This window comes from Heterocephalus glaber, unplaced genomic scaffold (genome assembly GCF_053883595.1).
Source record: "Heterocephalus glaber isolate CG9 unplaced genomic scaffold, H.glaber_assembly_v1.0 deba00001190, whole genome shotgun sequence".
NCBI lineage: Eukaryota > Metazoa > Chordata > Mammalia > Rodentia > Bathyergidae > Heterocephalus > Heterocephalus glaber.
The window spans coordinates 553,020-625,108 of record NW_028258211.1 but is presented as its reverse complement, the minus strand read 5'-3'; the positions used below and the strand labels follow the sequence as shown (position 1 = coordinate 625,108).

At 40.2% G+C, this 72,089-nt stretch overlaps 1 protein-coding gene and 1 pseudogene across 7 annotated transcripts in view; both read right to left on the bottom strand.

The window, feature by feature from the left end:
- LOC147828239 (acylphosphatase-2 pseudogene) overlaps positions 1-3,209 on the bottom strand; it is a 12,358-nt pseudogene extending 9,149 nt beyond the window's left edge. The window contains exon 1 of the transcript XR_015451116.1: positions 2,950-3,209. The product of XR_015451116.1 is annotated as an acylphosphatase-2 pseudogene (transcript). The remainder of the gene's footprint in view (positions 1-2,949) is intronic.
- Positions 3,210-33,235: 30,026 nt separating this feature from the next.
- Nab1 (NGFI-A binding protein 1) lies at positions 33,236-71,765 on the bottom strand. Of its 6 annotated transcripts, none has more exons than XM_087210728.1 (8): positions 71,709-71,765; positions 60,318-61,155; positions 52,654-52,787; positions 50,276-50,327; positions 41,903-42,013; positions 40,141-40,309; positions 38,682-38,798; positions 33,236-35,725 (listed from the first exon to the last, which is right to left on the bottom strand). In XM_087210728.1, coding segments are annotated over exons 1-8 (1,512 nt in total). In that variant the 5' UTR covers positions 71,711-71,765; the 3' UTR covers positions 33,236-35,636. The 6 variants fall into 6 exon arrangements, with proteins under 6 accessions (XP_087066854.1, XP_087066851.1, XP_004869023.2 ...); XM_087210725.1 differs by having other exon boundaries at positions 40,141-40,306; positions 71,709-71,732; XM_004868966.4 differs by having other exon boundaries at positions 40,141-40,306; positions 41,903-41,992; positions 71,709-71,732.
- Between the last annotated feature and the right edge of the window lie 324 nt (positions 71,766-72,089).

Genomic DNA, 72,089 nt, shown 5'->3' with positions numbered 1-72,089 from the left:
TGTCTAATTTATGACTTAAATACCCTACAGGCTGTTGAGCAGCCATTAGGAGCAAGACTCCCAAAGCCATGTCTCACCTCTTATTAACATACAAACTGAAACGGTGTCCTGCAGTTAAGCACTTAGAAGGGCTTGTTTGAGCTTCTAGAGTGCGGTCTGGGAATGAGGTCCCCAGGTGCCTGTCTCTTGGGCTTTTCTATAAGCTAATAGAGGGGTCACACAATCTCACTATATCCTGCTATCTGAAGGCCATAAAAGCCTGTAATTTCCAGGAATCTCCTTAGCTGTTTTAGAGTCTTTGGCTGTGGAAAGGAAAGAACTGGTTTAATTCTTTCTTCCCCTAGTCTTTGGGTTCCCTTAGGTATAATAAGGCCTAAATATTTTACCTCAAGGCTGCAAAGTTGTGCCTTAGATCTAGAAATATTATAACCCCTGTCTGTTAGAAAATTTAGCAGAGCAGATGTCTTGGCTAGAAAGCTGTTCTGAGGGGGCACATAGCTGCATCCCATCTACATATTGCAAGACTGTGACTTGGGAAAAACTATAGTATTTTCTTTTATCAAGTCAGGATGTAGATCTGTCTTATTTTTCCTGATAAATAGTTGACAATTTAAAATAATTGAAGGGCTGGGGATTTGGCTCAGTGGTTCTGCTGTCTGCCTCACAAGCACAAGGACCTGAGTTTGATCCCCGGTACCGGAAAGCAGACAGATCAGAAACACTCTTTGGGCCGGGGATTTAGCTCAGTGGTTCTGGCACCTGCTTTGCAAGCTCAAGGTCCCAACTTCAATCCTCGGTACCAAAAACAAAAAACAAAACAAACAAACAAAAAAACCAATAAAATAACTGAAGGGGTTAGTTCTCATGTATCTTTACACCTTCATGAGTATATGTCTGAAAATGTCTTCTATTTAATCTCGTATCTGATTGGCAGGCCAGTGGGGGTCTTGTATAGGAACTGCTTGTGTTCTAGTAGGAACAAGTTGTTCCCCTGGCTGCCTGTTTTTTTGAGCTTCCAAAATTAAGATAATATTTGTCTCTACATGTAGTAGCAGCTTGTAATACTACTTGTCTCTCATTAGAAATCAATGTTTGATTTAAGAGCAACATTACATCTTTTTAATCTAGTCCATAGGTCTGAGTAAGTCCTCTAAAGACCTCAATGTACATATCAGGGTATTCTGAAAACTTTTTTAGGTCTCATTTAATGTCTTAGATCATTGAGAGAAAAAGACAGGGGAACACAGATAGTCTCATATTTGCCATTTACTTCCTGCAAGGGATGTTGTCTTTGAGGGACCTCAACAACTTAGCTAGGAATGGATATAGCCTCAGGGAGATTAGAGCTGGCCTGGAAACTCCACCCTCAGCTCCTGGTGGTTAGGGTGAGCAGTAGCCTTAGGCTTAGAGGTACTGAATGCCTTGAGGTGAGGTGTCTCATTTTTCTATGGCCCACATTTACATTTGAACACAAGCAAGAATTACTTCTTAATGTGAAGAAAATCTCAACATAAGATTATTTTGACCATGTTCTCTCTTTTGCAATGTAATTTTAATTGTGAGACAGCATCATAATACTTTTCTCTGTGCACTTGGCTTTAGGAGGTAGCCACACCACAGGCGGGTGTAGAGAAATACTAAATTGCTCCTTAATATATTCCAAAGGAGTAAGAGGTTCAGATATAGAGTCCCAATTTGAAACAAGAGAAACAAATATGGCATCCTATAAGTCTCTGCTTGATTCCTGTGCCCCCTAGGGTGTCCCCAAGGCATCTCCCAAGGTTTATACCACTCCAAGGTAGGTAGCTAAAGTCTGGAGAGAGAACCAGAAAATAAAACTGGACTGGACTATCTACCCTTAACCAGCACGTGATCTTATCTTCCTCAGGAAACTCATATCCTTACTCCAGTAGGTACTCTCAAAGCACAAGTTACAATTGACTTTAGCCATAACAGTCACGTTTAGAGAAGGAAGTATTGCTAGCAAACCAAGAGATTTAAACCACTGCTTTCTAGTTCCTTGAAAGAGAGAGGGGAATATGTCAACAGTCAAATTAGGGCACTTTTCCTGATAAAGAGATCACCTCCAGAGATGGTAAATCAGAGATTCTGCCCTGGGCCCTAGGGCAGAGAAAGCTCTGAGACATTTCTGTTGTCTATCCAGTCATTTAGGCAACTTTTATTAGCAGCAATACAAGGCTACTCCTTTAAGGTCCATTTTAAATTCACTAAGTATTTGAAACTCATAGGTCCTCATAGCAGCCATAATCTACATAGTAAAGGCACCTTTATCAAGTTCCTAAGCACATGCATGAAGGAAGAGAAAGGCTGACCAAAATAGTCCCATGTTCCACTTAGCATGTAAAAACACAAATGCAAGTTACTGATTGTTATTTTCCCTAGTGTAAGACAAAACAGTTGTTGTGAGTTGCCTTAGCCTGACTTTCTGCAAGGAGGAGTGGTCTGACTACTAGGGATTTTCAAATGAACTCCCAACAAGTTGGAGAAAAGTTTAAGTGGAGTTTTTAACTCACTAGCCAAGAGAAAAAGCCCAAATAAAGCTCAAGCTGGTTAAACATCCAAAAATCACCATATAGCACTCTATAAGTCCACAAAATTCCAAAGTCCATAACCTCTCAGAAAAGGCATTTTTCTCCCCTACATACATAAATGATGAAGACCATGCCTAGGGGGAGAAAAGGTTCAGGTATTTTTACTCTATCAAAGATTTGTTTTGTACATTTGTCTAGAGGGCAGTCTTATTAGTAGTAGAGAAAGGAGTCCAAACCTGTAGCTCAGCTCTTAATGGAGGCTTCAGAAAGGGCTCTGAGGGCATCGCTTCAGTTCACCCTGAGACAGAGGATATCTGATGATCACTGACAGAGTTCCCCTTTCACCTCACAGAGGAGTCCAGATATGGACAAGATGTGGAGATTTTCTGCTGATTACCTGGACGGGCTGTCTGGAGCTAGTTTCTTCTGAGGGACCTTTGGGTGTCCACTGGAGAGTAGCCCTGGCCATGACCCCTCTGTTGTCACCTCAGCTTCTGCTAGTTCCACGCAATCAGAGATCTGTCTCCGAAAGGAACCCAGTTGTCTATCTGGTCAACGTTCCACCTGCCATTGGTGTCATGGGAGTGGGGATTCACCAGAGGACAACTGGAGAAACCTGTCCCCTGCTTTGAGAGTGGCACCCGCCCTATAGGCAGTTACTAGCTGGCAGAGTAACCACTGTTTGGGCAGCTTTCTGTAAGGGACAGAAAAGCCTGAACTGTCTTTATCTGAGACCATTTCATAAGAGGCCCATTTTACAACATTTATAAGCAACTCAGTCCAATGCAACACATACAAAACAAGAATAAAATGTAATTTTCATAAGAAAAACAAGACATTTGTAAACATTTAAAACACAGCTTAAAATTCCAACACTTTTGAGACAAAAACCAAAACAAAGGCCAGAATGTATGAAACAGAAACCAGAATCGTGAAACAAATGTCCAGAGCCTGAGAAATGAAAAGTTACAGTCTGTGAAGCAAAAAGACCAAAGTTAGGACCTATGGGACAAAAGAAAGGCTTACCTCCCACAGTAATCTCGGTGGAAGACCTCCAAGATGGTATAGGGGAAAGAGATGTAACTGCAAACATACTAGATACCGAAATGCGAGTTCGTGTTCTCTAAAATCAAGAATGAATTCTAGGAACAATGGAGGTTAAGAGTGGGAAAAATGTATTGAGAGAAAGAAAGCTTCTGCCTAAGAGAGACAGAAGGGGGCTGGAAAGTGGGCTGCCCCAGCCACATTGTTTTATAAACCGTTTAGGCACATGAGCTCCTCGTATCATTTCTGGGAATGGTATGGATCCTACAGAGACCCAAGTTCAGATGCCAGCCAATGTCCAAACTTGTAAGCAAATGGTTCAGAGGACAGCACCTGAGCCTGCTGAACTAAGTCTTAGTGTGGGTGAGCACCTAGGAGCACCACCTAAGTGGAGAGTGGGAAATGGCTGGGTGGAGGGAAAATGGCCCAACTGAGCCATTGCAACAAAGATCTTGGGCAATGCCATAGCAGCCCGTGGGTCTGGGTGGCTTCTCACAGGTGTTCTAGATGGAGGCCGGGGCTCAGGCCTTTTTACTTTACATCGCCGAGGCACTGACATCTCCCCAAGCTGAGGGAAGTAACTTCCAAAACAATTCCTAAGGAAGGCAGAAGGGATTGAGCAACCTTCCAGGAAGCTGGGTCATGGGTGTTTGGTTCTAGGGCCAGCGTACTCCGGCATCCATAGAGGGCCTAGTGAATTGAGTGTTGTAGAAATGGTTCCACAGCTTCTTTGCTGATGGGACCCAGCCACTTTGAATATGTTGGAATTTTAGTAGCAGAAATTAAAGTTCTATAAAGGTCTAGATACAAGAAATAAGTGTGTGTAGGACAGAATATCTAAGAGCCTACAGACTAGCCCTGAATTTTTTCTAGAAGGCTATATGGGCAGCTTCACTGGTCACAGACATCTGCCCCAATCCCATCATCAATCCTACCAGCCTCTTAGAGGAATTCTGCACTGGAATGCCTTGCTCATCACAAAGGAATGTGCTCCACTCCCACACAGAGGTAGCATCCTATCCTTTAAGAGAGAAAGACAGTGCCCAGTTTCCAAGTAAGGACACTCACAGCGATATTCAGAAAACATTTTGTTTGACATCTTGGTTTTGGCATTTCTGTTGAAAACTAGGTCCTCTTAGAGTGCATGTAGACTCCAGCCAAAGTGTTACGATTCTTATAATTGGGGAAATTGAGGCTTTGGGGGTCACAGGATGAGCCCTCAATCTGCTGTCAGGGAGCAGCAGATTCTGGCCAAGTTCTGGCGTTCTTTCTACTGCCCCTCACTAATCTCCTCTACCTCCTCATCTAATCCCTCTCCTAAAAGAGAACCAGACCCCTGAGTGTGCTTCAGGGAAACTGCAAAAACATTTTAATTAACAGAATTAAATTTTTAAAAGTATCTAAATTGTAGCTCAGTGGTTCCACTGCCTGCCTTGCAAGGTCCAGAGTTCAATCCCCAGTACCAAAAAGAAAAAAAGTATCTACATTGTTTTATTTGGAACCAGATTTCCAGAATCACTAACAAATGAGACACTAACGGACACCAACTTCACGAACAAGGAGATTGTGAAGATGTGCAATCCCTTGCTTTGGGAATTCAAATATTCTGCTGCATGAGAGATTCTGTTGATTTTGGAAATATCATGAATCATTTCCTGAAAGAGCAAATAATGGCAGCTTTTTATTCCAAGTTTCCAAGAAGCGCTGTCTCAAGGCAGAAGCCTTCTGGGAGAATCAGGACATGCTTGGAGGCCTGTGAGTGCTCCGGTCAAGGCTGGACCCTCTGCTTAACTCTGGACACCTGCAGCACTTGGGAAGCCCTCATGTCCTGCCAGGCTCTGACTTCCTGCCAGGTGGTCACATGGTAAAGGAGAAGGTTCCTTTCTCTTCATTCATTTTAACAGGTTACATTGGCCAGAAAAGCATCCCTCTCCTGGTCAGTGAGGGGCTCAGAGTCTGGAGACCCAATCTTCAAATCAGTGTTTTCTTATCAGGGAATTTCCAGTGAAGTCAGCACTTCACTGTCTCTTCCATCGAGAGCCCCACTAGAAACTCAGAAGTGCAAAACTCATGTTTGTGTCGGTGGGACTTAGAGGAGTGGCTTGTCAGCACGAGCAAAGCCAGAAAGCAGGCAGCATTTCCATTCTGAACCTCTCATGTTCGCTCTTGGTCTTTTAGCTGTTTATAATTCAACCATCAACATTTACTACAAGTTGAAGCTTGAGAAAACAGAATAAAAACTTGAAGGCTGGGAGGATTTTCCTCAAATGAGTTGAGATCAACTGACCTTTCCCAACAAGCAGGAGGGAAGGGGTATGTCTGCGACACAGAACACAGTAAAAGATCGGCTTGGGATCATTTCTCTTAGGACTGTCTTTTTGAAGTCCACCCAAAGATATAAAAATGATGGGGATTCTGTAGCAAAACCATCCTTTTTTTCCAGAGGCCTTTGAGTTATATAGAAGCAATAACAATTGACCAAAACCACCTCCAATTTAGTTGTCAAAGACAAACTCCAATTTCTAGCACATGACCTTTGCTAACATCAAAATTAGCCTTTTCAGTTCAATTATCTATTTGTATCTCCACACTTCTTATTGGGGAGAAGGCAAAGGCTTTGACCCTCATAATTATATTTGGCAGTAATTTCTTTTAAACTAAAGTTTCTTAGATGTTGAGATCTTTGTCTTTTGTTTGAACAAAGGAGTAGAATATAATAGGGGACATGGGGAAACAGGTTGTGAGCTCTGTAATAGCAGTTGTTCAAGGTCAACACATACTAAAGTGCTGAAATGTGCTTTGTTTAAGATGACGATGAGATGTCTTTATATTGATCATTTTCACCTGTGTAAACACCAGGAAGATATCTAAAAAGAGGAAGGAGGAGGCTGGTAGGGGCTTCAGGAGTTTTACAACCACCTGTGAGGCCTCTGGTGGCTTGATAAGGCTAGGCAAGGTTCCACCTGCATCCTTAAAGCTAGGTGGCCATGTGTTTCTTGTAGTAATCTGTATCTGACTTTGATCGGTTGCATCTGGCCAATGAGGAGCTCTGTATGCTTACACTGCACAGGTTGTGGGGTGTTAGAATCACAAATAAACACTCTGTCCACACATCACAAACCTAAAATGCTTAATTGGTGCCATTGTGAAAATCACAGGCTCTGATCCTAACACTCTGGTGGTGTACTTGCAAAAAACTGAGTAAAGCATTTTACAAACCCATTCATTTCAGGAAGAGCCAAGTAATGCATAGAATTATGGAATCTTAGGTTTATAAGGAATCTACTTAGCCTCAAATTCTTGGGACATTCTTCTAATGCCAGTGACTGTCACTTTCTGTCCCTTTCGGCCGACATTCCCAGCCAGCCAGGGCCTCTTCTCATTGTCTAGGAGTGGTCCACTTCAGAAATCCGGGATTCCAGTATTGGCTTAAAAAACAACCTCCCATCGTGCCTGCCACACCCACAGCTGCCTCCCTACCAGCTGGCTCCTGGCCCCTGGATGTCTGCAGCCTCACCCCTGGCATCCCAGGCCCACAGGTGCCCCCCCAATCCCCAGCCTGCTGCTGCACCCAGAGCTATGTGGTGTCTCTCAGAGATGATTTGGCCAGTGCTGTCATTCAGCCTCAGTGATGATTCACTGAGCCATCCCTGTGAGAATCACCTTGCTGGCCCTTTTATCTGGAAGGTCAGCCGCTTGTCATTCACTTCCAGGGAGCCCCTCCTTATTTAACTCCTACACACTGTAACACAGCCTTTGAGACACATTCTCCAAGAAGCCTGACCATTCCCTTCATTCCATTCTTCCCCTCCCACTAAGTCATGGAGCCCTGGAACACCTGCAGCAATGAATCATTTTCTGTACTTGTGTCATCCTGCCCCACCAGTGCACTCTAGTGTACAGACGCTCTTCAGATCATAATGGGGGTACATCCCAAGGGGTTCATCATTAGTTGAAAATAGTGCAAGTCAAAAATTAATACACTCAATCTGTGGAACATTGGAACTTAGCCTGGTCTACCTTAAATGTGCTTGGAACATTTAACATTAGCCCTCTGCTAGGCAAAATCATCTAATAAAGCCCATTTTATAATAAAGTGTTGCATATGTTACGTAATTGCTGAACACTGTACTGAAAGTGAAAAACAGAATAACTGTTCGGCTGCTCACATTAACACACACAGCTGAAAAGACCATCATGAAGCCGGAAACTCTCAAGTCCAACCACCCAAAGTTAGGGTCTGCCTGTACTCACCTTCCAAGTCTCTGCTGCAAATAGTGACAAGATCTTGGGCCATTTACTTAAGTTTGTAAGCTTCCATTTCCTCATTTTGTAATATCAAGTTTTAACAAGGATTGTGCGTAAAGTGCTTAGCACAATGCTAGGCAAGAAATGCGTGTTAAATACATGTCATAGGAACACCCTGTGAATGCTTCCTAAAAGGAAAATATTTATCCCTGAAGCACTTGCGGTGACAAGTAGCTTGTTCCATTGCTGGATAATGGAGTACGGTGTAACTAAAGTGACGATGGCTTGATTCACTGCTTTTCTTAGGAATCTGACTTTCACATGGGTGCCATGTGTGTATTCAGGAACCGTCCCTCAAGCACCACTGTGTCAGATGTAATCGGCAGTGAACCTGTCACTGTCACTCGCAAGCAGGGCTCTTCTCAGCTGGTGTCCTCAGGACCTCCTGCTGCTGCAGCTTTGCCCCGGTGTGGTCGTGGACCTTTCCCCTTCTTTTCCTTCAGGATATCAGAAGTCTAAGTATTTGAGACATCAACTAGCACACAACAAAGGTCAGGGACAACGATGGACACAGGACACAGAGTCAGTCCGTGCTGGTGTCCAGGCCCTGTCCCTCTAGCAGGAAGCTACCTGGGCTCAGGTGTCCCTGCAGACACCTGCTGGCCCTGAATTCTGCCTTCCTGCCCCACAACTGACCTCTGCTGAGGACAGCTGGCAGCAAGCAGTTCCAGTCCCCTGGGGGAAAACCCACCTGCATAATCACAGGGTGACTCATGCCCAGTACATTTCCCCCAAGATGCATCATTCAGACGCCTGTTGCTACTTTGTCCTCAATGAAAACAGTGGCTGCCACATCTGGCCCATTGAACAATCCTAGTTCCTAGGAAGCACCGACACAAAGTGATTTTATTTTTCTAAGATCACTTACATGGTCACAATCTCCCTATTATGTCCTTTGACAACAACCTCTTGGGTTTGGATCACTTTCAGGGACAAAGGCCCAGGCTAGGGTAATTCACTTTAAAACCCCAATCTTGGGGCCGGGGATTTAGCTCAGTGGTTTCACCGCCTGCTGTGCAAGCGCAAGGACCCGAGTTTGATCCCCAGTACCAAAAAAACCCAAAACAAAACCCCAATCTTGGTCCAATACAATGACGGCATCCTCTCCCCAGCCCCAGCATGGGGTGGTGCAAGCCTCTTCCTGGGGCTCCTCCCCTGTGCCTGACTCCCTCCTCTCTGTGTGGAGACAGGACAAACAGACGGACAAGCGCTTCTTACCTGCCTGACGTGGCAAGGCCTCCTTGGTCCATGCTGGCCCCCTTTGGTGCCTTCTCTGTGGCAGACATCCAAAGCCTGGCTTCCTTATCAGTGCTTCCGGGGATTTTCCAGAAGCTCCACAAGGACCTCCCCATTACTATCTCCACCACCTGCTCCTACCCCAGGTGACTCACTCTCCTGGAAGATGGTTCTCTTGGTTGGGAGCAGGCTCTAGCCTGGGTGCCTTCCCTGCGTCTCTTTGATCCAGGGTAGAATCACGTCACCATCACTAGTGCCAAACAGTAGCCAAGGCGGCTGCAGCCTTTCCCTTGGTTCAGCCTTTTCTTTCCAGTTCTCTTCTTCCCTAGTCAGCCTGGACAGAGGTGGGCCTGGCCATCTGTGATATGAGCAGACAGCTGGCTGGGAGTGAGGGAGCAGGAAAAGCATCTCATGATCATGCAGCACCCTGAGGGTGCAGGTGACTTCTCAGACTTCTCTCCTCCAAGCTGCCATCTGCTTATGTGGACAGGAAGCCGGTGGAACCCATGAGCAGGCAGTACCATGGGGCAGATGAGACCCATTAAGCAGGTGGTACCTATGAAGCCTGGAGAAGCAGAGCAAGTTCACTCACTTCTTGAAAATGCCCTCTAAGCAGTGTCTGGTCCCTGTTCACATCTTACAGTTATGTATTGCATAGCAATGTTTCAGTCCATGCTGGGCCACGTGTACAATGGTGCTCCTATATGATCATAGTGGAGCTGAACATTTCTATTCCCTAGTGACATCATAGCTGTTTTAATGTCACACTGCAAGGTGTCACTCGTGTGTGTGTGTGTGTGTGTGTGTGTGTGGTGACACTGATGGTAAACAAACCTACTGGGCTGACAGTTACATAAAAGTAGAGCATATATTATAATGCACAGTTCATGATGGTAATAAACAACTATGTTACCTCTTTAGGAATTTCTGTATCACTGTTTTACTATTATTTTATAGTCCATTTCCTCTTATAAAAACAGGGTTAGTGTTAAACAGTAATCTGTGTTATGTGGGCAGCAGCCTCGTGTATCTTGTATTTACCAGGACTTTTGATTGTATCATGGACTTGATTTAACCTCATGTTGTTTTATTCCCCGAGGCCCTGGGAGGAATAAGCTGGACCGTATATATCTATACATGCACACCATGTAGCCTGGGTGTGGGATAGGCTATCATATCCATGTTTGTGTACGTATACTCCATGATGCTCACACAGTGACAAAATCATGTAATGACATATTTCTCAGAACGTATCTCTGTTGTTAAGCAACATACAAATGTATTTATTATTCAGCTCTTGACACTTCTTTACTCTCAGCTTTGGATTCCAGTTGTCGATTCCAGAAAGCCAGGAAAATACCCTTGGGCGTTGTGTGATAACTTGCCAACACTAGATATTGTCCAGGGGCCTCTGTAGGTGTGTATAATCTCCTGCGAGCCTCACACCCCTGTATTATTACCTGTTTTTCATGGGTGAGGGAGTAGTAGCTCAGGGAGTTTAAGTCCATTTCTCAGGATTGCACACTGAATAACGGTAGCCCCAGAACTTAGACCCAGAGTACCAGCCCTGCCACTCTTGTTAATTGCCTCTCATGGAAATTTCTTTGCAGAGTTGAGTTGAGTGCTGTATCCTTGGAAATTTAAATCTCCCGGTCCTAAATTCATCCTCTGGAGTCATACTACGGAAGTCTCATTTCTTCTACATGCCAGGAGTTTGGTATTATTTCTCTGAAATTTGGCCTGTGTGTGACTTTTTTAGGAGTCCTCAACTTTCCATCCAGATATTTGAAGGCAGTTATCACGGCCCTAGTTTTCTTTTCCCCAAGGTAAGCACATTTCCTTCTCCTGATTCTCTTGTGCATGGGTGGTATTTGATAAACACATTTAAAGGTTGGGAGAGCACTTGCCTTCAGTGCTTGGTATTTTCCTTTATCATTTCCCGCTCCTACCTCTATCTCTTCCTTTCTCCCCACTCTCTCCATTCAATTTCAGACTTGATAGAGAAGCCATTAGACGAAGTCTTCCTATCAGACCCCAAAGCTTCTGGATTTAGCCCAAGATGAAGCTCAGTGGGCTACTAGCTGGAGGTGAGAGTGAAGGGCTTCCCAAATTCTTTCACTGCGCTCCATTGCTAATCCATCTCTTCCAGAATGGGCTTGCTCAGGGCCAAGAGTGGTGCCACACTCCTGTAATCCAAGCTACTAGAGAGCTGAGGCAGGAGGATCCCAAGTTCCGGGCCAGCCTGGGCAAAACCAGGCCACTTTCCAGTATTTATATATGGATGCTTCTTTCCCACCATCATCCCAGACAGGACTCTATTCAGGCACTGGATCACCCCCTCCCCAGCCAGGGCTTGGCTTAGCCCTTCTCCTCATTCAACTCGGTGCCCCAGGGGCCACTACTAACTAACTAGAAGAAGCAGTGTCATAAAATCCAGCAGGAGAGGATAAAGGGCTTCCTCCCTAGTATCTCAGATCCTATTTTTACACCATCCTAATAATGGGGCCCCTCAAACAGAGACATATGGGGGCCCCTCATCTGTGAAAACTTGAGTTTGGGTGTGATAGGACTGTGACTGTTTCCCTTCCTCCTCACCTGGTTCACCGCTAGCCTCACCATAACACTGGCCTTTATTTTACTTGACAGTGCTTTCTGGACCCACCGTATAGCATGACCACTGGGTTTTGCTCTGTGTAAACTGTGGCCCGCTTGAGAGTGGAATAAGACTCTCAAGAAAAATCAGAGATTAACAAATTAAGGACTGAAGGAGGCTTTTATCTATCCTTTTGATTCTTTTTCTTTCTATCCATCTCTTCCTGGTCTTATTTTCTTTAACATGAGTCAAGACTAAATTCCCAATTCTTTTATATTAAGGTTGAGGTGAAAGAGGGTATTCTGTATTTACAGTGCACTCAGATTTTTTAAAGTATGCATAATAAAAAGATATTCATAAAAAAAAGATATTCATGAGGAGAAAGTGTAAAAATCACACTAGCATGCAGGTAATTGCTGTTTAGACTGGCAAAATCATCTTTGATTTTTTTCCTTTCTATTTTCTACATTTTAAAAAGTATAATGTGGTTATCATATTGTTTTATAATGAAAAAATTGATCATTCATATTTTAAAATGTCAAAACTATAACATTAATAAGATTGTCCTTTAAAAGAAGAAAGATTAAATTATTTTTTTGTAGATATTCTATCTTTGTAGGGTTTATATAAAATACTCTCTGGATGATATTGTGACAACAGGAATATTGAAATTCAGTTTATATGGAATGACTGGATTATCTTCCCATGGTTTCATTTTGAGGATCCTGAGGACTCTACTAAAAAGCTTTAAAAGTAAGTAAATAAAAAGATTTTCTCTGATGAGGAGTAGAACAACTATTTCTCCCATAATTGTTATTTTGACTTTGTAGTAAGTTAGACCTAGTCTTAGCCAATTCCTGGCTGCATTTCACCACAGGAAGATCACATGGCCATGCTGAATTCCCAGGTTTTCATTTCTAAGATAATCTCTACCTTGTAAAGCGGTTGTACTTGGTGGAAATAAATACATATAAAAGCACCAGCTCTCTCATATCAAAACATGGCTGAATATTTAGAGTTTATTACAGTTGTGATTCTGAGATCAAAATCTAATGTTCTTTGTATTTTCTAGCGCAGCTCACTGATGTACAAGTTGCAAAGCTCTCATTGCAAGTTTGGAGCATAGTTAAATGCTGTACCTCTTCATCAAGTAGTAAGCTATCAGAACTGTACTGACACATTTCAGATATAGACAATAATGTAGCTGGCAAAACACATCACTGAAAGTAATGACATTTACACAAAGTTGGTGGAAATATTTCTTCTGAGAATCTTAACTTCAGTACACTAACCTTTTGTAACAGTAAAGATCGGCTTCTTTATAGCATCAACAGAACAAAGAGGCTGTCCCTGGTTCTGAGGTCCTCTTGGAAATACCCTGGAGGATCTCCTTCCCTCATACTGCATTGACAGTCCCCTGATTGAGCTCTCTGACATCCCAGCACCTGTGAATTGTCATATTTCCCCATGTGGCCCTCTCTGGCTGTTACAGTAATTCTAACGGTACATTAGAGGACAGTTGGAGCGAGGCAACTTGTGAGTTTGTTTTCATCCCTAACACTAGATAAATCTAAAACATGATCTTTAAAAATTAGCTTCTTGAGAAAAGTAAGGTTGATGGAATGGCTACAGGAAAGAGCTGGTCCTGTCTGCGCTGGGTTACAAATTTCTTAAAGGTGTGTCTTTCCAGATTCATGTCTTATAATTTTTCCAAGTCTTTAAAGTGAGTAGTATTAAGGCAAAGAAATGCAGATGGAAATGTTTACTCTGCCACAGGGCCACAGCTGTATTCTATAGAGAGCTCACATGATCAGAAACTTTATTCTAAACATTGTTGTTTTCATGGGTGATGGGCTAGAATCTGGAGTCTCTTGCACAATTACTGTCACCTTCATTGTCACTACAAACAAAACATAAAATCAGCCAAAGAGACAAATGAAAGCAGAGTCAAATGAATAGTCAGCTGTGTGAGCTACAGCTTCTTCATTTTCTTATTTTGGTGTTCCTTCTTGATTGCAATTGTTACAATCAAAAGAAAGCTGTTATGCAAACTATGTTCTCTAATTAGCCAATTGTCTTTTCAGAAGTTCATATTTTAAAAAACTATTCTGGGCCGGGCATGTAGCTAGTGGTAGAGCTCTTGCCTAGTACTTTGGAGACCCTAGGGTCCATCCCCAGTACTGAAAAAGGACATTGTTCTGAGGAACAAATGTTTGCGATTAATATTCAGGAGTGGAAGTGTGGCCCATCTCACTCTTGATCTTTTAAAGGTAGCCACCCACCTGCCCAAGCCCTTCACAACCCCTGATTTTGAACCAGGGATCAAACTCGGGTCCTTGCGCTTGAGCAGCAGGTGGTGAAATCACTGAGCTAAATCCCCGGCCCTATCCACCCTATTTTGATGCCATACTGTGGCCCTCCATCTGCCCCAGACCTGGAGAATAGCACCCTGACTGGATGGAGCATCTCACGTGCAGTAAGGACAAAGTTCTCGGGCACCCCACCTGGCCTCAAGCATCCCAGAATGGACCAGAAGAGAACTGACACCTGAGTGCTCTCCACAGCCTGGGAGTTCCGCAGGCTCTGCTCGACCCTCAGCCCTTAGGGAAGGATAGCGGGGTGCCAGGAAACACCCACAAGCACCCTTCACTTGTTCCAGCCTCACCTAATACAGATAATTGGGGCAAGGCAGATTCTCATCCCTCCGGGAGGCCTGATCTAATCTAATTTGGAGGAAAAGATTTGCACTAGACTAGGATCTCTGCCCATCTGTTGATTCCATTCCCTATTCTTATCAGTGCTTGCAACTGCAGAACAAAGTTATTTTGGGTGAGGATTTGTAGTGTGCAGCTCAATTCCTTCAGTGAACAAGCAGTGCTATTTATAGCTACCTTGTTTTATTGCTTTAATTTATGTATCTGAAAGAATCTGCTCTAATTGTGGGTGATTGTCAGGAGGTAAATCTGTGCATGTGCACCTCAGGGGAACTGTTTGTGGGCCTGTGGTTTTAAATAGCCTATTTCTTCCCCAGTGGGCAGAAAATCAATTTTATGGATCTTCAAACATACGTAATAACCACCAGGAATAATAAAGTTAGGCGTTAAAGTGGTGTTAGCACATTGTACATTTGCTTTACTGGCTTCTCCTTTTGGTCTATTAGCTGTTACTGTTTTCTGTTATTACTTTCCAGGGTGTTTCTAGTGTAATACAGGACAAGGAGAAATGCTGACTCTCTCCATGGGTTGGAGCAGTTGATGGGGCAAATACCAGGCATTAAGCAACAGAGAAGAACCTTCGAGGCTAAAAACAGTGAGATCGAATCTCCACCAGCTCCCTCATGGGAGCCTGGCAGGTCTGAGCAGCCTTCCCTCGGACATCAGTTGTTTTTCTCCACCAAAATAGATGAAGATACCATACTCTTCTTTTTTTTTTTTTTTTTTTTTTTTTTTTTTTTTTTTTGGTAGCAGGGATCAAACTCGGGTCTTTGCGCTTGCGAGGCAGGCGGTGGAACCACTGAGCTAAATCCCGGCCACCATACTCTTCTTGACAACCAAAACCACTTTTGTTGCTTTTAGAATAAAATTAGAAATCACTAGTTTAACTATTATCCATATTGATCCCCAACAATGCCATATTTTTTAGCCCTCTAGGCCTGTCTTAGGTAATTTCACTTGATGCTAAATCCATTATTCACCCATTAAAAACCCTATTCTCATTGAAGACTCTTAAATGATGCTGCTATTTCTCTCTCTCTCTCTCTCTCTCTCCTTTGTTTTGATTTTTTGAGACAAGGTCTCTTTATGTAGCCCAGACTGTCTGATTGTGCAGTCCTCCTGCACACACAGTCCTGAGGCACGGCCAGAGTGGTTCATCCCTCTCATCCCGTGCCACTAACCCGCTCTTTGCACTGCCCGCTGTCCGACTCCCGTGGGAAGCAACACAACACCTCACATACTTCTCGGGCCCTATTTGGCCAGACGGAGACTGACCAGGCCAATGGGTCATGCAGACAGGGGACTTGGACCCCAAAGGCATATAATGACAAAGATGAGGAGACTCACAGTCCACAGAAGAGAGAGGGGGCGAGACAGAGAGGGGCTCGCCGGCTCCCCTGCGGTCCGCGGGCATTAGCAGAGAACAACCTTGGAAACCAAAGGAAAGTGGCCTCTTCTCTGGTGCTGAGTGTCGGGGATCTGACGCTGAGGGAAATTTCCCTCTGGGCATCACAGCAGGGGATGGGCGTGGGTGCAGACTTGGGGAGCCCCCATGGACTCTGTGCTGAAATATTCCATTTGCATGAGAAGAGGAAGTAGGAGACAAAGGCTCCCTCGCCGTGCCCAGGGCCGAGGGCTGCATGCAGTTCTGCCCGCAGCAGGCTCAGATTTGTCGGAGGACCTCTGGGCCGCGCTGTGTCACGCTGGATCCCAAAGGCCCAGTTAGGAGCTCGGTCCAAAGCCAAGCAAGTGCTCAACCTAACCCTGTCTGAAAGGCCAGGCAGTGCAGGACAGAAGGTGCAGAAGGGCAGAGAGCAGGAGCCAAAGCACATCTTGGACTTTTCTAGTATCTGGATAGAGAGAATTCTTTTGTTATTGGTACATGTTTGCAGTGCATAATGATTATAGTCCTCACGGGCAGTTGGTGCGTGGACATAACACATCATAACACATCGTAATTTTTTCAGGCCTTCTCCAGTCCTGTTCTCCTTCCCTATTAGAAAAGATCTCTCTCTCTCTATTTCTGGATAGAGAAAATTCTTAAAGGTACTGACTTGGCTTGAAAAAAAAATGCTTTGTAAGACCACTGTCTTTACCAAAAGCTCTGAGGAGCTAACTATAGTGAAGCATACCCAGGGATCCCAGTGGTGCCTCCAGAATGTAAGACCAAAGGCCTTACCAAATGTTCTAAGGAGCTGACTGTAGCAAAGAACACCTGGGAAGGAACACACCGGACAAGTTAGAAAGTGAAACAGACCTTAGTCTGGCCAGACGGCACTCCCAAAGCAAAGTAGCTTAGAGAGCCGTAGTCCAGAGTCCAGGCTCTTTTTATAGGGGCTTGCAGGGGAGTTAACAGGCGAAATTTACAGAAGAAGGAACAAAGGTTTAGTGGTCTTACATTTGTATGTTAATTAGCCTGACATGTACTGTTAGTCAGCAGATGTTTTGTGATTGGTCTATAGATAGTGGTGTCTGGAACAAAGGGTTGGATAATTATGACTGATAGGGATCTTATCTAGTGTTCCAGAACTAAGAAGCATCTTTATCTATTTACTCACATTCAATCACAGGTGGGGCTAGGGGAGTTTTATGATTACAGAGTTATGCCATTTTACAGCTTACTTAGGGAACCTGGGTATTATTTTATTAGCAATAGAGATTCATTGGAATCGCTGTATTTTGCTTTTCTTCTTTAGCAGAGAAAAGTGGCATTGAGGAAAATGTTTCTGAGAAAACATAAAGGGCATGGATTGGGAAATGGAAAAAAGAGGTTGAACATTCACAAGATAAAAGGGGTTGAATTCAAGGGTGACAGTGGGACTAGAAAGAAATGAATGTGTGTGTGAGAAAATACAGATGAAGAGGGTGCAGGACCTGTATTCGACTGAATATGAAGACTAAGAAAAGGCCAGTTTCAAAGATGACTCAGGGTTTAAGGCTCGGTAAGAGAAACATGTCACTACCTGTTAGGAGTGAAGAAGCTGGCCCTCCCACTGTCTTCCTTTTCAGCCTTTCCCTGAGCACATTGTGGTGGGAGCAGCTTATTCTGTTGACATTGATAAAATAAAATTGTTTGTTTCAAATAATTCAAGAAAGGTTAGAGAAAGAATGAATCCTTTTTCTAATTATGAAATTCTTCTAACTAGACGGGAAGATAACAAAGGAAAACCCAATGAAGACATATGATTTTTTCAAATTAATATTTTTGAAATATTATTTTATTTATATTTAGTGGGGATGAGCTAATTTTTATCAACAAAATTGTATACCTCTCTGTAAATATATAACACACATTTGTCTGTTAAAAAGTTGTATGCCTTTTTGTTCAAAACAATTGATTTATTTCATGACATGAAGTAACACAACATTTTACATTTCAGTTTTTCACTTCTGTCAATAACATAGGTCAAATCTTGTTTTGCTGAAACCATTGGTAATTGCTTCATTTAGAAAAGAATGATGTTCCAATTTTATTCAGCTTTCAGTTACAGAATCTTAAAAGTAATTATCTGACCCACAGACATCTCAAACTATTCTGCTTGATTTTTCTGTTAAAATCAGAAAATGAAACATATTCTGTGTAGGAAAGTTTTAAAGAAAAACAACAAAAAAAGGCACATTCATTTAGGGCTTTATGTCCATAGGCTAAATCAGTACTGAAAAAATTTGGCAAAAAATAGCCTTCCTACATTTCTAGGAATATTTTTCTCTCCTCCAGTTTTCTTTTGCAAGTTTTGTTTTCTTTTTTTGAAATAGGAAACTACTTAGGAGTTCCACTAAGGGTTTAAGACTTAGACGATGATCCATGCATACCCTGAGTAGTGATCAACTCAGGACAATTAGCATATCCTTCACATTAAAGTTTTTTATCATTTTTTTATGGTGAGAACATCCTGAGCTCTTTCTTCTATCTTGAGATATTTTTAAGTCAATCGAAAAAAATTTAAAGGCTATATGGAAGGTAAACACATAAAAAGTTAACCATAAGGAAAATAAAAATTGAAATCATGATGAGATGCAACTATACGCTCAATGGGATGTTTAAAATTTAGAAAGATTCAGACAATGAAACAAATCACTCCTTTGTAGTAAACAGGACTGTGTCCTAAATCTAGGTGACTGAGGCCTTAGAAAACTGTCAGTCCATCTCACCTGACTTACAATTGCAGGTGTGCTACATGCATTCATGTGCAAGATACTCAGTAGAGATTCTGTTTCATATTTCTGTTCTTGAACACCAAAGGAGGACAGTTTACATTTAGCCCTTCACATAAGCAATTGGTTAGCCAGCACGACATTCTCAATTTGTCCCAGGGAGTCCACCCAAATCCCTATTGCCTAGAGTTCCAAGAAAGTCAATGAGATATTTCCCACTTAAACCACCTGTGGACTTAAAATAATTTTTATGAGGCAGTCTGTACGAGTAAAAAGTCAGGTACTTGGTTTTTTTCAGAGAATGTTTCTATAAAGTCACTTGAAAATATGGCCATTTCACTACCTGTGAGGCCACTGGGCTAACAGAGTAGCTTTCTGTTCTGTTCTTAGTGATGCTTTTAGCTTGGCATGGATAATATGAAAGTCCTTTCTGTTCCTAGGGAACCACAGTCCTGCTCAAAGAATTCTTAGTCCTTGGTATTACACAAAGTGAAGATATTATAGATAGGTAAGTTAATTAGATATCTTGTTGGCAGGTAGACAGGCCTTCCCTTAAGGCAACAGCCCTCCAGGAGCCAACACAAAAAGGAACCAACATGGAGAACAACTGAAGCACACTCACTGGTTAGAATTATAAAAAGGAAACGAAGTACTACTTCCCCTAGAGACAGATAGCAGTGATTGATATTCTAAATGGGAAATTCCTTGTATGTGACTTGTCTTCCCACTTGATCCCCATTTAATCAATATGACCTGGGCGACTGTACTTGTAATCTTATTGGTTGGTCATGGTTTTGCCCCACCTCATGCCCACCTTGAAAATTTCCATTGGGTCTTCTAGTTTTGTCCCACTTTGTACCCGCCTCACCATATGGCTTTGCTGTATAAAACATCTTTGAAACATGGGATGAGCGGGCAATCCAGTTTCTGGTCCCCCTTCTGTCTCTTTTAGGCAGAAGCTTTCTTTCTCCCAATAAATTCTTCCCACTCTTAACCTCCATTGTTCCTAGAGTTCATTCTTCAATTTTAGAGAACACGAATTCGCGTTTCGGATATCTAGTAGGTTTGGGAGCTACATCTCTTCCCCCTATATCAGAGAGTCTCTTTGGAAACCAAGGCTCTGGTGTTAGTTTGCTGGGCTGTTGTACAGAGTGCAGTGGTCTGGGGAGCTTCACCCACAGAAATACATCTTCTCACAGCCTGGAAGATGGGAGTCGGAGATCAAGGTGACAGCAGGGTGGTCCCGTTGGAGGCTGCATGAGAAGGTTCTGCTCCAGGCCTCTTTCCTTGGCTTGTAGGTGGACATCTCCCCGTGTCTTCCCTCCACCTTCTGCTTATACAGGTCTATGTCCAGACTGCCTCTTCTTACAAAGAAAGACACTAGCCTTATTGGATTAGAGTCCACCATAAATGACCTTGTTCTGAATCGATCGCCTTTGCAAGACCCTGTCTTTAAATACAATAGTCCCCCCTCTTCCACAGGGGACATATTCTAAGAGCCCCGGTGGACACCTGAATCATGGATCGTTCTGGATCTATCCATGTATAAATACACTATGAATATATACATGACACTGTTCCTACACATATCTATAATAAATTTTACTTTACACATTAAGTACAGTAAGAAGTTGAAAACAATAACAAGATACAATTATAACAATATAGTGTAGTAAAGTTATTTGAAACTTGTGAGTTTGATATCTGTGGAATTTCCCATTTAATATGTTTTGACTGTGGTTGAACATAGGTAACAAAGTGGAAAGCAAAGCTGTGATAAAGGGAACCACACTCTATGGTCACATTCGGAGGTACCAGAGGTGAGGACTTCATCCTATGAATTTTGGAGGGGACACAATTCAGCCCATAATACCTGGAGACAGTTTTATGGACCTTAACAATTGGCTGACCATTAGCCTCAAGTCTTTCCTCAGCCTCTTGGGCAAGTTGGGCCCTAAGTTGTCCGCAAACAATAGCAGTACTGTCTCCACACACCCTGGCCTTTCCTTTCTTTGACATCTGTTACTGAAGCTCCAGCTGTATCCATCCCTGTCTCACAGAGCTCCTGGGGAAGGCTTCCTGTGGCCACCTGGTGGGGAGTCCTCCAGCGTCCTTGTCAAGGGTACCAGTCCTTGGGGTGCCCTGCCAGGTTCCCAGCCACACTTGTCATCTGAGCTTCTGAAGCAGCCCTACCTGTAGTCCAGGCAGCCCCTTTGCAGAGGCCTCATGCCTGTCAAAGTGTTCGAACAGACATTACCTGCCCTCTCCGGCCTTCTCCCTCAGCCGGCCCCTCTTACAAAGTGTTCTCTTCATCCCACAGTATCACTTGAAAAGAGCAACCTCTCGTGTGTGGGGATGCAGGCAGGGCAGAGCGCGTGGGCAACAGCTGGCTGTGCCTCGCTGAGAATTTGACTTTTCAATGTCAGGTCTGAGTGATTCACCCTCTCCTTTCCTTTCTTTACAGCAGGGCCTGAAATTAAGTTACTACCACAGATCAAAAGTCATACAAAAACATACAAATTTATTTATTGCATGACTTATATGGAGAGCCTTCATAAAGAAATGAAACAGGGTCGGTGACTATTTTAGACAGAATTGGGCAAAGAACAGTAAGTTTTGAAGTAACTAGTTTATTTGGGGAGGCTTAAAAGATGAATTATTTTAACAAGGCCTGTACAGAATTGTTTCAGTTTTCACTTCTAGTCTTTGATAAAAATGTTTTTCCTTCTAGTTTAGGGAAAGTGTCTTTCATGTGGATATTTCATCTCCTGCATTTAAGAAATAGAAAATAGGTCAAAACGAACTTCTTGCACCTGCTCTTTTTCAAATGCCTTCAACTCAAAATAGCCAGTGTGCCAGAGTGCTATGTTTTTAACTCCTTCACTATCCGCAGATAAGGCAAAGGAGAATCACAGATCTTACATGAAGAGTTGTAAGAAACCTTAGAGGTACTTTTACTGGTATCTTTAAAGTTTAAGGAACGGGCACAGAAACCTTATGTCCACAGTTACATAACAGTTCATAACAGATTAAATTCTGTAAGTCTGAAAGCTAGGACATGTGCAATGATGTGATACTATGTTTTTTTTTTTTTGGTACCAGGGATCGAACTCGGGTCCTTGCCCTTGCAAGGCAAGCGACGGAACCACTGAGCTAAATCCCCGGCCCTATGATGTGATACTATGAATTAAAACTGTGTGGGCCCAGGATTTAGCTCAGTGGTTTCGTCGCCTGCTGCACAAGTGCAAGGACCCGAGTTTGATCCCTGGTACCAAAAACAACCAAACAACTGTGTGAAGACTTCCATAGGCACCCACCTCAGCGAGCCCGTACCATTGGTAGCACCCTCCTTAAATCCTCTGCCACTAAGACGGGTGTATCTCCTCTCCCTGTCCACAGCAGGGTGGACGGGAGGTGAACCCAAACCAGGCTGAGCCAATCAGAGTCCCTTCCTGGATATTTGGAGTTGGACTTGGAAACAGCAGCAATCTTGATGGCAAGAACTTTCAGGTTCCCCAGTGTCCTGTGGCACCCAAGCCAGGGTGCTGGCATCCTCTCCTCCCTATATTGCCATGACCCCCACCCTGCTCTGCAGTCAGGGCCACCCTCTCCCTGAAGTGTTAGGAATGTCCTGCTTGTGAAAAGGCTGTCTGTAAGGTGCAGAGCAGGGTGGGAATCTACAGGAGCCCCCCTTTGTTGGAGGAGTCAAAGTGATCCTCTGCTGCCACCAATAGATGGGTTTCTCTACAGGTAGTGAAGCATCAAAACCCAGCTACCACTTGTGGCTACTTGGTCCAAAGAGAGGGCCAGGGTAAGTGCGGGTTTGCTCTGATGGTGACTGAGGCGAGGCAGGCCAGGATGGCTCCCAGCCCTGGTACACAAGGTCTCTTCCCAACTCCGCTATGTCCCTAGAGCTGGGTGTCCCTTATCCCCAGGAACTCTCTTATCCAGCATCACTTCCTCACCTCTGCAAAGGTGTGTCAAAGTCTGGGTCTTCTTCCACCCTCTTTCCAATGTGTTGTTAGGACATAAATTCTGTCCCCTTTTCTTTCAAGGCCTTTCTTTTGAACTTCCACAATTCTCAGTCTCTCTCTGTCTCTCTCTCTCTCAACAAAACCTACTGCATTTAAATCAAATGATTGAGCTTGCAGAACTGCTGCTGCTATCAAGCTCTTACAAAGGAGCCTATCTTGTAAATCCACAAAAATAAAGACTAAAAAGCATCACCTATTTCTTGACTTTTGCATACTGGCTGGCACCACCCCTTTCTCCTTTAAGTCAACATGGATGGTTCTGGTTGAGCAGAAAGAAGTATACACACACACACACACACACATACACACACACACACATAATTTTAAGAAATCACTTTCTTGGGTGGGTAAACTTGCAACTTGCTATTGTTGGCAGTCATATTCCACCATGTGAAAGGGAGCAGGTCAAAGCCATGTGCAGAGAAAATAAAGAAGAGAACTCACAATGGAATGCTGAGACATCCATTTGGGAGATGAGATCTGGGTTCCCAATACCTTTTAGATTCTCTGTTTCAGCCCAACTAGAATTTCTCCTTTACCCTCCTATCTTTGTGTTATACCATCATACCACTGTGTTCTTAAAATAAATTTGTGGGGCCAGGGATTTAGCTCAGTGGTTTCGTCCCCTGCTGTGCAAGCGCAAGGACCTGAGTTCGATCCCTGGTACCAAAAAAAAAAAAAGATCTAAAATAAATTTGTGATTTTTCTTAAGCTAGCTCAAGTGAATTTGTATTTTTACCAAACCAAACAGTGCTAATTAATACAGTTTTATAGCTTCAAAGCTAAGCTACATTTTCCCAACTGTCTTAAAAAAAACCCACAATGGAGACTAACATTAATAAGCAGTTAAGTGGTCCAGTAACTTTTCTTATGGAAGCCTGCGTTGTTCATTGCTACTCTCTAGTTTGCAGTTCCCCAATGCAGAGGTCTGAAATGATGCAACTTCAAGGCTTGGGCTGGAATGGGTCTGGAAATCCAACATAACAGACTGCTTCTACTTCCTGTGCTAAGTAGTATGGCCAGGCGATGGATGTCTTTTCCAAATAAAGGCTTCCTCTCTTTGTGTGAAGAGAAGCAGGAAGACATTGGACCATGGGAGGTGTCAGAGCTCCCTGCTTGGCTGTCACCATGAGGCTCCTGATACTATAAATTTCCTTGCCCTGATTCAAGGTCTGCCATACACTAGAGGTGAGAGTCATTTCTTTTCCTATTACTTTTACTCTGCCCTGATAGTCTCTCTTTAGGGAAACCACGCAAACCCCCTCCTTGGGAATTGTGCTTCCATGGCTCTTACTAAGCAGGCAATGATGTGACCCAACTTCTCCCAGCTCATTGGAACATGTTCCTCTTCCGGCAGGGAATTTGGAAATGGTCTCTGAAACATCAGTGTTTGTTAGGGGCTGGACCAAAAGTTGTTATTAGGCTGAGCTGGGCAGCCACGAACAGCAGACAAAGCAGAAGAGCAAAGGAAAGAAACCATTCCTCCTGAATATCTCAGTTTCTTGGGCTCCAGTTCTTCCAGAGGCTGGGCTCTATTCCCTGTCCTTGTGTTCCTTAAGATACCCTTGTATTTGTCCCAGAAACTTCCCTTTTTCAACTAATTTGAATGCACTCTACTCTGGTGTAACTGTTAATCTTTTTCTTTTTTGGAACCGGGGATCGAACTCAGGACCTTGTGCTTGCAAGGCAGGTGCTGGAACCACTGAGCTAAATCCCCGGCCCTGTTAATCTTGATTTGTCAATTTCATTGGATTAAGAAATACCTGGATTAATAAAGTATGATTTAGGGCCGGGGATTTAGCTCAGTGGTTCCAGTGCCTGCCTCACAAGTACAAGGTCCCGAGTTCAATCCCTGGTACCAAAAACAATAATAATAATAATGATAATAATAATAATAAATAAATAAAATAAAAATAAATAAATAAAGCATGGCTTGGTTTTCTGAGTAGGTCATGGAGCCCTGACCTTGGGTGCTATATCTGGTTCCACACCCCTTGTCCCTGGCCCTGTTCCTTTGCCCTGTCTCCCAAAGCCATAAATTAAGCAGCTTTGCTTCACCATGCCCTTCTGTTCCTGTCTTGGAGCCTGCTGACCATGGACGGACTTAACTCCTCAAAACTGTAAGCCAAATTAAACCTCTCCTTCTTTCAGTTGTGGGAGCTGGGTGTTGTGTCTCAGTGACAAGAAAGCTAATACACACAGTCAACACAACCTGTAGCTCTCTATCCAGGCTGGCCATTATTGATAAACAATGTAGCCCAGTGGTGGTGAACCTATGCCATTCATGTTGTTTTTCTTTTAAGACAAAGACGTTAATGTATGAGTTGGCTTTTTTCTAAACTGAAACCTCAGTATTCAGGTTTCATTGCAGTGTTGGCACTTTGTGACAAGGGAGTGGGTTTTGGGTTGCAGTTTGGGCACTGGTCCATATCACCTTCACAGGATATATTACAGCTTGTCACCCATTCGCCTGATCCTCAAAACAGGTAATGGCAAGAAAAAGAACATAATCTAAGTTTCTTTCTTTCCATGTATCTTTTCAGGGCAGAGAAAGGCATTTTAATTTCTTGAATTTGCTTTTTATTTTTATTTTTAAAATTTATGTCAGTAACCTAATTTATTTATTTATTTATTTATTTATTTATTTATTTATTTATTTCTGGTATGGGGGATCGAACTCGGGACCTTGTGCTTGTAAAGCAGGCGCCAGAACCACTGAGCTAAATCCTCGGCCCTGAATTTGCTTTTTAATTTGAACAGAGATTTAAAAATTTGTTTTACAGGGCCAGGGATTTAGCTCAGTGGTTTCACTGCCTGCTGCACAAGCACAAGGACCCAAGCTTGATCCCCGGTACCAAAAAAAAAAAATTTGTTTTACTAAGTGGCATTATATTTTAGTTGTAGGCCCAGATATGAAAGCCAAAAAATTATCTACCCTTAAGATATGGTATGACAGATTTAGAAGTTCTTGTTTTAGATAAGGTTGAGGCCAAAACATTCTTTTCCTCACAAATTTCAACTTTTGTGGAGAGAGCTTGTGCTCAGCACTGTGCCAGAAAGCTCCTGACATCATAGGAGTTAGTTGAACTCTGATGAGGAAAAGCTGAGTAGGTGTGGTGGTGCGAGCCTGTAACCCCAGGCCTGTGGGGGCCTGAGGCAGAATGGTCGAACTTTTGAGCCCAGCCTGGGCAACTTGTTGACTTAAGAAGAGCATATCTCAAAATAAAAAAATTTTAAAAAGGGGCTGGGGATGCAGTTCAGTATGAAGGCCCTGGGTTCACTTCCCAGTACTGGGGGAAAAAAGTCAGCTGACAACAGAATGCCATCTTTGTTCAAAATAGATCATCTGAGACAGTATCTGTTATCACAGTCCAATTAAATTTAGAAGAGATCACCTAGCTTAGAGCTTATTAACCCACAGTCCATCATACACTGAGTGAGGCTATGAACTCCCTGAGATTTATGCAAAAGGCAAAGCCTGTGTGCATTGCTGAAAGGATCAGTGTCCTTCACAGCCCACCCAGACACCACTCAAGGCAGTTAACAGCCTGTGAAAGCCCAGCCCTCCTTTAGCATATGAGGAAACTTCACAGCAAAGATAAGAGCTGTTAAATCAGAATGAACACCATGGCAGAGCCGTGGACTGGAATCCAGATGTCTGGAACCTTATGCAGTGGTTTTCCCCAAATAACAACAACCTCTCGGTGCTTGAATAAGAGCCCTTTACGGTGAGATTGTAGAAAAATAAGCAAAGCATGTTCTTTACTGGCAAGAGAAAAGTTGTAGATCCCCAATTTTTCCCTCAGTAGATACTAGCAGGTACTTAACAATCCGAAGGATTAGCCTCACAGGTTCTTGGAGACCCCCACACAATCAGTTAAGATTTGCATTTCTATCTCCTGAAAGGCTGTGGTATCTTAAAGCGTCTTGATGTACTCTCCACACCACGGTCCCACCACTGTCCTGGCATTCGGAGAGCATCTCTTGTAACTCACCGCTGAAGGTCAGCCATCTCCAGTATCTTGCTTAGAAGGCTCATCACCCAAAGATAAAACCAATTGTAAAATGGAGCCTTTCTGCCCCTTGGTCCTTGGATCTGCAGTGCATGGGTTTGAACTACCACAGTATATTTCTCTGTGCAACTAGACATGGAAATAGATTGACTTCTGTGTGACAGCCAAACAAACAAGCCAGGACTCAATCCCACATTTCCTGATGTTTTTCTAACCACTCACAGTAAAAAGTTGGGTTTTGTCCTTGTTTTTTTATTCCCCTCAGGAGACAGGGACCTGGGGTCTCACCCTGGCTCCTTTAACAAAACGTCACCCAACAACTGCACCTGGGTCCTTTTTGGGGATTGGGCAGATGATTTGAACATCTTGTGTTCTTTCAATAAGAAGAGGTTCCTTTGATTCTTACCTTACGTGTGTCTTAGCCTGTGTGATCACATCTACCTTAGAATTCTGGTGTCTCACCTGCTGTCCAACAAACACAATGGACATTTTGTAAGATTTTTGAGAGAATTAATTTTAAAAGCTGCTTTTATTAAGTTAAAACTCGCAGTCTATAAAGGAGGTGTTCAATCACTCTCACTTCCTTAATTCAGGAAGCAAATCAAAGCAGACATTGGATCTGGGCTATTGGGCATAGTTCGGAATTCTTTCCCTCTTTGCATTTGTTCAGAATAATGCTGTCTTATCCTATGAAAATCTCAAGCTCAAGAATTGTATCTTCATTTGTTCTTATGGTCACCTTGCCCTTACACGTGCCTGAAAAGTGTTAATGACGATAACTTTTGGTTGTACTCAAGAAACTTTTGCATGCTTGAGGTCCTGGGTTCAATCTCAACACTAAAAACAAACAAAACTTCTGAGTTAAAAAATGTTTTCACAAAACAATACATTATTACTCCATTTTAATAGTTAGATCCTCAGTTTGAGAAACGGACCAAGAGCAACATTTGCATTGGATTTTGAATCTATCTGAAGCCTCATTACCTATGCTGCTTTCTCAACTCTCATGTCCTCACACTGGCCTCATAAAGGGGCTAGAGGCAACCTGAATGGTTAAACATAGTCTGATTTTCCTTCCTCATCACAGACAGAAACAATATGGAAGCTAGATTCTTCTTTAGGTATCAATGAGTTCCTCAGTCCTTTGGTACACTTTTCCCTTTCATAAATGAGAATGTCAAATTTGCTGATTTTTAAACTGGGTTAATTAGGTCACAACTGTAATGACAGCCTTGCAAGCTGTAGAATAAAGAATATTTCACTCAGTGAAGGTAAGGAGAATAGTTTAAAATTAACCTTTCCTCTTTGCAGTTAATGGTTTGCAAATGAGATTTGGAGATGAAAGTGAAGTTAAAATGAACCGTTGAAACCTGCTTCCTTCTCTGAATGGCTCCTTCCTCCCTACCTTCCTACACAACAGACACAAAATGTACCTCAACCCTGAATCTCAGGATTCGCTAAGGTTTACTCATGGATTATCAGTTTGTCAATAACTAACTTTGCTTTTGGTGGTGTTTCTTTAGGAAAATGACTTCAAATTTTCCAAAATCCTGGGGCCAGGGGTTTAGCTCAATGGTTCCACCGCCTGCCTCGCAAGTGCAAGGACCCGAGTTCGACCCCCAGTACCAAAAAAAAATTTTTTTCAAAAATCCTCAATTCTAGCGTGGATCTTGGACATTCTCTTTTGTCCATTATTTCTCGCAGCCTGCAAGGCAGCCCTGCTCACATGTACCAAAACCTCAAAATGGAACCATCCCAAACAAAACACTGAACATCAACTCTTTCCTTCCTGAATTTTTTTGGAATATGGTGTTTACTGTCCTTTCCTTTTGCTAGGGTCATAACCATGGGTAATTTTCATCCAGTTGGTCCGGATACTCCTTTCTTACAAATAATCCGTATAGTGCTGCCTCTTCATCAATGACAATCTTCTTGTAGACAGTGAGTGCCTCTCAAGGGCAGGGATGATGTCTTAAGATGTCCGTATCCCATTTCTTACATTGTGCCTGGCTAGTTGTAGGCAGGTGGCTTCACAAATGTATGCTGAATCATTGTTGAATTAACTACATGCTCTTCACTCTGGTTCCTCTTGAACTTTATTCTGTGCAGCTCAAATTCAGTGTGACCATCTAAAGGTTGAACAACCACAACAGTCACTAGTCACTCCTTCCCAGGCAGACTCAAGCCTTGTGGAGCTTCTTAGAACATCTTCTATCAAGGATGTAATTCGTATTAGTACTGTTTTACTGCCCTTTTCAAACACTTCTAATTGCCTCCCAAATTAAAACTTTGTACAGTTTCAAATAATTTAATTTAGTAGATATTTCATCTCTAATTAAATTTTTATTTGAATTTTCTGCCCTGGTCCATTAGTTTTTCTGATGGTACCGGAAGGTGTCTCTTCTCCCACACATGGACCAGCCTCAAAGTAGTGTGAAGCCTCTCACTTCCTTGCTCTATCCCCCTGCCTTCAGAATGGTTCAATATTTACTTCCTTTAGGGAGCCTTTGCTGGCATCCAGAATACTAACAATGAAGCAGGTAATCAATGCTATGTTATCAACATTTTTACATAAGCTCTAGTTGTTTCCATGTGTGTGGATACTTGAATAAAGCGCTTCCTGTATAAGATGTCTGTGTGCAGTGCAAAGAGGCCATGCAGTTTAAAGGATATTTGGGAGTTTAGGATGCACAGGGACTGTGGCATCTGACAAGTGCACTGGCTCAAGTTCCTACTTACTAGTAGTATAACTCACTGATCTCTTGAGATGTCTATGTTCTTATCTGCAAAACAGGGGTGACATTAGCTCCCGATATTGCAGAGCATTAAATGTAAAGTTGTGATACATGACACTACTGCAGATACTAGCAGATTAAGGATATTAAGCCTCAGTTAGATCATTTGCCTCCCAAGACTGAACAGGTTTCTGTGTTTTAAGTGACCACAGAAAAAACTGACTTATCTCTTACAACCCAACTATCATATACATGCTTAAAAACTTGGGAAATGGGATTATTTTCTCACTTGCAAATATTATATTAACATTGTTTTTTGAATAAATTAGGTAACCTCCAATTATTTCACCTGTAAGTGGAAACCGTCCTTTAACACCCTAAGAATTGACGTATTTAGCTCTATCTGTGATATACCTACTTCATTACACAAACTATTTTGTTACCTTCTTGTCAGTTAATGGTGCAATCTGAGAGCTAGTTTTTGAGAAGTTCAGACACTGGATACATGACATAGCTGGAGATAGAAACACTGGCTGAATTCAGAATGGAAACGAATGATCTAGCTCATTTTAACTGTTAATGGAAAATCTCCTTAGATGTTGTCAGGGACGAAAGGGTGGAAAGTATGTATTTTTTGGGGAAACATTAACTAAAATAACGAGACTCTGGATGGTTTGCAGTGTGAGAACACACTACCAAAGAAGTCTTTTGTCTTCTGGGAAGGATAATAGCAGGGTATGGTGCTAGACCACAGATGTTTGGTTTAACAGTTCACAGTTGAGGACAGTAGTCTCTGAAAATTGCAAAATGCCTCTGCCGAGCCAGTTACCGTAAGATTCCGCCTACATATGCACTACTTAAATATCTTCCTACATACTCAAGCCTAAGTGACCTGCCAATATCGGGTGTCTGTGAGAGTTCTAACACAATGGCCTTGCTTGCTTAAGATTGTGTGTGGGTGTTGAACACGGTACTTTAAACAAATTTATGAGGTGCAAATTTTTAATGCGAGGATGACTCATAAGGTTTCAGAATGTGTAAATATGAAGTACAATCTAATTTATACCATCACTGGGCTCACCCACTGCAAAACTGGCCTGATTATCATATTGTTTAGACTACCAGGACACTCTGAAAATTCGCCATTCTTCATAAGTTGATGGGAGAAAAATCAGTGGGTTATTGTTAGCATTTGTATGGCACTGCCATCCTGAACCAATGCCATAACTTAACCTGCATTTTACCACGTTTTGATAGCAGCATTCAACTATTTCTATTTCTCTGAGATTACGAGGAGGTACAATGGAAACCTTAAATAGAGGGCAACTGTAAAGAAAAAAAATTCTGGAATTTTACCCTTGTAGGTCTTTAGATTTCTTTCAATTTATATCAATGCAGAAATATGTTCTATGTAGACTATCTTAAACACCTTACTGAAAGTTTAATGAAGGCAAGTAAAGTACATTAAATATGAAGTCAAACAAAATTAAGAGGCAATTTCTCAATGAAGTGTCTCAATTTGTGGTAACCAGTATACAATGCATATCTACATCAAATCACCTTGTACCCTGGAATATACACAATTTGCCAACTAAATATTTTAAAATTTAAAAGAGAATGTAAAATGATTTCATAACTAAACATCTCACAGGTATGTTGAACCAAAAACTAAGAGTAGTGTTTTGTGATTCATTTCTGATGTTTCTTGTTTGAAGGTCTTACCCAATTGTTACAAAAACGTCGTGAAAATTTCCTTTAGTTGAAAATGAATTGGTAGGAATTAGGCCTTTAACATTACTAGGGTGATACTTCAGAATAAAATCACTTTGATGTCAGAATAACAGTCTTGGAAATTATGACCAGAAAATGTGACATGGCCAGGAGATCCGGAACCCAACCCAGCATTGTCTCCACACCTGAGACCTAGGAGACCCTAGCAGGTGGGAGAATGTGGAAGACCAAAGGAGCCGAATGAACCAATCTGGCAATGGACCAACCATTATTCATACTTCTTCTAAAAATGACTGTTAAAGCTTTATACACAGTAAAATAGATCTGATTTTTCTTTTTGAGATTCGAAGTTTAATGAGTTGATTATGAATTTAAAATTTCTGCTCAAAAAACCAAAAACACCTTCATTTTTTCCATTTTCATAGGTCAGTAGAGACAGAAACCAAAGGTAAGTTTTAAAGTTGTTTTTTTTCTCTCTTTTTTTTGGTACCAGGGATCAAACTCAGGTCCTTGTGCTTGCCAGGCAGGCGGCAGAACCAATGAGCTAAGTCCCTGGCTCCAGTGTTTTGTTTTCTTGAGACAAGGTCTCCCTATGTAGTTCAGACTGGACTTGAACTCACTATGTAGCTCAGGCTTGCCTCGAACTTGCAGCACTCCTCCTGCCTCAGCCTCTTGAGTGTTGAGATTACAGGTGTGCGTCACTACGCCTAGCAATTTTGAAGATTTAATTATTGCATACTCAGAAAAATCCTAGCCCCTGCATTTAGCTTTTTTTTTCATTTCTATGAAGATAAAAGTTATCTTTAAAGGGCTGCTAAATAGTTAACATCAAGGTTTCTGAAATTAATTGGTATTTCCAATAAAAACATCAGGGCATTGGATCATTCTTTTATTAATTTTGGAGGCCCATTTGTGAATTTCATTTATGAGGACATTCACAGATAATAAGTTAGCTCCGATTCCCTGAAATACCACCCATGCATGGCTGGGCCATAGGAGGTTTTCAGTTAAGCATGAACTATCATATTTGGATATACAGTTCAAGCTGCTGCAAACACAAAATATTTGTTTAATTCTAACTTCAGCTATTTACTCTTGGATTCATTTCCTAAACGTGACAGCCCTCCTGGTTTCATCAGCTTAATACCTTTACTGATTTTCTTTTGATGACTCCAGGAAACATTAAGTGAAGGTGCAACCAAACGGGTGCTGCCTCAATAATACTTAAGCATCTGAGTAGCCAAGTAAGGGGACATGTTTGGGAACTTCCTGTGCACATACCTAGATCATAAGCCTTCAACATTGTCAACTATAACTGTAAATGCACAGCAGGTACTAGGGGCCTCCTAATCACCCAATTCTACATCTTTTATCTAAGTTGTTTTACTAAGTAAGGACAAGGGGAAAAGCACTTTTTAAGAAGAAAAACAAAAAAGGCAGGCTCAAAGTGACACACACCACCTCTCTGGCCTGCTACCGACCTCAGGGCTTAGTGTTGATGCTCCAGTCCTGGCCAATCTCTCCTGCATCTCGCTCACTAAATGTGCTTCCTTTACCCATGAAGTGCCCATACCATGACTACACGATACCGAATGCCCTCAGATTTGAGTCCTTACTTGTCCTAATTTTATGAGTGCAATGATTGTATTTTACATGGGCAGTATTAGCCCCCATCCACTTGGTCCTGTGTTCACAAAGGGAAGGGTCATAGCTTGTATTTCTGTGGTCTTCACTCCTATCCTGGCCTCTAACACTGAGGCCGAAGCACAGTTACATATTTACAAATATGTAACATATGCTAAATGTTAAATCCTAATGTTCCTTCTATTTATTTAGTTGGTTAAAAATAGTGGAGATTAAAATGTCTTTATAACTTCTTGTAAGTTAGAACAACATAAACTAACTTCTCTCTCTAGCAGACCAAACAGCCAACCGAGTACCACTTGCCAAGTAACTTCAGAGATGAAGGGAGCGCTAACAGTCACATTAGTCACCAGTTAAGACATAAGCTCCTGTGTCCACACGCAAGCCTAGCCCAAATAATCAAGTACGGACGGCAGAGTAGGCTAGTATCGCCCGCTGTGGAAAGTCCTGTGCAGAAAGTGCTGCCAACATAAAGATGTGAGGCGAAGAAAATCTTTATTGCCACAGAAAGCAAGTGCACTCATCCCACCTCATCAACAGCTGTAAGAGTCACAAATTGCAGACTTCACACAATAAAGTACAACAGACTCGGGGAAATGGTCCCTTGGACTATATTGGCTGTAATACTGAGGTAACCAGTTGACCTTGTTTAGTGAAAATACCTCTTACACAATGAAAAACATCAACTAGTTATAACATCCAATTCATATATACATTTCAAATAAAAATATATATTATTTGCTTTAATGTATAGCAAGTTTAATACATTAGTGTTTATAAAATAAAAACTGTATTCTACTGAAATTTTTCTTGTGCTTCCTCGTCACTAAGCGTGAAAGATCAGAAAAGTATGATACTTAAGGAAACTTATTTATGATTTAAAGATGCAGTTTACGGGTCCACGAAAGATGGATAAATATTAGTTGGAAGTTTATTGCATCTTTAAAAACTGTTGCTTATTAAAATCTACAAACTTGAACTATAAGACACAATAAAAAAAAAGACCACAGAATTTCTCAAAATAGATTAGAATACAGGAAACGTTTCATGAAACTACTGAGATACTAACCAGTGCTATGGCTAATATTAAAAACTGAACATTCTATTTAAATCATACTCATACTACACTTTACACACAGTGAACTATACAACCACAATAATCAACCTCAAGCTAGCAACAAAGTTGCAGGGCCCACAGGAAGCTTCTTCAGTGGGCAAAACACTATGGTACAATTAAAACATTCTGGAAGGGAGAAAAGCCTTTTAATAGTATAAAAGTTGTTTACTGGTGTTTCTACTGTAAAGCTCTCCTACATATCAAAATGAAAAAAGCAACTATATATGTGACAGTGGTCAGCGACCACAGTGCAGACATTTAACATTTGGCTGATGGATTTTAGTGTAACAGATTATGACTCACTATTTGTTACACAGTTACGATCTGAAGTAGAACTAAAAGCAGACACATACTTATGTCAATACACAGTTCTTGGCAATGATGGGGTTAGGTAAACCTGTAGGAAATAGGTAAACTGTCAAATATCTTTCTTAAACCAGCAGGAAAAAGATGTATATTGGCAGATCTTGGATTTGTGGTGTTTTTTTTTTTGGTACCACTATAGATTCAAATGTGAAATTCTCATAATTATGTCAGTACATTATTAACATTTAAATATACCCCATAAATATAGAAAATATATATATGCACACAGTCCATTAATTGACCAGGGGAAATTTAAAACATACTGTCAAGTTGAATAAATTTTACAAAAAAAAACTGCATTAAAAAACCTGGAAGGTGTAAAAAAATGAAATGGCAAAATAAATACTGAGTTATAGCTGTTAACTACACTTCCATAGAACTGTGTCTGCAGATTGGATGCAGGGACATCCTGGTGGAAGATGGCCCTGGGAGAGCCCTATGTCTCTGTGGCCCCTTCACAGGGAGAAGCATTTCTGGATGTAAAACACAGAGCCTCTCATAGCTCTGTTAAGTCACCATCTCTGTCACATTTAAAGCTAACCTACTATGTCTTAACCTATTTAGCACACTCTGAAATACTGAGGCTTTCACACGTTAGTCCATTTGTTTCAAGTTCTCTGTCCACGTAGTAGCTTCCTCTGTTTGTTGCACTCTAAGTAGCTATTATACAAGCCAATCTGGGTCAGTTAGGTAAGATGAATTTTCTACCCTAATCATTTTTAACTTTCCTTCAGCATTTACTGTGTAAATGCGCACTGATTAAACCAGTGAAAATGACATTACTGAATAAATGCTACACATTTCCTATTAAACAAAATCAGTTTTATCAAATATTAAATACATAATATTTTCCTTAGCTTAAATTGAGTATTTGTTTTCTATTTTTCTAGTCATTGCAACCTTGCCAATAACTATGTCATTTAAACTTTCTTTTTCAACTGCAAAGATTCTAAACTCTGATGTAAAATAGTATTTACGCTAAATACACTTAAAATAGACAACAAAATTTCAAGTAAAATAAACTGTATCCACATCTATTAGACCAAACAGGCCTGACATCTAGATTTTAATTCTATAAATTACACGAATACATTGTACATTCTTAAATAATGAATGCTTACAATATTAATTTGTAAGCCTTTCCACATAAAGCGACTTACACAGGAATGTGAATGGGTCAGTGTTTGTTACAGATTGCAGCACTCTTGATTTTCTCTTTTGTGGCTGCTGTTTTGTCTTCAGGTTTCCACAGACTACTGAATAAGTCCTTATGCTTTGGCTATGAAATCTGTTTGAGCTGAATGAGGCAACATTGGTTATTAAGGCTTAATTCTATGATGGAGCATTATCCTTAAATGTGATGCCATTTCCAGAGAACAGTGCATGAATCCCAGCTATCTTGAATCTTCAGGCTCTGTTTTGATGACTTTCTTTTCCAAGGTGAAAGCTGAGTGAGGGTAGTCTTTTAAAATCCCAAGGCTCTCTGCATAAAAATGAAAATACAACATATGCTGATATTTTAGATCAATGAACTACAAAAATAAAACAGTCTTAAAACAAAATTGCACAGCAAATAGTATCAACTATTCAATAATTCTGCAGTTCCACACAAAAATTTATTTAGAGTTGTGGTTAAAAACTTGGATTTAAATTTCAATGCCAATTACTAGCTATATATGTCTCTGTGTGTCACACCCTTTCTAAGCCTTAGTGTCTTCATCTATGAGGCAACTACATATGAGAGTGAAATCATGAGATGAACGTAAAACAATGAGCATGTAAAACATACTGTTTTTTAAAAATACTTGGTACAAAGGGCCAGATATTTAGCTCAGTGGTTCTGGCGCCTGCCTCGCAAGCGCAAGGTCCCGAGTTCAATCCCCAGTACCAAAAAAAAAAAAGTTGAGAAAAATGCTTGGTACGAAATGAAAAAAATAATGTAAGACAAGACTGATCACTTATATACAACTGTTACTGTTTAAAATATTCAGTATCAAAGAAGAAATGAGACAGGAAAGCATCGTCAATGTTTAAATATGGAACTATTTTTAAAAGTTCCTTCTGCTAGGATACACTAAGGGAAAAAATAAAGACTACTTTTGGACCAGGGATTTAGCTCAGTGGTTCTGCCGCCTGCCTCACAAGTGCAAGGTCCCGAGTTCGAGCCCCAGTACCCCCCAAAAAAAGACTTTCATAAGAAATCTGTTTACAGAATTATAAGTGTTTAGTTATTTCAATCTCACAAAAAATGTAATCATTACATGAAGTACTAAATAGCAGGAGACAGACAGAGATACACACACACACGCACACAGAAGGATTCCAAAAAGTTTATCCAAAATAGTTTATCTGAAATTAGGCAGCTCAATTTATGAATCCACTCTCTCAATACAAAAAGGGATTTTAATTTGTGGATAAAAGTAACAAAAATAGTAGCCACCACTTACTGAGTCCTTGTCAGCCATACAATTGTATTTAAAACTCTTTGATCTAACTTTCCTAACTACTTATGAGGTAAAAATTATTAACATTTTACAGATGAAGTAATAGAGGGACAAAGTAATTCAGTTACGGTTACTGAGTTAGTATCAGTGCTGAGATCCAGGCCCACATTTGCACTGTATGGAATCTGAATTACCTCTTCTCAACTTTTTAAAAAATAGCTTCATTTTTAGGTATTCCTTTGTTTTGTTCTACTTTTATAAAACCTTATCTAAACTAAACCTCTGTGCCAGGTGTGATGAAAAATATGGTGAATATTTAAAGTAACTCGTTACAGTAAAAGACATACTGCCATTCATTCCCTTCAAAATCCTCTGCTTGCTTCAAACACAATTATCCCATCATCCTTGCCACTTTCTGAAGTGGTTCTAGAAGTCTTCTCTCATGCGTGTCTTTAGCTGTGCTGCTATGGCTCCCTTAATGTCCTGAATCAATGCCCAAACCTTTCCCTGTCCTGGTCACCTTGACTTGAGGAAGAGCCAGAAGTCACACTGCGCCACATGCAGTGATGAGACAGGTGAAGACACACTGCCATGTTTTATCAGCCTGCCTTTTCATTTGCATAGCACACTGCAGTATGTTCACCATATTTTTTGATCACACCTTGTAAAGACACTCATGAAAGAGGACTTCCAGAACTGCTTCAGAAAACAGCAATAACAAAGGGATCAGTGTGTTCAAAGGGAGGGGGAGTATTGCGAGGGGGATTAGTGGTCATGTATCTTTTACTGTAATATTGTTTTAAAAATTTAAATATTCAGCATGTATTTTGATCAGAGTTCATAATAGAGATGCAAACTGTGGCCTGGTGGTAAGAAACATGATCAATATAATTGGAGGATTTTTTTTATAGACAGAGTTCAAAGAAATTTAAATTGGTAGAAAGCTTTAGTTTTATTTTTTAAGAATTTTAAAGATTACTTTTTCATATTGCGGACAATGAGACAAATATACTATTTTAGAATAATTTCAATTTCTTAACCTTGGCAGTCTTAAAGCAGCTAAAAGTGAATAAGTGGGGCTGGGGATTTAGCTCAGTGGTTTCGACGCCTGCTGCGCAAGCGCAAGGACCAGAGTTCTATTCCCAGTACCCAAAAAAAAAAAAGTGAGTAAGAAATAGCAGACGGAAGTTATTGCACAGGGTATTATTCAGAACTTTGGCCTTTTTAGCATCTACTAATTGGAGCATGAGCAGAAAACTAAGAGATAGACTTTCTTAACTCTTTTCCTGGTAAATACATAGCCCACTCTATCAGATATAAAGTCAGGTTTAGTTCTAATGCTTTTAAAACTACTTTTCCCACTGACTTAGAATACAAATTTAGAGATATTTTATCTGGTCTTGGCTTCTTGATCTATAAAATTAGTGACACTCCTAAATTCAATTCAGAGACTGAATCCTAGATTCTTTTGAATGGTGCTAATCTAATACTGTCTAACTTACTTTATTTGAATAAAAATATGTAAATACCCAAGTAGAAACTGCTTATCCTTTTATGAAGTTTACTTCTGAAGTATGAATATCACCCCCAAAACACATCTGCATTAAAAATTCAGACTTTGTTACACAAGATTTTCTTAGTACAAGAGCAAATATTTAGTCTATCAATTTTGTATTAGGTTATTACCAGAGAAGGGCGATCCAGCCAAATTCAAAGCAGCCATTTATTGTTCAGTTTAAAAGTCACCACTCATGTAATAGCTAATGAAAATAATCTCAATCTTCTGAGTTTCCCCTATCACTCTTTGGAATACTGTGTTATGAAAAAGACTAGCTAATGTTATGGCAATCTAATTTTCAAGAGGAAAGAAACTGACTAGTAACACTATTCTGATGATATTTGGGGGCCGGGAGGAGAGGGATAGGAGGAATAGGGAGAAAAAAATGTAAAAATGATTTAGTCAAGTTCCACTCTGCTCATACACGACATTCTCACCTGATGAGTGGGACTTCGCCTCACCAGGGTAAAGTCTACTCAGCTCCCCATCGACCACAAAATGATGAGGTTGTCTGCTTGGTAAATTAGGCATCCGGAGATTCAGAGGTCTTTCTCCTGATGAAAAGAAAAACTACATATGAGTAATACTAAAAACACACTAGTGCTTTTCTTTAAAATGTTTTCAAAAATTGCTTGAACACTTCTTTGGAAAAGAGGAAAGTCAAAAGGCACTGAAGAATTTAAATAACAGTGGGGAAAACAACTTTTAAAATAATAATTTAGGAGGAAAATGGCAAGTCATTTTATGCTACCTCCAAAATACATAATTCTACTTGGACATTTTTAAGGGCTAAAAATGAACTAAACAAAAGACAGAATTGTAGTAAGCATTTCAACTTTGGGGTATAACACAATTCCTTTCCAGGCATTTTCTTACAAGGACAACCATTTTACCAAGGGATGTCATTAACCACACAGTAACAAATATTAGCCAGACAGAGATAGCTTCAAGCCAATTACAGATTAAAAAAAAAAAACTATGAAGAAACATAATTAGTGCACATACAGTAAAGATGCTTTGTACACTAAGTCATTATCTGTCATAAATTCATGTATCAAGTGAACAAGTTGCTATCCCACACTAAATTATCCTAGGTCACCAATCAGTCACCAAATCTATCATAATTGCCTTTGTTTCTCAACTGTTAAATCTTAACTGTTAAGGATGACTGGAGAAGTTAAACAAGACCACAGCCAAAAAGTCCCTGTGATATTTTAAACAGGCAGAATCTCCTCGTCCTCCAGCACTCTGATCTGCTGACAAGGCAGTACTGCATTCCTGTGGGATGTGGGAGAGTGCTTGTTATGATGGTACTCTTACTTGGAGGGAAGCCTTAATGGTAATAACAACGGTATAAAATTCCCGCTTTTTTCAAACCCTGAGTAGCTGCGTGAAGCTGGAGGCCGTACGCACACAGCTGACACTGCCCACCCCAAGCTGCTCACTGCTCAGTGCCACACCCAGGGACGCTACCAAAGCCTTGGATGAGTGGGTTGGACGGGGGAGTGACGGTGACTGGAAGTTTTCTTCATGTAAAGACCCGAGCAACTAAATAATTAAGACCGTGGTTCACTCAAGAGAGACAGGGAGGAAGGAAATGACCTGTACTGCTCACATCTCGCAACCATACCACCACTCAAGCACACATGCCAACTAGTGTACAGGAATAATAAAATGTAAAAATCTTTCAAATTAAAATTTGCAGAATGCATTCTTTCCTTTTTGTAAGAAGGCAATTTAAAATTAATTTTCACAGACAACTGATAATCTCCACAAAACATCAAGGTTACAAATCAGCACTCCTTTCCATTCCTGCTGGAGCGAGCACAGCCACGCCCCCACGGCCCGAAAGGCCCAGGTGGTGGGAGGGCAAAGGGCGGAGGGTGGGGGAGCTACCTTGGCCATCGGAGGTCTCGGCAGGCAGCCCATTGGGGCTGTGCTCCCCCGAGCCGGAGCCCTGCCGGTACAGCCCTGCAGACAGCCTTCTCTCCGCATGCTGCAGTCTCTCGTAGCCAGCTTGGGCGCACAGGAACTCCATCTGCTTCGCCATCACCTTTTCAGGCTGCTAGTAAGTGAAGCAAAAATAAAATCAGTAACTAAAACATTCTACATTTTTTAATGGTTTAGATGCCAATTTCAGACTCCAGCAAATATATTTAGTATTCATTAAAATTAATTCACACTTCATGTGGTATACTTGGTTCCATAAATATGAATAAAGGTCTGTATCATGTTAAAACTTAAAATGCTGGATTCTATACAAAAGAAAAAAGGTTTCTTCTCAATCCTGTGAAAAATATTCCATCCCAGTTCAAAGGCAACAAAACCTTAGCTTTGTTTTCCCAGGTACCTAGTGCTTTGAAGTATTTTTAAAAAGGACCCTAAGAACAACAGCAACATCTGCTATCAACTGCTTCTAACACACAGGGTGAAATCTTGGCATTTTTATTTTAGGATTTGGCACTAGACTCTTGAGAGAGAATAAGGTGTAAAATAGTTGTCTAGAAGAACAAGACAAACACATCTCCTACTAAAATTAAACAATACAAATTATGCAGAAAAACATCAACGCCAAGGGGGATCTTCATCTTCATCACAGAATGAAACCACAGTATTTTTCAACCAATCATAAAGGACATGTTTTAAAATACAAAATTAGTGAGGTGACAAATATATTTACCTCTGTGTTTTATAAGCTCCTTTTCTATGCAGTGTTCTAAATTACTCGTATGTGATATTCAAAGCAATGTATCTGTGATATTTTGCCAGGAGGTAATAGTCCAAATGCAGATATGAATCACTACCATGTTATGTAAGAGTGGTGCATGAAAGCTGCTATATAAAATTGGTTACAAAAAAGTCCTGATTCACAATATTAAAAACCAACAGGTAAAATGTCTTAATTCATTAATCCTATGTATTATAGGATAAATGCTCATACTATTTTTCCAGATGTACATAAACCAGATCAATAGCAACCACAAATTTATTTCATTGAACTTGTTACTACTTAACTGATAACATTTCAGTTAAGCACTTCTGAGGAGGAAATATATTTGTCATACACTTAATGTGAAAAAACAAAACCTGGCAGTACTAAATTTGAATAAAAGCAAGCCACTAGGGAGAATCAATAGGAATAAAACTTTCAGTGCTTTCCAAAAGAACGTTTGCAGAAAAGACTTTTTAAATGTTCATTTCAGTGTTCATACACAAATAATGGCAAAGCACTTGAAGATATATATTAATCTAACATTTTCTCAGTACACAAATTCAAATAAGTGAATACTTACAGTGTTAACTATTAATACTTTATTGAGAACCAGTACTATTTTATCTCGGAGCTGTGTTATACACAGCTCCAGTCAACAAGGCTGTTTTCCTGACACTACTGCTTCTTTTCCATTTTCTTCAGCAGAGACTCTGTCCACCAAACTATAAGGAATAACTAAGTAGTGCGGGTCAGATTCTGTTCAGGAACCAAATCAAACCAAGTGGTTACTGCTGCCACGTTGATACAGCTGTGGATCAGATAACATTTTAAAAACAACCAGAAATAAACACAGTCCTCAAAATCCTAAAACTGAAACTAGTTGAAGCAGTCATTTATGTTTTAACTTCCAGATCTTAGGTGGTAATAACTGGCAGTTCATGTTACCTGTGAACTAAGAGCTGCAAGTTCTTCACTCTTAGCTCTCGCTTGTTGGAAGAGTGTTTGCACAGAATCCTGGAAGTCTGGAAACCCATCCTGGGAGTCAAAAAACGAGTTCTTAATATGTAAAACAGAAAATATCCATGTTTCAAAAACTCAGAAAATAAAGCAAAGAAAACCACCTTAATTCCACTATGCAAATAATCACAGGTAGGTTTTTAAAATGAGCTATTTCATTTCAATCCCTTATGGTACAAATAGTTTATGTTCTACACTGTAATTTCAGTAAAAACATGCATGAAAAAAGATGAAAAATATAATCATTCTCATGTTTTATACTTGGAAACAAACTTTATCATCACTGACAACGATTATATAGCATTTCAACTAATGGTTCAACTAACCACAGGCAATTAACCCCCAGGCCTTTACAATAAGCCATGACCCCAGCCCCTTTTTAAATTTTTGAGGCAGGGTCTCACTAAGTTGCTAACTTGCTCAGGCTTGGCTCAAACTTGCCATCCCTCTGCCTCCACCTCCCAGAGTGTTGGGAGTCACAGGCATGGGTCACCAGGTGCAGCTAGATATTTCATATGTATCACCTCATTAACCCCTCAGAAACAACTCTGGGGTTCCACTATTTCTGTCATTTTACAACTATTTACAGTTGGCCTCCAAGCCCATGCTCAATCTATAAAACCATACAGTGACTATTTTATGAAATTCATAACAATAAATACAGGCATTCCTCATAGAGTCTGTTTTTCATATGAACTGGCTTTAGCTCTATTATTTTGTGCTTAATCTGAAATCACATTCTACTGATTTCTGCAGAGCAGGTTATTTCACCTTTATGTTTTCTCTTCTGTAAAAGGGGTACAACATTTGCACCTAGGTAACTTACAGAATCATTTTAGGAAAGCAAAAATATGTCATGAAAAATACTTAGCATAGGGCCGGGGACTTAGCTCAGTGGTTTTGTCGTCCTGCTTGCAAGCACAAGGACCTGAGTTTGATCCCCGGTACCAAAAAAAAAAAAACTTAGCATAGTTCTCAGCAAACAGAAATTACCCAATAAATGTTTGTTCTTAATATTGATTATCTGAATCCAAAGCTACCAGATTTAATCAAGTGTAAACCAGCAAGTGATGTGGCTTATTGCACAGCAGGAAATGGATAAATTTCAGGGATATTTACAATGAGTAAGAACTAGACACTGAACACTAAATCCATAAGGAGAATAAAGAGTATATTGGTGGGGAGCTGTTTTAGTGAAAAGCACACCAGAAATCTAGAAACGTGTTTATGCATTCAACAAAAATGTTACCTAACGGGTTTACACACTACTTTTACGGTGAGAGAAAAGCGAACAAGAGAGACACCTTCTGTGCTCTGGTAAACACAGACCAGAGAGAGAAACGAACAAGACACCCAGGGCACAGCAAACCATGGTGGCAGATGAGGCTCCCTCCCTAGAAGGCAGGAAGTCCAGGCTAAGACTTGGGGAAACACCGTTTCCTTATAGAAAGGAGGCTTATAGAAGGGCCTGGAGCAAAAAGAACAGGCTACATCATGATGCTAGAAAACAATATATATAAAATAGGGAATACTGTGGACTGAGAAAGAGGAAGTGAGTGGAGAAATTCGAAACACAGGGCCAGACTCTGTGTGGCTTTTAATCTATGTTAAGAATTTTAGGTTATATCTTAAATTCAAAAAGAATCTACTGAAGGTTCTAGAAGAGAGTCCGATAAGATCTGCATTTCAGAAAGGCCAACCTTATCACAGGAGACTTGTTAAAGGGCTGTAGTAAGGAAGGAGAATGTGGCTCAGTCTGGACAGAGGCAGACACAACAGAAATGGAAGAACTGAGACTGGGCACGCAGGAGTCTGCTGATGACATCTGCTATGAGGAGCTGTGAGCCAGGTTTAGGGAGGTGCCAGAAAATTGATGAATCTGGCCAGGGACACATTGAATGTACAGGCTGGTGAGACTCTGTGTACCTGTCAGATAAGTAGGTAGCCAGATTTGGAGCTAGGTGCAAAATCAGGGCTGGAGACCCAGACTGGAGAGTCACTGGCTCATCAGCAAGCTCTGGGTGGAACATGCTCAGTCAGAATCCACAGGTGCCTCAGTATCTCAATACTGTTTTTGAAGGAGTTTACAGAAGCAAAAAGAAGTTAGTCTTCTTATGTTAGGAGCCAGATATATGGTCTTAGGAAAGAAAGTTGACCTCGTTATTTCCAGTGTCCCTAATTTTTAAATGGGGATTATACCACATGCTTTATTTGCCTAGAGAAGATTTGTGGGGATCAAAGGAAGCAATGCAAATGGTAAATCGTATCATGCAAACATATGGTGGCACCACTGACAGGATTATTCAGCCACAGAAACACTGAAAAGCTGCATGGTGAGAATTTCTAACTCTGCATGACAAAGTTTCAGCTCTATTATTCATGAGGAGAAATAAGACTCTGCAATAAGTAATAACGATAACCAAGTAATTAGGTATCTTTCTGCAACTAAGTATATTAGTCATTCCTGATTTTCTCCCACAATCTTGGTAGCTCACTGTGGATGGGGAAAGCTAAGATCAAGTAGCTATCACTGAATGAAGTGTAAAGTAGGTGTAGGCTACCCAAAATATAGGACTTAAAAGAAAATAAAACTGAGAACATTCCCAAGAAACTGGTCTCTTTCACATTATGTTTGATGCAGGACTTTTGTAATATGTCTCTGAAGCTCTTTTTCTCAGCACCAGCTGTACCATGCTATGAGCAATTTATCTCCATGTCATATTCTTGGCTGCTGCCATTAATCACACTCTTCCCTTGCTGATGAGACTCTGGGTTTGAACACTGAGAAAATAAAAGATATAGGGTGGGATGCTGTTTATGACCTCATTACTCTCACCCCATTGATCTCCATCCCATTCCTTCTCATCTTTTTTGCCAAACACCAGCAAGCTCCTCTGAAGTCACTGTGTAGCTGTCTTTAAATGACTTGTTACAGCAGATGTTATCAAGCCCACATGTGCATTTTCCTTTCTTCTACTCACACTTTCTGTATGAACAACAGATTGTAATGCTTCTGTTTTTCTGATCCAGAGGGGACTAGTCTATATCAGGTTAGACCAGCTTTCTTTTCAACAAGCTTAGCAACAGCGTAGGTGGATATTCTGACCCTCTTCCCTCCCCCTTCCTCAAAACCCTACTCCCACCCCACTGGAACTACTAGCAGATGTTTCCTCTAAGTCTTTTTTTATACTCTAGTTCTCTGGTTTTCTGAGCTCTATTACATTTCATCTCTTTCACCCAGTTGTCTCTACCTGCTTTGCAGCCCTTACCCCACAGGATAAGAAAGCTGTAATCTCCCTCTCTGCTTCCTTTCCAGCAATTCAGTGAATGAGGAAACTTACAGAAGAGATACTAACAGTAGCAGTCCACTCAGTCATCTGCCTTTACCATTCCTGAGACTGGTGGCTTTACATATTGTTCCCCCAAGATGTTCCTTATAACACTGGAGGTTATAATAGAGTTGGTTCAAGTCAATGGAATCTAGTTTTCATTAATGTTTTTAAAAATTCAGAAGACAAGACAGCCAGGGACTTTGACTCTTGGTTTTTCATGTCCTTGAACTAGCTGTCAACCATCTTAAATATATCCTGTCACAGTCAGGTATAAATAAATCAGACTAACTTTTCTTGATTTATTCTAGCTTCCCAACACTGTTTTTACTCATAATAAATAATTAGCATATCACTAATAATATCATATATAAATACATTTTATAATTCACAAATTTTCTACTCAAAACTTCCAGGTGTTGACTAGCTTCCTTGCATTAGAAAGTAACTGCCACTCTTAGCCTTGCTTCAAAGCCCACAGTCCTATACACTCTAGTCCCAGCAAGGTTTACTTCACACCTAAGGTGCTTTGTGAATACTCATCAGCACCTAAAAAGGCGGCACCAGTTTGAAGTTTAGAAGTGAGACATAGATTGGAAACCCTGGCTCTGCCACTGAACAGCAACGTGGCAACTTGGGCAAGTTACTGGGCCTTTCTGGTCTGCCTTGACTATAACATGTAAATCATAAAGCTTCTATATACTGTAGAGCAAGGTTTGTGATGATGACTTACAAATGCCTGGAAGTGATTGGCACATAATAGTTAATAAAAAGTCATTATTTTTACAACTGCTAAATAGCTGAAAGATTTGGAGACCTTGATTAAGAAGAAGAACAGAAAGAATACTCTTGCTGAAAGCAGACTCATATAAACTGCTCGCTAGTCTGGGCAGAACTGTTCCCAAGCTTTAACTAGCATACGGGGGAAGGTGTTTCCCCTAGAAGTTCCCTCCAAGGGGTAGTTTCCCTAAGGCCCACTCAAGCTAGCAGGCTTTTTGTTCTCCGTGGCTATCTCATTTACTCTAGGAATTAAAGAAATGAAGTTTAAAATCTTTACTGTTTTTATGTCTAACATACTCTGGAAGGGTGACCACTACCTAAGGACAACAGATGATCTTGAGTACTTCTATCCAATGTGTATACTAATATTTTCAAAAACAAATGAATAGTAGCTAACTATCCTTAAGAGAGAACCATTTGCATAGTCCTTTCTAGGGAGGAAAATCAGACAAGTGTTTTAAAACTTCATTCCACCCAACTCTTCATGTACAGATCAGGGAAATGCAGTATTTAGCATGAGAAAAGAGCTTATTAAGCTTGAACAAAGTACTACTTTTATTAGTGTACTCTAATGCACTGATAATGGCAAGAAAGAGAATGTTTCTCTTTCCCTTACATGTCAAATTATTTTGATATAATTTCTAGCCTATCTACTACACATTATATTTTTCTTTGGTGAACTGGAAAAACAATAAACTGAGCTTGGCATGGATGTTCATTGGTTGCTGTAATAGATTTTGAAAAAGAAAGATAAAAGGGAAAGGAAGAAATCATCTCATTAACTTGAACCTAGTAACTAGGAATCAGTTACAAGTTTATATTTCTTTCCTTAAGTAAAGACTAATAGGCTAAGAATCACAAAGAAATAATAAATAAGAGTAAAAGTATGGGGGAAAGGGAAGAAGGGAAAGGAAAAATTATGAGAAAAGAAAAAAACAATGGAAACAAAATCTATGTAAATAGGGAAGGGTGGAGGGGGTGAAGGGCGCACAGGCAATGGGGAAAAAAATAAGAACTAAGATGCATCATGTACAGGTACAAGCATCCAATGATAAATGTAAATGAACTGTATACCTAAAATGTACCAATAAAAGAATTAAAAAAGAAAAAACAGTAAAAGTATGAGCAAAGATTTCTAAAATTCTATTTATCAAGTCTGTTGTATCAATCACATATCCAGACAAACGCTTCTACTCATTGCTGTCTGAACATGCTTAGCATTCTCTTACCTCTGCTTTTGCTCACTCTACGCTACATTTATAACACCACCCCATTCCCACCTGGAATCCCTGCCTTCTGAAATTCCGACCTCCTTTAAAACCTAGCTCAAATGATACCCTTCCCTTAAGAGACCCCCATTTCTTCTCATGCCAGAAAGTCTCCTTGTCTTCAGCAGCCACACAGAAGGCGGGCAGAAACAAAACACTGATATTCATGAGAAGCCCTAACAATTCATGATGGTGCTGTAATTCCTGTCTCACTGACAGGAGGCTTGGAACCACCATTAGTACATGTATGAATGTCCATCGGGTGGCACGGGTAGTACAAGCCACTAATGAGACAGTCATATATGTACCATCAGTGGTTCAAACCGGTGGCAAGGTGTTAAAGGAATAAAATCCCTTTACAGTCAATACTGACGACCTCAGTGGCAGCTTTCAGAACCAAAAGAATAGCTCTAGTATCTAAAATCTCACTTAGAGTACACTATAACAGAATTTAGACAAGGATTTATAGACAGTATTTTGCAAAACATTACACTACACACACACATTAAAGAGATATTGATGACTTGCAATATGTAAGTACTTTTAAAAAAGCTAAGCAAAAGTAAAACAAAATTTAAAACCAACAATAAAAAGTGAATCACTATTATAAATTCAAAGGTAACATTTCTATTTCTGTGAAGCAAAATCAAGAGTTAGGTATCTACAAAAGTACAGTGGTACTATGGCAGTTGTTAACCGGTTTTGGGAGGTGCAAGAAGTACTAAAAAATGCTAAGTACTGTACCAAACAAATTGTTTTGGCTGGAAAGGATAGCGAGGCTCCACAATGAAAAGCTCCAGCTTGACTGTCAAGCAACAAACAAATGGTTAAGTACTAGGGCAAAATTTTCACATCGAAATCCATCAAGTGTCAAATTCATGAACTCTAAGCAATGGAGTGCTGAGATATGACTATTAAAGAATTCTGGGGCTGACTAGGCACTTGTCTTATTTAGAAGGTTAAGAATACAAGAAAAGGAAACACTGATTATTTTAATTTTGGATCCAGAACTGTCCAAGTGGCTTTGTGAACTCTACTAAAGCAATAATCCTACAGAACTATGATTGAATGATTTGTATAGGAGTAGAAGACTCACATCTGATGCTATAACTCAATACTCGGGCCTCTTATAAGAGACTCAAAATACTGTAACTGGACTCAAGAAACAATCTGCTTAAATTTCAGATAGAGCTACTGAAAGGCACAAAGACAAGACACCCAAACATTAAGCGATGGCAGTGCAAACTATTCTGGACTACAAATCTCAATGTTCCATCGTGACAAAAAGAAAAAGTGCAACTTAAATGTGAGAAGTCTGATCAAACTGAGGGCCAAGAGTGAAAAGCAGAAGTGGATGCATCTCATCTCTAGGCTAGCTGCTGACTGTTCTTCCTGGCCCAGAGAAGAGCCCTATTCTCATCTGATGGTGCAGACTGATACTACAACATACAACAGTTTCAGGGAGTGGGAAGTGCCAGGCATGCGAACAAAACAAGGCAGGAGAGCAACCTGTGTGTGATCTGGGGCTAAGGAAGCTCCTTCAGAAAGGGAGGCAGGGGCCTGGGGATTTAGCTCAGTGGTTCGGCTGCCTGCCTCGCAAGTGCAAGGTCCTGAATTCGATCCCCGGTATCAAAACAAAAAAAACAGCATACATATTTAGCTGAGGATTTAGCTCAGTGGTATCACCGCCTGCTGCGGAAGCACAAGGACCTGAGTTCGATCCCTGGTACCAAAAAAAAGGGAGGCAGGAAGTCAGGGCAAAGTCAGCTGCCACCTACAGCAGCAACCTTGAGGAAATAGCTCTAGGGAGAGGGATGAAGAGAGTGCTGGGGCGCAAGTGAGTTGGGTTGGCCGAGTAGCAGTAGCGGGACACAGCGAGTGTGGGAAAGCGCAGCAGCACACAAGATGCAGTCAGATCAGGGAGGGTCTTCTTAGACACCTCAGGGGAAGTTTAGATTTTATTTTAGGTACAGTAAAAAGCCACTTGGGAAGATGGAAGCAAACAAGGGGTTTATGTTGTTGTAAGGGAACTCTGGCCTTAGTATGAAGAAAGGATTATCATGTACAAACAGGTACAGTAAGAACGATGCAATGATGGACATCTAGGGGAGTCAAGCACAACTTAATTGTTGTAACGTAACTAAATAACGGGTGGCTGAGAGTACCAACCCCCAACCGCTGCCCAAGAGTTGAAAGGGAGAAAGGAGTGGCCTGACTTCATATTTCCACTCCGCTGTACACTAGATATTTCAAGAGTATTCGATCCAAATTAAGAAACAGCAGTTTCTGAAACTACCTACACTGCTGAGAGCCCTGAGAAATGCACATTTTTCTTCCTCAACTCCCACCTCACCACTTGCAAATTTAAAATCAGACCAGTCTCAACCATGGTCCTCAAAAAGACTTTAGTTTCAGTAAAGACCCCCTGATTTGTAGCTACTAAATTGTCATTTCCCTCAGACAGCTAAAATAAAGAAACTAAAAGTTCCTGTGAGTGTATTTGGCGATATGACTAATGATATAAGATGTTAAAAGGAACTGTTTAATCAGTGAAGAGTTTTATATCTGTAAAAAACACTAATTTGCAAATCAAACTGTGATAAACTGACTGGATGTCAATCTAGGAAGTTATTTCCTTAGTTTTCTAGTTCAAATTACCATAGATAAGTCAGATTAAAATAATTCTATATTGTTTTTTCCCCCAAGTGCTGGGGATTGAACTCAGGACCTTATACATTGCTAGGCAAGCTCTCTAGCATTTAACTACACCTCCAGCCCCTACATTGCTTTTTAAATTATGCAATTCTTTTTCCATTAGTTTGAGACCATATTTTTTGTCTAAATTAGTAAGTTTCTTTATTATTAAATATCTTAAAACAGAAGCAAACAGGACTAGTGTAAGAAAATATTACACATAATTATACCTCCACTTTAATTCTCTTTGGGGATAATTCATCTCTTTCACCACATTTCGACCTAAGGGGAAGAAGAGAGAGAAAAACTTGAGAAGATAGCAGCAGCTACCTACGAACTCCCCACAGAGAAATCACTCAATAAATATTTCATGATTATCATAAAGGAAAATATATCAAGGAGTATATCTCTTCATGGTTCAGCAGAAACAATTTAAGATAAAATAACAAAAATGCCCATTAAGATGAATGCTTAAGATTAATATACATGAGATTAAAAAGGCATTTTGTTGTACTTGGCTCCACAGCTCAGGGGTTAAAGCACTACCTTGTAAAAGCATTTTGTCTACACGCCAACACTAGACTTACCTTTGACTTGGAAATCTCTCAGCGGGAAATCTATCCCAGAGGAACTAACACATACATGTAATGACACTCCATCAATTCTACGGAACACAATTACTTCATGTGCCACTCTGAAATACTGCCAACTAAATTATAAATCAACTATAAGTTATACCTCAACATAAAAGACATCAGAATGTGAAGACGTACATCTCAGAATCAACAAAATATGATGTGTATGTTATTTATTGTGGCATTATTTTCAATAACAAAAGACTAAAAGTAAGTCAATATCCACCAACTGGACCAATACATATGTATTAATATAGAAAGATTGCCAAGATTTGCTAAGTAAAATAAAAGCAAAATATAGAAAAGTATACATGTATGCTTTTATTTTTAAAAAAGGGTGAAAATGAGAATGTATTTTTATTTGTTTGCACATATATAACAAGCACTGGAAGGATGAAAAAGAAACTACAAAAACTACTTATGTTCCGGAGAACAGGGGAAGAGGTAGGAATGGAAGCACAGCTTCACGGACCCGACAAGTGGGAAGGTGACAGAGTACAGGAGCTGCAGTCTCACTGTAAGACTTGAGTACTTCTTAAATCACAACCATGCATATTTTGATTAAAGAAAATTATCTAAATACAGTACTCTGAAAATTTTGTATAATACAGTAAAGAAAATACAGTATAATGCAGTAAAAAAAAAACCCACTGACTCAGTGCTTGATTATCTGATTCCAGAAAAAAAAATTGTAGAAACAATCTTGTCATATTGCTGCATATTCTTCCCCTGTTCATTTTGTCTACCTAATTTTGTTTATTGCATGGTTGTAAATGTGAAGTTGCCAAGGTAGGCCAGAAAATGAAGCTATTGCAAGTTAAGGGAAAACAACAGTTAGTGACGGCACATGTCTAACCTTAACCTTGAGTACGGACAAGGCTCATCTGGGATACATGGGAAAACTTCGGGTTACACGGTTCCATCCTCCAGAGACTTATTTATTAGACTTGGGAAGAGTGCTGAAGGTATGAATTTTCAACAAATATTCAGTGTTACTCTCATGTAAGTGGTCATTTATGTCTACTCACAATAACAGTGACATGTACAAAAGACAATGGGCTGGAAATAAGGCTCCATGCAGAACCACCTAAACACAATAAAAATACCTATACCAATATCTGTAGAGGATGATTAGGGCTCAAGGGGGTAATAAGATGATGAATAGTATTGTGTGTGATTTTGAAGCCACCATTTTTTTAACATTACATTTTTTTGTATTTCAAACTCACATTCCATGTTCCATTTTCTAGCAGTGAAAATATTTCCAATTTCCCTTAAATGCTGGTCAAAAGTCTTTTCACGCATTCAGTAATCTCAGGTTGCAAACAACTTGCAAAAGTAACCATTTTGTTTCCTCAGTTCAACAAGTTCATACAGTTAGTGAGCTGTACAAATACTGTAAGTCTATAAAGGCTGTCTAAATCCCATCATCCACTCAGAACCTATGTGTGTGAGAAAAATGTCTATCCTAACACAAGAACGATGTTACCGTACTAAGAAACTACATCTTTCAAAGGAGAGGAAGATCAGAATCAAAACAATGAGCATCTCTGTTTGGAGTAAGAAGTTCTGGTGCTTCTGCACTGCAGGGGCTGAGGCACTGCTTACCTAGTGTGTATTACAAAACCTCAGGAAAGGCTTTGACTGTGTTTTGTTTTGTTACCATAAATTAGTAGTAAATATTTAAAGAGATAGATATATTTAACTTGGTTTAAACATTATACAATGTATACATGCACTGAAATATCACATTATCCCATTAATATGCACAATTTTATGTGCCTGTTTTAAAAATTATTAAAAAATCACTTTTAACAATCATGCTTTTAAAAGTCAGTAATTGTTTAGTTTTACAGAATTATAATCACGTTTACCTTTTCAGAAATGCTCATTCATATTCTATCAGTGGAGGGTGTTTCAAACTTGCCTTCTATTAGGCAACGCAAACATACTGCTGACTAGTTAACACTTACTTGGTGGTTCTGTAAGTATATTTATAGGTGACTTCTCGAGAAATCTGCCTAGCCAGGGCAAAAAGTTCATCTCTTCGTGTCAGTAGGGCATTATCCTTCACACAGAGCTGAGCAGCTGCTTCATTAACAGTGAGCTGGATATTCAAAATAAAGTTAAAAACTATAAACATTTTTATCTCATCAATATGTAAATGTCTCAATATAAAAAGTTTACATTATATAATAAAATCACAATTCATAAAAATCAGGATGGTATTACCCCTAAAGCCAAATTTTAGAATAAAATCAACTCATTTACCATTTTGCAAAGCCTAAACTATTCAAAATAGTTATCTTAGTTTTATTTATTTTATTTTTGTTTAGTTAGGAGAGCTTATGCACTATAAAGAATATAAAAAGTAACAAGTATTCCGAAGCTCACTTTTCTTGTAAAAAACCAAGGGATTAAAACATATGATATGGTGATAGTACTTCCCTAACTAAAAGTAAATATACATGGTCTGACAGCATGTTTAAAAATGTGAACTGACATAAAAATTCTTATAAATCAAAATTAAATGATTTTAGTTAAACACCCAATCACTTACTAACAAGGAAGTTATCACACATTAGGGCTACCCCAGAAAATCAATGGTGACTCATCTTTTTGTTTGTTTGTTTTTGGGTTTTTTGGGGTATTTTGGTACCAGGGATCGAACTCGGGTCCTTGCACTTGCGCAGCAGGCGACGAAACCACTGAGGTAAATCCCCAGCCCCGGTGACTCATCTTTTAAGATTCATCTAATTCTACCTTCTCGTGATTCAGTAACTGTTAAATATTGCCAATATAGAGTTGCCAGTGACACTGTACTAAAACTTAAAATAGCAAATGTCATCCTAAACTCAAAATCTCTAATTGTTTAATAATCTTAAGCATGTTTTTCTCATAATTGTGTCGATTTAAATAGCTACCAGGAACTGCCAGGAGGTACATCAGACTTTTTTTAAAAAGCAACTGAGCACTCAATCAACCATGACCAATGGCAGAAAGAAAACAGGACCTGACTGAGATGAGCCCGATGCACTGTCCCCAGCTGTGTGCCTGGACAAGCAAAGGGCAGGACAGCAGTCTGAAGGGTCTCTAACAAAAGAGGAGAAATGCCTTGCACAGCTGTTGTACTGGTTCTTGCTTTTCTTAAGTTAACTTAAGTATATATGTATATACAGATTTGCAATCTCCTTTTTTCCCACATACATACAGCATAATTTTTATTTTTACCACATTAGGACAGAGACTTGGCTTGTTTATATCAGCATCTGGTACTGGTTGTATATTCAGTAGTATCTGTTGACTGATTAATGAATTTAAATTTCTATATACCATTTTTCCCTACACACACAATATTCCATTATAGGAAAAAACAATATACTATTTAAACCAACTCACATTAAACTACCCCCAGTTGTCCATGTAGATTACAGAATGTATTACATTTTTAAAAATTTGTATGTTCTACCAAATTACCCTTCAGAAAAAGTTGCCATATCATAGTGATACCAACAATTGTATAAAAAGTCCATTTCTTAGAATATTGATCAACACTGCTTATTATCTTTCAAAAGCTTCATGAATTTCACATATTTTACATGACTTTGGTTATATGTGCATTTATCTGAGTATAAAATTGAACTTTTTTATGTTTTTGACTTATTTTAAAATTTTCTTGCTTGAGACATTTCCCTGATTCTTCTATTAGTGTTTCATTTTCTTACAGACTTTAGGAATTATTTACATATTAAGAGCATTAACTCTCCACATATATAGTGCTTTATTTTGTCACAGTAGTCATTAGCCTTGTAGTTTCTGCCTTGGGTGAAAGCACAGAAACTTCTTTCCTGCCTAATAATACATAAATCTTTTCCTATATTTTAGTTTAATAGTTTAATGTTCCCACTTAAGTATTTAATCCACCTAGAATATGTTATAGTGTTTGGTATGATACATACATATGTAACATCTTCCTCCCCAAATTTCCCACTGTAATTTATGCTGGTTTGTTCTGAGAAAATTAGTTTAGCTGACAGCAAGGTTATAATAAGCCTAAGACATTATTTTAAATTTGAAGCTAAATATTAAAAAGTAATAGCACTGCAGGAGGCTGATGCAGGCAGATCACAAGTTTGAGCCAAGCTTGGGCAACTTATCAAGAGTCTGTCTTTAAAGAAAAAAAAAAAGAGTAAAGAAGGTAGAGCAAGCTGGGGATGCAGCTCAGTGCAAAGGCCTTGGTTCCCCACTTCCCCCCAATAAAAAACTGAAATTGAAGGAAGAATTTATTTTCTGCCTTCTCCTCTCCTCCTAAAAAATCATCAAAGATCAATTCCTTCCCAAAGTGCTTTTGAAAGGCACAATGCTACTGGAGCTAAAAGTGAAATGTATTTTAAAGAATACATATCCTAAGTAAACTGCAAATTCACCATGGTAGTAGCTACAGTGACCTTGAAGATCTTTCTCAAATTGCTTTTTAAATAGCTACTTCTGTTTTGTATTTACAAATCTAAATTACAATAGAAAACCCTGTCAATAAGATACCTAAATTAACAACATTTCAGAAGTACTAGCTTATGCATAACCACAGAAAATAATTTCTCAATATGAACTAAGAACAGTCTTCTAGCATGCCTTCTATCATCTTACTGAAGACCAAAGAAAACAAGCATAATATTCATTATCAGGGAATTCAAACTCCAACAGACTAAAAAATGTAGCAAGCCTACTTTCTAGCCTTTTAGCAGAAAATTAAGGCTAGAGAAACAATCCTAGCTCATTCCCAAGTTGTAGTAAGAAGGTGTTTAAGTCTCCTTCAAAACCATGTGTTATCAAGATTTTATGGCCTCCGGTTGCTAAAAATGAACAAATCAATAAATATTATGATACATTTTTTAAAAATGTCAAAAACACTTCAAAAAGTAGTCACTAGTTGCAGCACCACGTTAGCTTTTTAGAAAATGCCCATATTCCAGTTGTATTAAAATTAATAAAATATTCTCCCTTACTGGTTTATTTCCCTTACTTCCTCTTTCCATGGCCCAAAATACCAAAATTCCATTCATATCTTCAGGTAAAAGATTTCTGAAAGTTAGCTTTCCATCATTCTAGCTTTATAAGCTGAACTCACAACAGCTACCTTTGCCTTCAGGAAGAATAATTAACTGATTCTATGAAAAAAATTATTTACAGATAGTTAAAACCATAATCTTTAATAATCAAATTATTATAAATTTCTATTAAGTATTGTTGCTACAAACATACTACAGGAGTGCTCTATGACAGGGAGGCTCAACAGGCAATCAGGACTTTCCTTTTTAGCACTCAGGGGCCTTATATACCATGAAGGACTATTCAGATCAAAACAAATAAAGAGTAAGGGGAGGACACTTGCTAAGCTGGAAAACCTGAACAATCTTCACAGTCTAATGGGGCTGAGGAGTAAGAAGGGACAAAGAGCCAAAGCCTAGGGCTCCCTCTCCCAAAAGTGAAGTGTCTAAGACCCCTCTCCTCCTTAAAGCTGAGCCCTCGAAGCACTACACACCAATAGAAGGCTGAACCAGAAAATCACCTCTAGTCACAGGGGAATGCAAAGAAAATTTCCTGTCTTGATCCTTGGTGCTAAGTGAGAAAGAACAGAAGATATGCTACTAAGCCTGTGTAAGTCCAAATCCACCTTCATATTTATCTTTAGCCCTAATTCACACTAAGTTGGCTGAGAAATTATTTTCACAAGGACCAGAGTTATAGTGTCCCCAGTTGCCTGGTAGAAGTAAAAGCAAATAACCTCTAGGGAAATCAATCCACTTTTTGCCTGGGCCTCTGAACATTTAAAATTCCAAGAAATATGAATTTACTGACAGAAACCATGAAATAGAGAAACAAAGCAGCAAAAGACAGACTCAAATTCTCAAAGACTTCATTTAAAGAAATAAAGAGAGCTGAAAATATGACTGAGAAGCAACACTGTTAAAATGACAAGACATACAGAAACAAAGAAGAAAAAAACTAGGGGCAAAAACAGAAGATTTAAAAGCCAGATAATAGGGGCCAGGGATTTAGCTCAGTGGTTCCACCGCCTGCCTTGCAAGCGGAAGGATCTGAGTTTGACGCCCGGTAGCAAAAAAACAAACAAACAGATAATAAATTAACTGCATAATCACTAATTTCTAAACATAAAGCTGAAAGCCAATAAAATGGTACCTTCAACTACTAAAAGAAAACTATAGACAATACAGAATTTACCTCAAGTAACAGTAATTAAGAATGAGGACAAAATTTTAAAGGTGTAAGGAAAGCCAGTGTGTAGCTTTTCACTGCTGTGAGCAAATACTTGAGAAATACACTTAGAAGAGGAAGAGATTAGTTTGGCTCAGTTCAGAGGTTTCAATGGTGGTTGGCTAAATCTAATACCAGCCAACCAGGGACTAAGGGAACACAGAATATCATGGCGGAGGGTATGGGAGAAGACAAGTGCTCAACTGATGACAGCCTGGAAACAGACAGGGGAAGAGCCAGAGGAGGAGAAACTGAGCACACGCTGGCATTCCTGAGTCACGCTCCCATTACCCACTCCATTTAACCAGGGCCCACCTTAAGTCTCCATCACCTCCCAACAATGCCATCAAATGGCAATCCTATCAACGGGAGCTAGAAACTGTAGGAAAACAGAACACACACACACACCCCACAACCAAGAAAATCAACTAAGCTAAAAGTCACTTCTTCAAAAAGATCTGAAGTTGGCAAGCTTTTTCTGTAAAGGGGCAGAGAATCAGTCTGTGTCATATCTACTCAACTCTGCCACTGTAACCTGAAGTTAACCACAAACAATTCATAAAGAAGCAAGCCTAGCCTGTGTTCCAATAGAAGTGTATTTATAAAAACAGGAGGTGGGCCAGATTGGGCCCACAAAGCTTAGTGTGCAGATCTCTGAAAAAGAATAACACTGACAAACATCTGGGGGGGAAAAGATAAATGTATGGACAGTATTATGTCTTTAAAACTATGAACAACTGCATGCAAAAAAGTTTGAAAACTTGGATGAAATGGACATGTTTAGAAAAAATGTAAACTTATCAGATGATTCAAAAAGAAATGGATTACTTAAGAGTCCTGTAATTTATGTTTAAAAATCATTCAAAGGAAATGGCCAAAGAAATTTTAAAATAAATATAACATTTAACATATATAGTATTTGACCTAACAAATTGTACAAAATATATATGAATAAAAGAATTATAAAATTACTGGGGAATATAGAAGAAAGGAAACACATGCACTACATCCCTGTATAGGCCTCATTGTAAATATGTTAATTTTTACCAAATTAATCTATACATTCAAGGCATTTTTAATTAAAATGACAATTTTTCTTTTTGGTCCTGGGGATCGAACTCAGGACCTTGTGTTTATGAGGCAGGCGGCAGCACCACTGAGCTAAATCCCTGGCCCTAAAATAACAAATTTTTGATGAAATAGACAAATGCATCCAAAATTTTATTTGAAAGATTCTTTTAAAAAACCAGAAAAGTTGCAAAATGAGACTCGTGGAGTACTTGCCTTTCCAGATAGCTAACCACATCATAAAGCTACAGTAATTAAAATAACTCAATCTGGTATGGGAATAAAAAATTAAACCAATGATACCATACAGGCTAAGATCAGTAGATACTACAAAAAATTTCCACATGAAAGGGCAAAGGACACATGTTAATCTATAAAAATGTTACAATATAAGACAAATAGTTAATACCCTAAGAATGTAAAATTTTTCCGATTTTTAAAACAAAATTCCAACATCAAAACAAATATCTGTTAAAAAATATGAAAGGATACTCATCTTCTGTAAGAAAAATAAATTTGAGCAATGAGAATTTTTCATACTAGACTGTCAAAGATGAAAAAGAATGTAAAATGCATTATTAGCAGTCTGTGGGGAAATGGACATTTGCATATTAATAGTAAAAGTATAAAAAGTTGCAGCTCTTTTGGAAGGCCTTTTAGCAGTAAATTGAAACTTTAAATCTACATATTTCTTAATGCCATAATTTTACATGTTGGAATCCATCTACAGAAAGATATGCACAAGTCTGTAAAGGTTTATGTGTATAATAATGTTCACAAACTTTTAAATATAAAATTTTTTAAATGCCAACAGCCTAAATAAAGTAGTTAAATAATAGCACATGCACACTATGGAAAAGAACGTAACCCTTACATAAGTTAGGTAGTTCTATGTGTACTGACTTGATAAGGTATCTAATAGTGTATTGTACTGTGAGGATACTGTTTGATTAAAAAAAAATTCAAAGAACAGTGTCCAAAACATGATCCATATTTGTACATTAAAAAGTATTCTGAAGTTTACTGACTCAATACTTCTGTGTCCTTTCAATGAGTACATATTCTTTTCATGTTAAAGTACAAATCTGGGGGGAAAGAGCTGCTATTAAACGTGAAATATTATATTCAACCTGAACATTTTTCAGGGGATTTCTTTCTTTTTTCTAAAGTATGAGTGCCCAACCTTTTGGTTTACCTGGGCAGCACTGAGTGAAAGGGAGTGTCTTAGGTTGGATATAAAATATATAATATAGTTAATGCATATAAGTAATAAAACTTCCTTAATTTTATTATTATTATTATTTATTTATTTATTTTTAAAGAAGGCAAGCAGCCCTCAGGCTGTGGGTTGGTCACACTGCCTAAAAGATACATAGAGATGAAAAAGCTATGGAAGTCTTGCAGTTCTCAAAGTAAATGTATTTTCTAATCACTTATCGGGTATGTTAAGACTCTGGAGATAAAAGATGAATAAGACACAGCCTCTGCCTTGAAGAAGCCCAAATTACACTGCAAGAGACAAGACCTGGACACCAGTAAGCAATTCCAACGAAGTGTTCTCAAGTAACTGTGACAGAAGTGTATTCAGGGATAAAAATTTAAAAGGAAAGGAAAAGTCATTCTATTTGGAGGAAAAAATAACAAAAAAAACAAGCTTACACTTGAGCTAAATTTTAAAAATGGCATGTTGGCTGGATAAGCAAGGGGAGAGAGAAAGTGCAAGTTTACACACACACACACACACACACACATACTTAAGCTGAATATTTCTACAGTGCTATAAAGATAAAACAATACGAATTTTTAATGCCAAACATCAAAACAATGTGAAAAGCTATAATAATCCTTCTAATGTTCATCAACTATAATTTTGTTTTCTATACTGGCTGGAAACTGTTTTAAGTTTTATTTTTAGAAATTGTTTTTTTGTTTAAAAAAGTTTACAAAAATGTTTAAATGAATGTGTCTACACTGAAAAATCCTATTTTATTTGTTAAAAATAAACTGCCTCAGAAACACAAAGACTTTATACTGTCAGTGATTAAATTCTGACATTTTTCTAAGTCATATTACACCGTAGTTTCAAAGCTCAAACATGTTTGAGTTTAACACAAAATACTCCAACACAATACAGACTCCTTTCCTAAGAGTTGTATCTGGCTAATACCTGTGTGGTTTCAGTCCTAGTCTCAGGAAATCCATCTCCTTTTCCGGAGACTACTACCAAACTTACCTTAAAGGAACAGCAAAACACCCACCACACACACACAGAGAAAGAAGAACCTGGGCGTACCTCATGAAGCGTGAGATGTTTTCCATCCTTTCTCTTGGAGTCAAATCTGCCATATATTGCACTGTATTTTCGAATTTCCTCCTCTTTGTGTGGATCATCATCACTCATCTCAAAGATGTGACCGATCATTTTAGCCAGCTTCTTGTTAGTTTTTAGCAACTCTTTCACTTCATTCAAGTCACTTTTCGGCAGGGTGGGGGCCATGCGCTCCACACACTCAGCCACAGAGAGTGCAGCAGCAGCATCCAGAGCCTCACTGCTCTCCTTTGGGGACGCGGGGGAGCCAAGATCTGCTGGGGAGAGGCTGTGCTCGCTCTCTGATGCGTGGTGACCTTGCCAGAGTCTGGACTCGCCCACACTCTGCAGCGCTAAGCTCCCCACCAGGTCTGACTTCCCCTGTCCCAAGCTCTGCACACAGGTGGTAGCGGCACATTTGGGGATTTTTAAATGAGGTTCCCGGGCATTGCTACTTCTTTCATAACTGCTGCAGGATATTCCCAGCCACGTAGGTGATCCCTCCGGTAATTTATAGATAGGTATGCTACTGACAGGAAGGGAAGTCAGCGGCTGATTGAAAAGGCCAGGGTTTGTAACCCAGTCTCTCAAAGCCTTCTGTAGCCTTCTAACATGAAGGGGCTTGCTAGCCATGCCCACCAGTGCCATGATTTCCAAAAATTCCTCTTCTCCAGCTTCACAGAGTTGCTGGACGTCATCACCACCTTGTTGGATAAAGGCATCAAAATAAGAAAGCAGATTGGCTTTTTGCAATATTCTATACAGCTGCAACTCCCCTAGGGTCCTGGGTAAGGCCGCAGCCATTACTGTGGATAGAGTTAACCTACAAAAAGAAGAGACAAAAAAACTCATTGCACTTGCTTCAAACTTCTTAAACCAGATAGTTCAGATACTACAGGATTTAGGAATGCAATACAGGAAAAACAAGGAGCATGTGCACAACAGCTGACTGCTAAGGAAGCATTCTCTCTCTCTCTACATCCTTTATCTGACTTTGTACTTCTAATAACCAGAAAGGTCAGTAACTAAACTGATCTATTTTCTTAAAGGAGAAGTAAGCAGGAAATGCAGGTTCTCAGGGTTCTGGGTCCCATATTTTCATCTACATACTTCACTGCTTCCATAGTGTGGACAAAGAGGTGGAGCGAAGATAATCAAAATTAGCAGGAGGTAAGTAGCATGCTATCATTCAGCGAAGACTTACTCTATGTCCAGCAATATGATAAACACTTTACATTATATCTAATCCTCACAACTGCCACTGTGTGATAGGTGTATTTATTCCCATTTTGTAAAGAAAAATTAGTAACACTGGCCAGCAGGACAACTAAGATCAATTTTGGCTCAAGAAGGAGGTTTAAAAAAAAAAAGGAGGTAGTATATTTAGGAACCAAAAAGAACAAAAAAAAAGCAGATGCAAAAATTCAAACAAATAAGTGATAAGACTTGTGATCACTTTGGTGTAAGTGATAAAAAGGATACAGTTGCCATTTACTAATACTTTGGTTTCAGGGAAAAAAAGTATTCTAAATGACTATGAAATTACATATCTGAGAGCCTAGAATTCTAACAGGCATCAAGGACATAGAAAAATCAGATTAGTAAGATTCCCTTTCAAACGGGTGGCACTCAAACTTGGCTCTTGGTGGAATGCTTATGAAGAACTGCCCTGTATGCAAAATAACAGGCTGAAGCCTAAATAGGCATCAGGGATAGAGATGCAGGATGCAATCGGAGGCCAGTGAGCCCTCCAGAGCAGCAGCAAAGCCCAAGGCAGAACCAAGAAGAAAGATACTTCTAAGGCCCAAGCAAGACCAACATGCCTATCTTTAAGAGAAGGGAACAAGACAAGCAAAGTGCTTTTTGACCTCTTAGCAGCCTTTAAAAGTTGCTCACAGTTGCTTGGGGAGACCTCCCACATGCAAAGAAGAGTTGGCTAAGTACTTCCATTTAAGAGAAATAAATTAACTTGTAATCAGTGCTCTCCTAGGATTAAAAAGACCCAGTTGCCCTCTATGGAAGAAATTGCAAAGGCTAAAAGAATACATACATCAGAGAAAAATGGAGGACCCATTCTCAATTCAAATGGTATGGAACAATAGTTACTGGGAGATGATGCAGGCAGAGGAATCAGGCACACCCGGAAAGCCAGAAAATCACCAAACCTGGGAGTCAACCATTTAATACAAAACTCTAGTCTCAGACTTCAGAGAATGAACACTAGGTAGGCTCTTCTTGCAGAATCTGTTTCTTCCACAATCTGTTCTGATCAACTAGTGACCCCTTAAACTTTATGGGTATTTACAAGGGCTAATATGAGCACAGCCTGATGATTTTCCAAGAGACAAAAAGAAAGCTACAACCAGGGCCCAGGAACTTCTGCCACATTCATCTGGAGTGCATTTAAAACAGTTTCCCAGGTCCCTGAGCTTCAGCTCAGGAGATGCTCAGGACCAGTCAAAGAAGGCAAACTAGCACAAGAAGAGCCCTATTTAGAACATTCTCCAGGCAATACAAACTCTAGAAGTTCTCTGACTCTCTAGGTTCTTTAGGTCCACCTTCATGTTTATGGCACCTCGTTCCTCTAGATAAAAACATTCTTTTATCTTCCACATCACCCAAACGAACATCTGCCTGTTCTAATTGAACGAGAGTCCATCACCCAGCTGGACACCAGCCCACAAAAACACAGCCCTTGAGACTTAAGTTTAAGCCTGTATTAAACTACGACATATCAAACAGAAGGCTTATAGAGTGTCTGAAGTAGAAGAAAAGAAATTTACCCTCTCATCGTATATCTAATGCAACTGGCTCCATGTGCTTTCAACTAGAACACAGGGGAGGGCTGTGGCTTTGTAAGGTTTACAGGCCAATCAGTTAACTTACCATATCTACTCCCCAAATTATTGAATAGAGGAAACACTACATGACAAAATCTAGAAGAATTTTTAAATCTTTATATAAACTGTAAGAAAAAAAACCCATATTTCTCTATGTTACAAAAATAAACAGAGGGGTCAGGGATTTAGCTCAGTGGTGCCGCCGCCTGCCTCGCAAGCGCAAGGTCCCAAGTTCGATCCCGGGTACCAAAAAATAAAAAATAAAAAGAGAAACTTAAAGATAACTAAATGACCCAAACTTAGATTTTAGTCTTCTGAGATAAGACAATGATTTTAGAAAAATAGTAATTTTCAAGTTTTAGCTTTTCTCTTCTTTATCCAAGAAAAAGCAAACAATTTGCCTAGTTCCTAAGAGAAAGCCCTTGTGGACTGGTATCATACTACAAGGACACATGCATACATATTGTTTAAAGCCAAACAATTCAAAAGTTTGGAAGTGGACTGTATATCTAGCAACACATGAATGGATAAAAATGTGATACTTACACACAGTAGACCACTACTCTGCCATAAAAAAGATAAACTTGAGTCATTTGTAGAAAAATGGATGCAACTTGAGATCATAATATTAAGTGAAGTAAATCAGACATATAAGCTTAAACATCACAAGTTTCTCTTCTATGAGAAACCCAAAATATAAATAATGAGCAAAATAAAAGTTAATAGGAAATAAGGAGATAGAGCTTTCTCAAATAGGATGGGGACCAAGAGATGAAGGGAAGGGGGAGGGATGGGAGAGAAAGGAGATGAGAAAAGGAACGAAGATGTGTTATGTACATATACCAACTCCACACAAGGAATGGAAACATTATGTACTGCACACATGTACTAATAAATATTTTTAAATGAAAATATAAAGTGTCTCCAATAAGGACACTATTTCCCTAAGGACAGACAGGACTAAGTGCACATTTCCAAAGTCAGGATAAAGGATGAACAACAAATACACGCTAGGCAACTATTCAGAGTCCCAGGAGGTTTTCTAAAGACTCACTGCTGGGAAAGGTGTTTTCTCCCCAAGCTTTTGCATTGGGAGAATGTTTCGGTTTCTTTCCAGAGCCTGCTGTGATAATTTAAACACCCACCACTTCATACATTAACTTGATTCTATTTAAAAGAAAACTTTTGTGAGAGTTTACGTTTTCACAAAATCTGTAACCATTTATGGTCCAACATGAATGTCAAATAAGTGGAAAGCAAGCTTCAACCTGCATCTCTCTGATCTGAACTATACAAAGGGTCCTAACACAGCACTACCTACAAGCAGCTTACCAGATAGGACAGTAAATCTACTCAGCTGAAAACTACTGCTACCTGGCTTCTCCAAGATCCTACACTACCAAGGGGAGTCTGATCTTTTTGTGAATTCCACTATTAAGAGAAACCAGTTACTCATTCTTGTTGGCTCAAAAGATAACCCGAGGCCGTACTGCAAACCTCCACTTAACCCCTGTGTAAATGTTCCCTACCCTGGAAAGTCCAATAAAAAGAACCCCAGTATCAGGAAGAGAATTACATAGTAATAATAGATTAGTCTAAGACTACTTGTTAAAAAAAAAAGACTACTTGTTCTTATGGTAATGATCTATTTCAAAACCTTAAAAGTTGTGTCTTACTTGGCTCCTTACAGGGTGGCATCAGTCTTCTAACTATGCAAAGTAAAATATGGGTCTGTCTGATCCAGAAACTTTTACTGGTCAACCCCTGGTTTACTACGGGAAACAAACTTTTCCAAGATTGTTTCTCCAAGCTTGGATGTGATGATTTAGAGAAGGGCAGAACCCTTTTATAGTCACTAGAGAAAGGAAATCATTCCTTCAAATCTGCCTCAATCCAGCCTGTCCCCTACCCCCAATAAACATCTCAAATAACTACTGAGTTACTGCGTAAGGTAGAACAGATGCCTTTCCGGGGCACTAGGGAAAAGAAGAATCATTTTAAACCTGCTTCCACCCAGTCTCTCTGCTCCTCCAACTTTTATAAAAAAATCTGAACTACTGAGAGAGGCCAAGCTGCTCAGTTTCTCAGCTGTGTACATCAACCCTTGAAACAAATCTTCATTTGACTTTGGTAATGTGACATTTTCTTTTGGCCACCTTCCCTTACTATATTTTAAGGGCAAGAATCCCCCACGGCTTTCCCATTTGCTGGTGCTTTCTGAGATGTGGATCTTGCCATATTGCCCAGGCTGGTCTTCAACTCCCAAGTTCCAGTGATACTCCTGGTTCAAGTGACCCTGCTGCCTCAGGTTCCCGAGGGCTGAGACTACGGGAAAGAACCACTGAATCCAGCTTCCAACGTTTCACACAGGATCACTTTTCTACTGTCTGTCTTTATTCCCCCTGGTCTCTTCCTCTCCCAGCACCAATTACCACTATAAGCAGTAACCTCCAAATCTACATCTGTATGTTGGACCAATGGTACGTGGGCGAGGGGCTAAGGAGTTTCTGCTGCCAAGTGTCCACAAAGGCAAATGTACATCAAGCTCTGGTTGCTGAGTCAAAGGATGCCTCCACACGTCTACTTTACAAATGAAAGTAAATAAGCTTTTTGTACTTTAATAAAACACAAACCCATTTAAAAGTAGACCTGAGGGCAGGATTTAGCTCAGTAGTTCCACCGCCGCCTGCCTTGCAAGCGCAAGAACCCGAATTCGATCCCTGGTACCCCCCACCAAAAGTATACCTGAATTTACTGTTTTGAAAATATACTTAATAAAGGCTAGAAGTATGAGTACTTGCAATTTTTTTTTTAATTTAAGAAGTGATCTTTAGTCCTTAAAAATTTTAGAACCACGGGCCAGGGATTTAGCTCAGTGGTTTCGCTGCAGCGCAAGGAACTGAGTTCGATCCCCAGTACCAAAAAAAAACAAAAAACAATTTTAGAACCATCAGCCAGACTTATGAACTGTAATCTGGCATTCCACCTGGGGATTGCCAAAACCTTAACTTTGATATGTCCAAAAGTAAGTACAATATCTCGTCTTCTCTTCTAGAGTCCAAATCGACTCTTCTCAACTCCCTCAGTTCTCTGGGTTGCATCACTACTTTTACAGTTCCCTAGTTTAATAAAAGTGTGGCGTTCATCAGGCCACCATCACCTTTTCTCTATCTCAAAAGTTCCTAATTCTGGTTTCCACTGCTTCTTGACTAAACTTTGAAAATAACTTCCTTACCTTCAGTGGATCCTGGACTGCAATGCTAACTTTACCTTCCTAAAGGGCAGGTAATGACACTTCACTCACCTGTGCAAATCTCCCCACTCCTTAGACAGACACCCAAATTACTCATACAGGCACCCCAAACCCAGACCTCTCCAGCTGGCCGCCCCGTCTCTCCCTCAAATGTGCCTTCCACTTCCTTGCCCACCTCAGACACCCTCCCTTCCTCCCACCTCCACCACGTTTCCCCAAAGCCTTGCCCACACCTCTGGCTACAGGTGTTCTCTCCTTCTTGGAATCCCTCAGTTCTTCCCTTGCCTTTCACCTCTCCTCTCCCCACACCTCCCTTCCCATTCTCTCCCCTCTTTCAAATACACCAGGTCAGTTTAGGGATACAGAGGAAACACGGCCCTTTGTGAAGAATCAGGAGGAAGGAGACAGACCAGCAGCATACACTTAAGCACTATGACAAACAACAAACGCTATACAACATCTTACACAAAAGGAGCCAGAGATCAAAGATGACTTAACCTGGCTCTGCAGAACAAGTTACTGTTAGGTTATATGCAGCCTGAGGATAGGAATAGGTCTCATTAGTCTTTTACTTGCTTCATCACCAGCAAAATGTTCTATATGGAATAACATCTCCATAAAGGTCACTGTTTAATGAGGCCCAACGTTTAAGCCTCCTTTCATATTCCACAAAGAACACCTAGGTACACTGTTGCCCCAGTGAACTGCCAATCTAGTAATGGCAGATTCTGTTGCTTCCTTTAACTTTACCTACACTCCTTGCCATCTTCTCATCCTTGATGCTTTTTCTTTCTTAGAAGACCATACGGTAGACTCTCATAATATGGCTATTTTTCCAAGAGATCAAAGGATGCATTCCCAAATATAGAAACTACACAACTAATGTTATAATATATATTGTGTGAGTCTAGCCCTCAGACCAGCATTTTTAAGAAATTAAGTTCAGTCACAAGTGATTCTAGATCTTATTCATCTATGTTCCTAAAAATTACATGCAATATAAATTACTCCCAAATAAAAAATTTATTATATTCAAATGGCCTCATATTCACTACTCAGTATTTTCCCCCACATGGTAGAGGCATCACTGCCTCACACACAACTTAGTGGGTGAGTAAGTGTGTATAAACACATATGTACCTTTATAAAGCCTGACATTCCAGGGAAGAGAGAATCTTCAAGGAGTGGGGAGAAACCAAGAGCAAAATCCCAAGGCCTTTCTTCTTTATGCAGAGGATTATAAATTCCTTGCCCCCAACACAGTCTGAAATTTTTACTTCAAAATTATCTAATAGCAACCTCTCTTAGACTTAAAAAAAAGGGGAAAACCCTGGCTAAGGGCTCACAAATCATTTACAGACTGAAGTGAATTAGTTCCACAACACTGTTTTTCTCTTAATGTCCAGATGAGATCTATTACACACTGAGGGAATAAAAGGTTGAGACTGGAAATGGGGACAAAAGAAATAGTCATTCTGATGACAGACTACACTTAAAGTCTCTGAAGTAGAGCTGACTTTAGGAGCATGCAGCTCAAAGGTAGGGGCCTGAGAGAAGGGTGCAGTGGAACACTACAGGCTAAAATGAAAAGGTCTTAAAAAGTCAGAATTTGGCTGAGGAAAGGGTGAGCCTCTAAGGAAATGAATTCTTACCACATCTACCCTAGACCCAGAATACAGAACTCAAGCTAAATGATTAAGTTACTTCTATTTCATGGGTTACTTAAGTTTGCACAGCTGGCCTGGATACTAACTCCTATTTATGTTTGAAGTTCCCAAAGATTTACCTAGCTACATTTACCAGTAAGCACATAGTGATTTAAATTAATTAAGCCAAGACATGTTTGACTTTATTACTGTTAAAGATATGACTTACATATACAGTTTCTAATGAAATGGTAATTTGGGACGCTTGACCTGTTCTCAATTCTTTTCTAAATTCTGAATGAAGCTAGAAAAAATTTAGAGGGCTCCTTAAAATTTAAAATATTCTATAGGTAAGTTTAATCGCATTTATCAAAATAAGAAAAAAAATCAATTTATTTTGCTATTAAGGAATAACTATATACTAACTTTTTATAAAATGGCTGGAAATGTATCAATCAACCAAAAGTCAAGTCATTCAACGGGCATTAATAGCACTCTGAGTACAGAGTATGTAGGAAATATTAATAAGTTTTAGCATTTTTTCAGAAGTTTCTCTGTAAATACTATTAATACACAATGCAAATTAACATGTAGGCCCCTAATTACAGTACAATGTATTGGGAAATGGCAAACTATGTGAAAGTTTAACGGTATGTTTTAGCTGTGAGAATTCTCACAAAATGAGAATTCTTTTTCTTAGACTCAACTTTTCAATTTACCACTTATTCCATTGTTAAGTTTAAGGGAGCTTCTTCTACTATTGTACAAGTTATTGAACATGTCACATCAGAAAGCAAATTTGCATATCATATAATAAATGTACTAATCTTCCCTCTGCTCAAAATAATGAAAGTAGCTAAGATAAAGATAAACCCAAAGCAAAGGAGCTAACAATCCTATATAATGCTCAAATGAGTAACATTTATTCTTTAATGTATTTAATAAATTCCACAATGAAACATGCGTAGTCAAGATGATCATACATTAGTGTATTATTAAAACTGTTCGTAAAACATTCACGTCCATGAAAGTAATATATGCTGGTTCTGTAGTATACAGAACATAGCTTCATACTTAAGAGACAAATTTTTACAGAGCTTTTATTTCCAAAAATGTATATAAATAGCAACAACAACAAAATAATTACATGTTTATTATAATGGACTAAATGAGGCCTAAGTCTTAGGACAGAGCCTGAGCCAAATGACACACTAAAAACCCTGACATACAACTGTTTCTATCCAACCATCTTTAAAATTTAAAGTTCATGTAACAAATTTTTCAAAGGTCTCCCCCACTTTATGATTTCTTCTTTCAAAGCATCTACAGTGTAAATTCCCAAAACCTTTAATAATAAACCCATATATTCTTGAACTGTGAATAAAAAATAATACCTAATGCTTTATCTTGACTCTGGAGAATATAAGCTCTACTAACTTTCCTATATGATAGTGCATGTTCCTTACTGGTCACAAAACAGAACATTTTTATTTTAGCCAGGATTATGCTATTGTACTAATAATCTTGAAATAAAACAAGAAAGTATTTGTTTATATGTGTATATATATATACACACACATACACACACACACACACACAAACACACACACAAAATTGTTTAACATATCCCTAAAGGTTTTTGTCATTTGAATCGAAAACACAGTTAACAGAATGAAAAAAATATATAGTGTCTCATTGTTTTTATTATTGTTATTACTGATACATTCACATTTTACAGGAAATCAGCAGAGCCAGGAAAAACAAAATAATTCCAATACCGGTATGGCATATTAGCTTTACTGGAAAATTATTGAAAGATGACAAAAACTAAAAAATTAAAAGGTTCCTTGAAATTATTTTTTTAAAACCTCATGTTCCAGTATCTAGTACCCAGAACAGGAATAAAGAAGAGTGATATTCCTGGTCGTCTACACATTCTCAACAGAATCCTTATTCGCATCTTCCTACTTATCAGGACAAATCAATCTTCAATCCTGAATAAGAGAATACTATTAAATGTCGCAATTGATACAAATATCGAGGGGGAAAGGACACCCTAGAATCTAAGAGCCACTTTTACTGGCACTTAGATTGGAGCAGAATTATGTCTTTGTGGCCTTCAGGAAGGCAGCCGCCACCCAGCAGGGAGAAGGCATATGCTGTGCATCCCATTTCCAGTATTTCTTCTTAAAGCCCAGATAAATCCTAACCTGTCCTAATTGGGGGTTATACAAGGAAGGGATTTCAAAAAGAGAAAACCCAGGAAGGTAATTCACTGCATATGCACTTTTCTAACAAAACAGCTAAGCATTTCATGACTAATCTATTTGAAATTCGGTTGCTCTGTTCCTATGCAATCTAATATTATCTATTAAAACTGCCAAAATATTTTTAAACAAGATCTGAGAATTTCCCCCTGCGTTTCTGATCTTTGCACTCCTTAGAGAGTTGGCAGACATGTAACTGGCAGACCATTTGTTACTGACAAATTATTCCAAACGGACTCTCTCCGATGAAACTGTAAATTAACGGGGTCCCCTAAATATCTTCCAGCTTTCTGAACCCCAGGGAGCGAGGGGTAAGCACTTATAAATCGATGGTTCCTACTGACCACCTGCTGCAAAACTTGGTTGCAGAACCTACGAATTCCTACTTCAACTGAACCATCCTTTCCTCCCAAGGTCCTGCAATATTTTGCTCAGGGTCATTTCCTACGTTGTAGACTACAAATATCTGACAGTACTCTAAGGTCTCTCCCCAGCAGGTCGCACACATCTGCACGCAATGCTTCTGTGTCCCACACGTTTGCAAATTCCTCACTCGGCCTTAGAAGCACCATGAGTGTCTGGATTGCCCGCACCTCGGTGCCAAGTTTCTGAATGCCACTTCCAAGCAAAACTCTCTCCTTCCGCTTTTAAAAAGAAAACTACATTCAGAAAAGGAGAATACCCGGGAAAAAAAGAAGACAGTAAGCCCAGCACTTTGGTAAAGTAAACACACACAAAGACCAGGGTCCCCGCAGGAGGAGGCGGCAGGGAGCCCCAGGGCCGGCGCGCGCCACCCCGGCCACCCGCGCCACCCCGGGCGCCGGGCGGACGGGGCCGCCGCCTCCGAGGGACCCGCGCCCCGCGCCCGGCTCCGGCGTCGCCCGCTCGCGCCCGAGCCGCCCTCGCCCCCAGGACGCCGCCGCGAACGCGCCCCGCACCCGCGGCCCCGCGAGGCGGACGTCGCCCGGTACGTACGCGGCCCGTGGCGGCAGCGGTGTCGGCGCGCGCTCCCCCGAGGGTGGCTCGGCCCGGACTCCCCGGGGCCGGCCCCTGGCGCTCCCTCCTCAGGCGGCTGCGGCGGCCGGGACGCCCCCGCTCCCATCGAGGGGGGAGCGACGGCGGTGGGCACGCGCTCCCGGCTCCCCCGGCTCGGGCCGCAGCGGCTTCCCGCCCGTCCGCCCCGACGGCGCTCGCTCGCTCGGCCGCGGCAGAGGCGACTCGGGCTGGAGCGGGCGCGGGCAGCGGCGCCGACGCCTCCCCCGCCCCTCCCCTCCCCTCCCCCTCGGCCCGCCCCCGCCCTCCCCGCGGCTGCGCCCGCTCCCTCCCCTCCCCCGCCCGCCTCCGCCGCCCCCGCCCCCGCGTGCTGTCACATTGGGAGATTCCGCTCTTGCTACATTCGCCGCTCCGGCTCCCGCCCACGCGCGGCCGAGTGACGCAGATCCCGGCGTGGGCCGCGCGGGGCGGGGGTGGGGGCGGCGGCCGCTCGGCCGGGGCTCGGCCTCTCCAGCGCCCCCTCGGCGGGCTCCCGAGGGCGGCCATTCCCACGGCGGCCGGGAGGGACCAAAGTGGGCGCGGGGCGGGGGCGGGGGCGGTGCACGCTTTCACTTGTTAAGGGCGGGGAGGGGGCGCAGCCTCCGGCCTGCTTGGGTGGTGGGCATGGGCGGGGCGGGGCGGGGGGGGGCTGCGATTAAAAAAATTATATGCGAGGTTCCCAGTGTAGTGTATCAAAGAGCACTCCCCGCCAAATCCTC

Excerpts from the sequence above, each read along its gene's own strand:
- Nab1 (XM_087210728.1), bottom strand. Across the intron at positions 52,788-60,317 it reads AACATCTCACGCTTCATGAG|CTCACTGTTAATGAAGCAGC; the intron begins GTACGCCCAGGT and ends TTGAATATCCAG. Across the intron at positions 50,328-52,653 it reads TATACTTACAGAACCACCAA|GTCGAAATGTGGTGAAAGAG; the intron begins GTAAGTGTTAAC and ends TCTTCCCCTTAG.